Raw genomic sequence first — 71171 nt, forward strand, 5'->3', positions numbered from 1 at the left:
ACCTCCCAGGGGTGAGGATGTGGGGTTCTCTATTACGGTGGTTTGGCCTGACAAAGAGCAGGGCCGAGTGCCCCTAGCTGCCTGGCCCCCACCCTGGGAGTACCCCCCCGCCTGGTCATCTTGCTGGCCTCAGGGTGGGCTGGGCGGCAGCAGGGGGTGCACAGGAAGCCTTGAAGGGAGGGACCACCAGTCCAACGAGTACCCCCTCGCTCAGCCCAGTTCTGGGGGTGCTGCACAGCCCGCTGCCTGGTTTCTTCTGGCCCCTTTACAGGCAGGGTGGCCGGTTCAGAGAGAGCTTCAAGCTCAAGTGGTCTTTTTCCTCCCACAGGGGCCTCAGAATTCAAGGGGCATCAGTGGGCAAGGGCTAAAAACAAGCAGCCTGGGCTCCCCCTGCAGAATGCTGGTCCTTTCCAGGGGCCCAGGAATTTTCATTTTCATAAACCCTCCAGGACAGGGGTCTCCAAATTCCAGGATCTAATGCCTGATCGTCTGAGGTGGAGCTGATGTAATAATAATAAGTGAAAGTGGAAGTCACTCAGTCGTGTCCGACTCTTTGCGACTCCACGGACTGTACAGTCCCTGGAATTCTCCAGGCCAGAATACTGGAGCGGGTAGCCTTTCCCTTCTCCAGGGGATCTTCCCAACCCAGGGATCAAACCCAGGTCTCCTGCATTGCAGGCGGATTCTTTACCAGCTGAGCCACCAGGGAAGCCCAGTATTGTGCACACAATAATAAAGTGCACAATAAATGTACTATTCTTGAATCATCCATAACCAACTCCCCGCCCTCTGCCCCAAGAGACAATTGTCTTCTACTCAACAGGGCCCTGGTGCCAAAAAGGTTGGGGACTGCTGCTTCAGGAGATTCTTATCCAGGGGACTCAGAGAGAAGCTTAAAAGTACCATCTTAGGGGCTCCCAGGCCAATGGTGCTGTGATCTCCCTTCTCAGGGGCCACAAGGGCAGCAGGAGGTGCCCCCTCCCCCGGTGCTGCCCTGGTTGCTCTCCTTGCACAGCTGTCTTTGGGATTTGCCCCATCCTTCCCCAAGTCAGGGTCTGTAAGCCCAGGTGGAGAGGAGAAGGCGGAGGAGCTCTGGGTTGGGACTGATGGCCCTGATTTCACAGCCCACCTCTACGCCTCCATTAGTTACTTGGTCTCCCTAAGCCTCAGTTTCCTTGCCTGCAAAATGGGGAGAATGAGACCCCCTTTAGAGGGCTGTGTCAGTCAAGGGCAATGTGAAGATGTGGAACCCAGGACTCTTGTCAAGCCTACTGCTCCCCATCCTAAAGCCAGGCCGGGCTGCTGAGATAATCCTGGAAGGATTCTGGATTGTCCGTACCAGGCTTGAGATCTGATCACACTGACCCCAGATGCCATGTTCTCAAGCCCAGGTGCCCCTAACTGGGGACTCAGCAATGAATAAAGCAGGACTGGGCTCTGACCTCTTGGGGCTCCCAGTCTGATGGGGGAGATGCATTTTGCCGTCAAACAGGCCATCTCAAAACAGTGCTGAGCTGGGATGGGGGAGGTTGGGAAGCTGTGGGAGCCCATGGTGGGGGGATCCTGGCCAAATTTTGTGGTGGTCAGGGAAGACTTCCTGGAGGAAGAGGCATTGTAGGTGAGACTTGAAGATGAGATGGGGTTGGTCCAGGCAAGAAAGTGTGGGAAGAAGGTCAAGTCTGAAGGCACAGGGGCATGAAGGCCTGGAGATGGGAGCTTGAGGAACTCTTGCTTGCCTGAGAAATAGCGTGTCAGGGGGTGGGGTGGGGGTGGTAGGCTGCGCTGCTGTGGACGAGGCAGGAGAGGATGGCTGGGGCCACAGAGCTGCATTTTGTGGCTCGGCATTTCTCTGAACCCTGCAACCCACCCAGGTAAGACTCAATAGCTTTTGATTGTGCCATTTTTTTCTTATTTTTTAATTTTTGTTTTCCCTTAAAGATGATTTTAACTTCCTGACACACCCTCCCCTTGGCCTCTCCAAGCCTAGAGTGAACACACAGACCTACTTCATCAACCACGGGAAGAAAACAGCTTGGTTATTACACAGTAACTACAGCAGAATTACCTGATTGTTTATATTTTTCTTGCTACGTAATTGTGTTTGGCCTTAGCATGTAAATTGGGCCATAATTACTGTATAATTTATAGTTTTTATATCTTATAACAAGTTAGTGTCTAAATCACACACCCCCATGTAAATACTTTAAAATTATTCAGTAATTACTTATTTACATTATAATTAAAAATAAGTAATTAGCATACATTTACAAAGGATTTACATACTTATTTCTGAGTATCAGTTCTTGGCGGTGCTAGTGGAATCTTTTGCTGATAGTAAATTGAAGGCCTGGAAAGGAGAAACTTCCCCAGGTTAGAAAAGGGGATGTGGCTTTGGGGTCCTCCAAGTTTTTAGAGCCCAGCTCAGGCGGGGCAAGGAGAGTGTGCAGGGTGGGGAAAATCTAAAAATGTTCTTCTGGTCAAATGAGGGCTTTTGGGGAAAGCCTTTATTCTTATCCCTGAGAATAAAAATAGGCTTCATCGGCAGCACAAGGAAGCCGAGGTAGACAGGCAGAGATACTTCCTGAAGATCCGTGAGATTGAGGCCAGAAATGGGGCTCAGACTTGGCAGACCTCCCCGCTCCCAGTCTGTCTTGACCCTGACTGTCTTTCAAAATAATGACTTCAGTGCAGTTGCCATTGGGTGTGAACTTGACATTGTCTCAGCTCTCACTGCAAGATGTTTTAATTCCCATTTTGTAGGTGGAAAATAAAGGCTCAACACAATGAATCACCCAGACCTCTAGGGCCACAGAGCCCAAAGTGGTGAGATCAGAAGGCTGGGAGTGATGGGGAGCCGGCCACCTCGACCCGTCTGTTCCCAGACCCAAGTGTTCTACCTGTTGGGGACATTGAACCAAATAATGGCTGTTGGTTCAGGTGTACCCAGCGTCCAGCCTCACAGGTGGCTTATCTGAGATGACATCTCCACCAGGCACGCCTACCTGTCCCTAGGGACACCAGGCTCTATCCCATTCTTCAGAACACCTTGTGGGCTGTCCTTTTGTTCAACTTCTGGTAGGCTCGCAGCCTCTGGAAGGTGCGATGTTTGGCTGATCCCAGGGTCAAGGGCATCTTCTTTGCCATGAAGCGGGTCTCTTGGTCCAAGGCTGTGTTATTGAGAATCCCACGAAAACAGATCAAGATGCTCTATGAGGCTTACAAGAGTGGTGCTGGAATACAGAGGTCGCACCTGGGGAATACAGAGGTCGCACCTGGGGAATACAGAGGTCGCACCTGGGGTGTGGGTCAGCCCAGTCCTGGGGGATTTGTTGCCCTTGTCAGGATGGTCTGATACAGTCAACTGGCCACATCAAAGGACAACGCAATAAGAGTTGTTTTGTGTTCATTTCTGCTGCTGGCAGTTCTGATGTTTGGCATTCAGCTAGGTCATCCTTGGGAGGGGGAGCCCATGCCTTGGGTCCATGCAGAGTCCCCATCCTGCCATTATGGCAATTCCATTCATGGGTTCATTGCACAGGTTCAGGGGGTGGGAGGCTAGAGACTAGCTGACATCTGCCGGCCAGGTCATCCTGTCCATGTCATTGTCCAGTATCTGTCCTCAGTGGATGTCCTCTGGTGGCCTTCTCATGGGTGCAGAGATCCTTACACTTGGTGCCTGATCCCATGGGTCCATCCACATACCTCTTCCCCAGACCTGTGAATTAAATAGAAATTTGGTGGTGACGATGGCCCCTGTATCTTTTAAGATTTTGAAATGGCACTCACTTGTTGAGGTACTCAGTTGTGTCTGATTCTTTGTGACCCCATGGACTGCAGCACGCCAGGCTTCCCTGTCCTTCATTATCTTCCAGCACTCACTAATCTTTGTCTTTTCCCCCACGATCAAATGATTTTTGGTTTTCTCTTGGCTAGGGAGTGGGTGTGCCACTTCCAGAGCCTTCTACTTCTTCTTTCCTCCATCATTAGCTCTTACTCTGAAGATCAAGGGACAAACATTCTGCCAACTGCTAAACAGGTCCACCAAATATGTCCACTCCAATGATATATTTGAGAACTGATAAAGTGCTCCTTGAGTGGCCTGTGAACCCAAGGGTCCCACTATGGAATGACTTCAGCCAGGGTTCTATTTGTGACCTTCCCCTTCCCCCATGTGTCCCCACTTTTATAGGGAGATTGTGCTGGCTCACTGGGGTCTCAAGTACAAGTGTCACCTTGGGTCCTATATCCTCCAGCCCCGAGGTTCTCTTTCTCCAGTTACTTGACCAAGTGGCTGTAGGTCCCTTTGGGGAAAGGGCCCAGGAATCAGAATGGTGAACCCTTGCTGTGGTGTTACAGGATCCTTCTCCTGGGCAAAGGATTGTGATTTCCCATTCTTGTTCTTTTTTGATTATTTAGAGTAAGGAACACCCCTGTTGGCTGCCCATCCATTTCACTCTAGGAACACCAGGTTCTATTTCATCCCTGGGAACACTCTTGTTGTCTGTCCATCTATCCCAACCATAGGGACATGGGGACCTGCTTGTTCCCTTTCTCCTGAGAGCTTGCCCTCAATAAACCATGTGACCCTGAGTCCCTAACTCAGTCTTGGCTTCAGTAGAACATAATCTAAGGTAGCATGGATGTAGTGGAGAAGCTTGGAGGTGGAGTGGTTAGAGAGGTGCTAGGAGGCAGAACTTCAGGATAGGATTCTTGAGATGCAGGCTGCCATTGCCCCTTGCTGCCACTATGGTAATTATGTCCATACTCAGGTAGTGACCTTGGGCAAGTCACTTCATCTTTCAGAGTTCCCTCATGGTAAAATGGAGAATGAAAAAAAATCATACTTGCCTTATAGAATTGTTGGGGGGATCAGGTGAATTATTGTCTTTAAAATGCTTAGAAAGGTGCCTGATACATTTTAAATGCTCAATGCATATTAAACTTTCCTAGTATTCTTGCCTGGAGAGTCCCATGGACAGAGGAGCCTGGCAGGATACAGTCCATAGGGTCACAAAGAGTTGGACAAGACTGAAACAATTTAGCATGCACATGCATTTCGGGTCTATCTCAAGACCCCTATCCTTGCCCCACCAACAGGCAGGAGACCAAGACTGTATGGATGAGATGGGACCAAGATCCCAGCCTCTGCTCCCCAAGAGTCTCAACTGGGGAGACATTTCAGAATGAGACCAGAGAGCTGGGCAAGGCAACCAAGCCCTTGAAATGCAATGACTCTCAGGAAAGGGAGGACCTAGCCTCTGACTCTGTATCAACACAAAGGACTCACCATGGCCTTGGGGGAGAGCTAGTTGGGCATAGCTTGTAGCTGTGTTGGAAGTGTGTCTGCTCCCAGCCAGCATGGCATGGTGTTAAGCTTTGGGGGATGGTGGATGAGCCTGGGCATGAGAAGGAAAAAGACCTCTTACTGGGTGCCTGCTTGGCTGAGTCAAGAGACCTGAAGCAGCAGCAAGAGCCACTGAAGCGTCAAGGCAAGCAGAGTTACCAGGCTATGCAGTTCCAGTCTTCAACAGCGCCACTGTGTTGCCTAGAGAAGCAGCTGGCATTGACGCTGAGATTGGTTTTCTTTTCTCTAGATCGAACTATTCCAAAGGGGTCTTGACCACAGCCTTGTCTAACTCAATGAAATTATGAGCCATGCCATGTAGGGCCTTCCAAGATGGACGGGTCATGGTGGAGAGTTCTGACAAAATGTGGTCCACTGGAGAAGGGAATGGCAAACCACTTCAGTATTCTTGCCTTGAGAACCCCATGAAGAGTATGAAAAGGAACAAAGCTAGTGGAAAAGACGATGCTGTGAAAGTGCTTAACTGAATACGCCAGCAAATTTGGAAAACTCAGCAATGGTCACAGGACTGGAAATGGTCAGTTTTCATTCCAATCCCAAAGAAAGGCGATGCCAAAGAATGCTCAAACTACCACACAATTGCACTCATCTCACATGCTAGCAAAGTAATGCTCAAAATTCTCCCAGCCTGGCTTCAACAGAACATGAACTGTGAACTTCCAGATGTTCAAGCTGGTTTTAGAAAAGGCAGAGGAACCAGAGATCAAATTGCTAACATCCGCTGGATCATCGCAAAAGCAAGAGAGTTCCAGAAAAACATCTACTTCTGCTTTATTGACTATGCCAAAGCCTTTGACTGTGTGGATCACAACAGACTGTGAAAAGTTCTTCAAGAGATGGGAATACCAGACCACCTGACCTTCCTCTTGAGAAATCTGTATGTAGGTCAGGAAGCAACAGTTAGAACTGGACATGGAATGATAGACTGGTTCCAAATCGGGAAAGGAGTACATCAAGGCCGTATATTGTCACCCTGTTTATTTAACTTATATGCAGAGTACATCATGAGAAACACTGGGCTGGATGAAGCACAAGCTGGAATCAAGATTGCCAGGAGAAATATCAATAATCTCAGATATGCAGATGACACCACCCTTATGGCAGAAAGTGAAGAAGAACATCTCTTGATGAAAGTGAAAGAGGAGAGTGAAAAAGTTGGCTTAAAGCTCAACATTCTGAAAACTAAGATCATGGCATCTGGTCCCATCACTTCTTGGCAAATAGATGGGGAAACAGTGGAAACAGTGACAGACATTATATTTTTGGGCTCCGAAATCACTGCAGATGGTGACTGCAGTCATGAAATTAAAAGATGCTTACTCCTTGGAAGAACAGTTTTGACCAACCTAGACAGCATATTAAAAAGCAGAGATATTACTTTGCCAACAAACGTCTGTCTAGTTAAGGCTATAGTTTTTCTGGTAATCATGTATGGATGTGAGAGTTGGACTATAAAGAAAGCTGAGGGCCAAAGAATTGATGCTTTTGAACTATGGACTTGGAGAAGACTCTTGAGAGTCCCTTGGACTGCAAGGGGATCAAATCAGTCCATCCTAAAGGAAATCAGTCCTGAATATTCATTGGAAGGACTGATGCTGAAGCTGAAACTCCAATACTTTGGCCACCTGATGCAAAGAACTGACTGATTTGAAAAGACCCTGATGCTGGGAAAAATTGAAGGTGGGAGGAGAAGGGGACAACAGAGGATGAGATGGTTGGATGGCATCACTGACTCAATGGACATGAGTTTGAGTAAACTCTGGGAGTTGGTGATGGACAGGAAGGCCTGGCATGCTGCAGTCCATGGGGTTGCAAAGAGTTGAACATGACTGAGCGACTGAACTGAACTGAAAGGGGTCTTAGATCTCTGTGTGTATGTGCAGCAGAAAATCCTTCAACTGAAAGAGGCTAAATGTTTTATTAATAGGTCACGTGGAAATTCAAAGTATTAATGGGAAGGAGAAAAGAAATTTGATCTTATTTACCACATGAATTAACAAAAATGTATCATACTGACTATGTCTGTGTGAGATGGGGTATATGGCAGGTATGTATGATTGTGCGTATGTATTCTGAATAGGGATGTGTTTTGAATCTGGAGTGAATTGCACAATGAGAAAACCAAATGGGACTTTGAAGATTATCTAATTGAACTTCTGGTGGTGTTTGTGGACTGAGCTTCAGAAAAGATGAGAAACTCATCTGAGGTCACATATCAAGTCATTAATAGAGCTGTATTGAAATCTAGGGGCATCTGAACTCTTGGTTTGGGGCATTTTCTTTCATCACTTAAAAAAAAAACTTTTTAGAAGAATTCTAAACGTGTTACAGAGAGTTCCTGCACACCCTCCCATCAGCTTGCTTTACGTGACCACATTTTTTGTTGTTGTTTAGTTACTGAGTTGTGTCTGACTTTTTTGAACAACTTAGACTATAGTTGGACTATATCATTCCGGGCTCCTCTGTCTGTGGGATTTCCCAGGCAAGAATACTGGAGTGGGTCACCATTTCCTTCTCCAGAGCATCTTCCCAACCATGGTATTGAACCCACTTCTCCTGCTTTGGCAGGTGGATTCTTTACCACTGAGCCACCAGAGACCACAGTGCACTTATTAAAACTAAGAAACCAACACTGGAACAGTATTAGTAACTAAACTAGAGACTTTATTTGATATTTGATATTTATTTGATTTATAGATTTCTCTAGCTTTTCCATGGGTATCCTTTTTCTGTTCTAGGAGCCAATCCAAGATGCCACATTGCACTTAGTCGTTATCTCTTTAATTCCTCCAACTCTGTGACAGTCTTTCCTTATCTTTCATGATCTTGACATTTTTGAACACAGTTCACCACTTATTTTTATGTCAACTACTCTAGTCATGTAAACAAATGTGAATATGCCATCATTTCCATGAATAAATTCAGATTTATAGTTACAAGCACATCTCCACATACCTATCTATGTTCTTCAAGTATATTTGTGTGTGGGATGTATGTAAATATTTGGACATGAGAATGTTCACTCAGTGTATTTATTATAATTTTTTATATTTTTGGGAAAAAAACTTGCCCCAGAATCCTGCCTCATTGGCAGCCTGAAGAAAGTTTTTATTCTAAAGGGGAAAGCAGGGGTTTTTGGCGTGATCTGGGGTTAGTGCCATATCAGAGTGGGTGACGTCTGGGCCTTTGCTTAAGCTGGGGGCACAGGGTCCCCCAGATTGGCAGTCAAGGCCCCCGTGCTGGAGGTTGGACAGAGGAGGGAGCCTGTGCCATGACCACTGGTCAAGTTTTTCACACTCTCACTCAGAGTTCTGGGGTCCGCATGACCCCTCCGCCCAGCAAGTGAGAGGTCAGCCCGTGGGGGTCGCCAGAGTATGTATGTATGTGGGCCTTGTCACGCATATCCGCAAGCATAGATGAGCATGTGGGCCTTCATACATGTCCACGTGTGTGAATAACCGACTCTAACCGTCACCGGTTGGGTGACTTTGAGCAAATTACTTAGTCAGTTTGTGTCTCCATGCCCTCATTTCACAAATGCAGACTGGCAGGGTATCTGGGCTCCTGACACGCAGTGAGCCCCTGCATTACCCAGCCTGCTTTGCAGCTGAGTGGGGCCCACGTGACTAGTTCTGGCCAATGAACAGAGCAGCACCTGTCACTTCAGGTCTGAGGCAGTTAAGACCTCGTGTGTTTGTCACCACTTTCCTTTCCTGCCCTGGTGACCTTAGAGGCCACACGTCCACGTGGCACAGCCACAAGACAGAGGAAGGCCAGTGACCTGCACTGGGCTTCATGCGAGTGAGAAAAATACGCTTACTGTGATAAGCCCTGAGATAGGGGGTTGCTTCGTTACTGCAGTATAGTCGTTCAGTCCGGACAAATCGAAGTCATACTCACCTCAGTAAGTGGAGATGCTCACGAGGACTCTGTGAGTTAACATGTCCATGTGCTGGTAACGGAGCTGGCCAACTAGGGCTTTGTGAAGTTTCCACAAGCTGGAGTGGGTCGTATCTAGCAGGTGTCCACACATGCTCAGAAGATAATCATTGTTCCTACCATTCCTTGTGCGTGCATACGTGATGTCTCTTAAGTAAAGTCCGACTCTTTGCGACCCTGTGGACTATAGCCCCCCAGGCTCCTCTGTCCATGGGATTCTCTAGGCAAGAACACTGGAGTGGGTTGCTATGCCCTTCCCCAGGGGATCTTCCCGACCCAGGGATCGAACCTGCATCTCTTCTGTCTACCTGCCCTGGCAGGCAGGCTCTTTACCATTAGCGCCACTTGGGAAACCTCTTACCATTCCTTAAAGAGACAGAATTTCTGGTGAGTTCAATTTCCAGCCCCCACTTGGAAAGGGCTTTTCCTCCCATGTAAAGGATGACTTTGCTTGTTTGCTACTTCAGCAAACGATATTTATTGTACCAGCTATGTGATCCTCTGGTGGAGGGCTGCTGGCAGAAGTGGCAGATGGAGCCTGACAGGGGCCACAGGGAGAGGGGCCTGCAGGATCAGGCTGTTAACAGCCTCCCTCCACCCCCAATCCTGACCACGAGGAGCTCCAGGGTGAAGAAGGGCTCTGTCTCCCAGGGTGTGGCACTTGCAGGCTGGGGCTGGAGCCACAGGAACACCCTGTGTTGGGGACACCCAGGCCTGTTCTCAGATGACACAGACATTGCTGTCAATGTCAACACATGTGCAGAGACCCTTCCATGGACCAAGACCCAAGCTGACCACTTTATGAGCTTTAACTTAGATTCCACACATCTCAGCAGGCAGGGTCTGTTACTCTCCATCTTCAGGACCAGGAAACCCAGGCTCCAAGATAGGGAGGGGCTTGGCCGGGGTTGCAGAGGCAGAGCTGGCTGTAGAGTGCCCACTGTCATCCACCACGCCCTGTCCTGCTGCTGCCCAGATGGTCAGGAGCATACTCGCTATGGACACTCCCTCCCTGCCAAGTCTGCTGGACGTGCCCTTTGAGAGGGTGATGAGGACAGTGGCAGACAAGGCCAAGATGAAGATGCAAACTTCAGAAAATCATGACAGTACAGGGGCATTTTTTATAAGAAATAAAACTAAAAGCTTCTATAGATTCCCACATGTGAAGGCGTAGAGAAAAATCTGGAAGGCTGCACACCAGACTGGTAAGTTGCAGAGACGTACAGGGGAGAAAGTGGAGGTGGTCTAGGGAGATTTCATCTGTGATGCTTAAATTTTTGTTTTGAGTGAGACTGTGTTCGTATATGACCCACATAGCTAAGAATTCATTACAGATTTTAAAGGGTAAAAGCACGCAGACCACACTCAGGCCACACGCGTGGCCTGCCTTTGATCACGCATCCTCACCCTCTGCTCCGTCACACGTTCTGTGTCAACACTTCTGCTTTCTTGCCTTGGGCTTTTGTATATGTTGGCCCCTCTGGAGCATTCTCCCTCCCGGCCCCCATTTCACCTAATAGGTCTTCAGCCTGGCATCAGCAGCTGTGGGGTCCTACAGCTTTGACAGGGGTGCCTCCTCTAGCTTCATTTCCCCGACTGCAGATTTTTATCAGCCTGTATAATCGTCTCGCCTTCTTGTCCGTCTGTATCGCAGTGGATTGTAAAACCCGTGAGGCTGGGAGTTGGGCTGGCCGCATTTCCTGCTCGATCTCCAGCACCTGACACTTGGCAGGAACTCAACAAATGTTTATCTGAATAAATGAATAAGTGAAAGAACAAACAGGTCAGAGGTGATCTAAATGGCATGGCTGTGGGGGGAATGATCACCTCCTTCTTTCTAGCCATCATATCTCTATTGATATAGTCTGAGACGGCACTGGCTTATTGGTGCCTGTACCTTGCTTGGGTCTCGGTAGGCTGGTTTCCGTTGAATTAAAACCCACAACTTCCCCATCACACACTCCTTGTGGGACCCAAGCACCCATCTTTCCTCCTTGTTCAAATTTGTTGTTATGCTCAGACCATTGTTGACTTTCTCCCCTTGCTTCTCATCCCTAGAAAACCTCATTTGTTTGTTTCCATGGGCTCTTCAAGGGTCTTCCCTGATGGCGCTAGTGGTAAAGAACCCACCTACCAATGCAGGTTGAAGATGAAAACTTCAGAAAATCGACAGTGGGTCGGAAAGATCCCCTGGAGAAGGGCTTGGCAACCCACTCCAGTAACCTTGCCTGGAGAATCCCAAGGACAGAGGAGCCTGGTGGGCTACAGTGTCTAGCATCGCAAAGAGTTGGACACGACTGAAGCAATTTAGCAAGCGTGAGTGCATGGGCTCTTCAATGAAGCACTGGCAGCAGTATGGACCGTGTGTGAATTGGGGGTGCAGATTGAATAATGGGGCTTCCCAGATGGTGCTTTAGTGGTAAAGAATCTGCCTGCCAATGCAAGAGACACAAGAGATGTGGGTTCGATCCCTGGGTCAGGAAGATCCCCTGGAAAAGGGCATAGAAACCCACTCAAGTATTCTTGCCTGGAAAATCCCATAGACAGGGAAGCCTGGCGGTCTTTAGTCCATGGGGTTGCAAAGAGTCGGACAAGACAGCACACACACACACACATGCGTTGAATGATGAGAAAAGAGTGAATAGAGCTCATTAGATGGGATGTCGGTGTGCATTAATGGCTGTGAGTGACCATGGCCACTGAGAAGAGGGCCTGTCTGGTTCCATGTCCAGCTGCTGTGGTCCCAGAGGAAGGACATGGCCAGAGACTGGGAGTGATGCACCGTCCATTTATGTCTTATGCAGCCTCATCTCTGATGGGTGTTGCAAACTCAGGGATGTCACAGATCCACGCCAGCCCCTCCTCCACCTGGCCTGGACCCTGCCTCCCCTACCTGCCACCCAGCCTTCCCTAGAGCCAGGGAGCTGGGAGCAGGAAATCACACACCAAGGGCCCTATCTGATGCCCATAAGTTTGCTCAAGCTTATGTAAATCACACAAAAACTGACAAGTTTTCCTATTAAAAGATAATTGTAATCAGGGTGCCGGACGTGCAACGTGGGGATGATTGGAGATAGACGGACAGCACGGAAAGATGGATTGTTTTAATTTGCACCAATTAAATTGAAGTTCATGGGATCATCTTCTTCAATCTTCATGAATACTTTATTTTCTGGCTGCTACGGAGCTATTAAAAAGAATGATTGAGGCACGCGGCAGGCCGGGTATATTTTATGAAATATCACCTTTAAAGAATTTGAGTACGCCATTTTCATAATGAGTTTTCTAGTACCTAATCCTCTTCTCTATTACTACATTTAAGAAGTGGATTGATCTGGGAAGTGCCGAGGGTGCAGGTAATGATACATTTTGCCAGGCGCAGGCGGTGATAATGGATCACGTTTTTGGCGAGCAGGATAATGGATGCGTGTCGGGAGGAGGTATATGCAGGACTTTGGTGGTGGTGGCCCAGCTTGGGTGGGGACCCTGTGCTGAGTCAAGCTTTCATCCTTGATGGGTGACTGTCCGCACAACGAAGGCCTGGAGCCCAGAAGAGGAGTGGAACAAAGAGGTTCCTTGTTGGGGCTGAGCTGGGATGGGAAGGGCTCGGGGCTCCAGGTCTTCGGGCAGAGGCTGGAGTTGCCTGCGTCACCCTGAGCCCATTTCTGATGCTTTGATGTTCAGCTGAAGGCTTGGCTTGGAGGAGGAGTGGAGGATGGGGAAATCTCTGAGCCCATGAGGCAATTCATTCCCGGGGTTCAGAGAGCAGGACAGACTGTGCAATGGCCCCAGCCATAGGCCTGACCACTGCAACCCCATTCGTGACCTTGACCTTTTTCTAGATCTGTCTCCATGCACAGTGGTCTTTGAGTCTAGAGGGGACAGGCATATAGGGAAGTGGGTGGTAGGCTCACCCTCAAAGGCAAGTGTGAATCAAGGGGTTCCTGCCAGGATGGAGTCTGGAGTCCTTTCATATGTGGTCATGATGACGGTGGGGCTGGGACTTAGATGTGACATAACAAGTCAGGTCAGAGGAGCTAAACCCACAGTTCTGGGTCTTGTGCCCTTGTCTCTGGTGATCTCTGAGGGTGTTGGCCTGACCCTGATAGGCCTGGTCCTTGGGAATCACAGCCCCCCGGTGGCTTCCTGAGGCCCCTGACCTTGGCCCTGGGAAGGGTGGGCACCAGGCACTGGGCAGGGATGGCCAGGGGATCAAGCAGAGTGAGGCGCCCCGCCCCACCCCAGACTGGGTCTCTCCTCTGCCACTTGGCTAGGCTTTCCTCCCCAAGCTTCAGAGCAGCAGCCGTCATAATTAACCCTGCTAATTAATCAGGGCAGGACGGATTAATTGAGATCACAGGAGACCAGGAGAGCAGGTGCAGCTTCAGGGCTGACGAGATAACGAGCTCTCTGGATGCCCAGGGGGCCTGGCTCCACCCGGAGGAGCCCTGAGCTCGCACAGTGGTGAACTAGGCAGGTGGAGGCCCTGGGGGACCCAGCCCTCCTGGGAGCCTGGGTCCTGCATAGGCAGGCTTCGACAGGCTGAGATGGGAAAGCTGGCAGGCAGACAGTCTCCATCACCCCCTCTGCTGGGGCCCAGGCTGGTGGAAATGCAAGTTCCACCCACAGCCCATGAGCCAGGAGGCCCTGGGCTGCGGGGGGAGCTGGAACAGAGCAGAGCCCAGGTCTGGCACCAAGTCTTCTGCTGCTCCAGAGGCCCCTGGAAAGAGGCCCAAATTGGAGCTGAGACCCAACTCCGTGCCAAGAGTGGCACCACCTAAACCATGGGAGGACGAGCTTGGTGGGTTTCCAACAGCCAAGTGATTTGCTCATTTATGTTTTGCTGAAATCTCTCTAGCAGCTTTCATGTGGAGGAGAATCTGGGAGGTGCCCAATGGAGGCAGAGACCCCATTGAGGAGGCTGGGGCCATGGTCCAGGCAGGAGAGAATGGTGACTGGGACAAGGTGGCGGCAGAGGAGGCAGAGGGCTCTTGGGGGCTGGAGGCTGCGGAACTTGCTGATGGATCGTGTATGGTGGAGTGAGGGACCAGGGTCAAGGGCTATTATTCCATCTCCAGGAAGCTCTGGTTGGGATGGGGAACATGGAGCATGTTTGGAGGACAGGAAGTTTCTGCCATGTTCTGGGTTACTAGTACCTCACCTACCTTTCAGACTCAGTTGCTATTGCGTTGTTCCAACTCCCCTTAAACTGCTTTGGGTGGTACCCCATCTTCCTGCCCCCCAGCTTGTCAGGCTCCTGGGACACTCGAGCCCACTCATGCACCAGTCCCCACAGGTTGCTCCTTCCTCCAGACAATGGCTCATCTTCCAAGACCACCTTATGCTGCCCCTTCCCCAAGGAGCCTTCTCTGTTCCTGGGTGCGTGGGCCTCCGCGCTCTGAGATCCACCATATCTTTGTAACTTTCCTGGTGCTGTTCCCTCTGCCAAATGCCCTTCCTTCCTTGAACCCAGACGAGCTCCTATTTAGCCTTAAAAGTCCAGAGCAATCCCCATCTCTCCCTCTTGATTTGTCTTGCTTCTGGTTGCTTCTTTCTTGGAGCCCTGCTGCACTTTGTATGACTTTTGGCAACCATGGCTCTGCCTCCTTCAGTCTACTTCTGGGAGTTGCAATTGCCAACACTAGGCTGCAACCTCACTCAGGCATTGTGAACCACTTATTCCTTCCAAGCAGGGTTTCTCAACCTCAGCACCATTGACATTGGGAGCAGAGCATTCTTTGTTGGATGTTAGCAGCATCCCTGGCCTCTATCCACTCGATGCCACCAGCTTCCCCTGTTGTGATACCAAAAAGGCCTTGAGACATTGCCAGAAGTCCCCTGGGGGAGAGGAGCAAAACCATCCTCTGTCGAAAACTATTGCTTTCAAGAGAGATGAGAAACATTAGAAAACCAATTGAGCAGTGAGGATTCCAAATTCTGACCACGGACTGACAGGCCTAATGCTATTTTGGGTGTGAGTTTTGAGACTATTAACATCTAGCGCTTCCCCAGTACAGAGGTTCTCAACTTTTGTACAAATATGTTCCTAAAAGTACACACACCATGAGACATACAAGAACGTCCATAGTCAGTCCCCACACTGGACTAAATGCTTGTTTGTACTAGAATGAATGAAAAACTATGGTTATTCACTCAGGGGACACTGGGCAGCATGGTCTGCTGTACAGGCAGCATTAGGAATGAATCTCACAGGTGAGAGAAGCAGCCAGACCCCAGCGATGCGGACTGTGAAAGCCCATTTATGGAAAGATCTATGGCGCCGGAAGGCAGGATGGTGGCTCCCCTTGGTGTTCCCTCGCCCTTGAGGGGTGGTAATATGCTTCTCAATCGATATCCATCTGAGTGCTGGTTTGCAGACTGTGTTGACTCTGCTCAAACTCTTTGGGCTGAACACTGAAGATTTGTGCATTTTTCCCATATGTATGTGATGCTGAAATAGAAAGTATACTGAAAAAAATAAGAACACTACCTTAAAAACAGACAAATACACAACAAAACAATTACTTGGTCTCTACCATATGACCCAGTAATTCCACTCCTGGGTATATATCCAAAAACAACAAAAACACTGATTTGAAAAGATCCATGGACCCCAATGTTCATAGCAGCACTATTTACGATACCCAAGACAGGAAAGCCACACAAATGTCTATCAGCAGAAGAATGGATAAAAAGATACACACACACACACACACAATGGAATATTCAAAAGTGATAGTGTTAGTTGCTCATTTGTGTTCGACTCTTTGCAACCCCATGGATTGTAGCCCGCTAGGCTCCTCTGTTGGAGAAGGCAATGTCACCCCACTCCAGTACTCTTGCCTGGAAAATCCCATGGACGGAGGAGCCTGGAAGGCTGCAGTCCATGGGGTCGCTGAGGGTCACACACAACTGAGCGACTTCACTTTCACTTTTCACTTTCATGCATTGGAGAAGGAAATGGCAACCCACTCCAGTGGTGTTGCCTGGAGAATCCCAGGGATGGGGGAGCCTGGTGGGCTGCCGTCTCTGGGGTTGCACAGAGTTGGACACGACTGAAGCAACTTATTAGCAGCAGCAGCAGGCTCCTCTGTCCACAGAATTCTCCAGGCAAGAATACTGGAGTGGGTAGCCATTCCTTTCTCCAGGGGGTCTTCCTGACCCAAGGATCAAACCTGAGTCTCTTGCATGGCGGGCAGATTCTGTACCGTCTGAGCCACCGGGGAAATCCATACAATGGAACAACCACAAAAAGGATGACATTTTGCCTTTTGCAGCAACATGGACAGACTTGGAAGGTATTATGTTCAGTGAAATCAGCCAGACAGAGAAGGACAAATATCATATGATATCACTTATATGTGGAATCTAAAAAATACAGCGAACTGGAGAATATAACTAAAAAGAAGCAGACTTACAGGTATAATGAACAAACCAGTGGTTGCAAGTGAGGAGAGGGAAGGAGGAAGGGGCAGATAGGGGTAGGAGAGGAGGAAGGACAAGCTACTAGGTATAAAATAAGCTTCAAGGATATACTGTGCAACACAGGGAATTAGCCAATATTGTATAATGGCTATAAATGGAATATAACCTCTAAAATTGTGAATCACTATATCGTACAACTGTAACTTCCTATAATATTTTACAGCACCTATACTTCAAAAATATTCTCACGCATGAATGTTGAACTTTATAAAGAAGATAGTTCAGCTTGCTGCAGACTAATGAATATCATGAAATGCTAAACCGTGCTTCCCTTCTACACGCAGACTCTGATGTTGCATTTCTAGAATTTTGTTCTTACCCATTTCTCGTTTCTTCGCCTTCATGATTGATGCCCAATGTCTGGCTCTATGCTGGGGTGGCTGATGGACCACTTTGACAGCCTGGAATCTTCATCTGTGTCTCAGATGCATATGTTCCTTCCCCCTAGGTTGGCACACTCATTAAAAATATTAAGACTTGAGCTAAATAAAAAATTATAAGGGCAAAATGCAAAAAAAAAAAAAAAAAAGCAGCTTATGAGTTTGCAAGGGTTTGAACCTGTATTTTGCATTTTTCCCAATAAAATTCAAGGAGGACTCCGAGGGACACCATCAGAACAAGCTATGCCCTGTGGCCTGAGGGTGGCAAGTGTCCCCAGTCAGGTGATATGAAAAGTTGGAAAGATTAGTTGAGTAAAATGCAGTTTTAAAAAAATGGTATGCGAGGGGATGTTTTGAAAATACAAATTAGAAAAATGGAACAGTCTGCATCATCCAAACCATGGGTCTTATTTCCTGGGGTTGGATCATCTATCAGCCCCAGATATGTTTTGACATCTCCCGTCTTGTAAACAAACTGTCCCCAGGGCCCTGTTCTCCTGCCAACACCCGTGTCCCTGCTCCCTTGAAGCAAAATGCCCGGGAGAGTGGTCTTCACCCTTTGCTGCCTCCAGCCGTGGTTCATTCTCCAATCTCTGCACACAGGCCGTCAGCCCTCCCCTGAAATCAGGCGGCATGTGACCAGCGACCAGCAAATATGGGCATTTGCATTTGATGCGCCTGGCTACTCCTTCCTCCTTGAAGCCTTCTCTTCACTTGGTTCCTGGGAAGACTTGCTGCTAATTTTTCTTCATCGCGTTGGCTGTTCTTTTCCAGGATTCTCTACTGGCTCCTTCTCTGGTGTCAGTGAGACCCAGAGCCACGCCCCTGACGCCCTTGTCTTCTCTGGCTCCTGGGGGATCAGGCCCGGGCTCAGGGTGAAGACCCCTGCCTAAGACACACCTCTGCTTGGACCTCGTGGCTGGGCGCTGCCTCCACCCTCACCTCTCCACTGTCCAGTGTCCACTCGGGCAACCAGGGAGCTTTCTAAACTTTCACCAGGTCGCTTCTCAGCTCAGACCTTCCAATCCCAACAAATGCAAATCCTTGCTGCTTCCTGCTAGTTGACTGCGGGCCAGGGGCTTGGTGTGCAGCGTCTCTGGGCATCCTTACAATAATGCTGGGGGGCAGATATCTACCGGATACCCGTCTTTCAGCTAAAGAAACAGCTCAGAGAGGCTAAGGAACTTGCCTTAGGTCACACAGCTAGGGAAAGATGGTCTACCTCAAAGGCTCACGGAGGTGGGGGGCTGACTCTGGCACTCACCAGCAACTTCCCTCCATCCGCCTGGAGGAAAATTGCCTGTCCTGGTCCAACTGTGTCCTGGTATAGAGCCTGGCACCTATTAGGACTTTAATAAGTGAATGGAGAGTGATCTGCAAACCCAGACTCGGGGACACTACATCTTGGGGTGTGTGCTTATTCATGTGTGTGAGCTCCTATGAGTCTCCTTTTCCTCTGCATTCCCTGCCCCAAGGCTGCACTGGTGGCCTAAGGGTCACTCCAGGCCTGGCTTTCCATCCTATACACGCAGTGACAACCCAGATCCCCCATTCTCCTCCAGCGTTCCTTTTAATTGCTCAAAAATTGACGATAGGTGCAAGGAAAATAATGAGGCCTAATTATGTTAATTAAATGGCTAATTCATTAATTAATGCACTCACATCCTTGGCTTGGAGATCCCCTCACTGAGGCAGTGAGGTTGGTTCTGTTCCAGCAGGGATGGGAAGCCCTGCCCGGGGCAGGGAGTCTGTAGCCCTCTCTGGTGGGGGCCACAGGTGCCCGGCTGCCATGAGCCCCCTCCAGCCACCCATACTTGGACACCCCCTGTTCTCCCCTCCTGTCTGCAGTGTATGGGGTGGTGGGAAGCAGGGAATGAGCAGATCTGGGTAGGTGGGGTCTGTGTCCCCCAGGAGCTGCCTGGTAACTTCCTGGGTGGCTTCCCAGCCTGGAGGAGGCAGTGGGGATGGGCAGGGGCTCCAGAGAGAGAGTGAGAGTGGGTAGATTTGTCCAGTGGGGTCAGGCACTGTGAGGCCACGCACAGATGGACACGTTGCCCAGGATGGTCCAAGAGACCCTTCTGTCCCTGGAGGGACCGCCTGGGGCCTGGACCATCTGGATGAGAGCAGGGAGCGGAGGCCAGTGGCTGGGTGCAGCTTGGCCACTGGTTTGCTGTGACCACAGAGGGGCTGACTGTCCTTCACAGGGTAGACCAAGTCCTCACAGTGCCCTGTGGGGCCCCTGGCCCCTCAACTCTCACCTCCCCTCACCTGGTCTCTGCCTCTGGTCCCATCCCCAGGTCAGGACCCCTGAAGTGCTCTCCCAGCACTTCGTCCTGTGTCACTGGAGTCCTCGGTACAGGTTGTAATGATAGGATCCATCCCCATTCCTCTCTCTGAGGTCACAGTCTGTACCACATTATCATTAAAATCATCTGTTCTCCTGTTTTTCTGTCATCAGACAGGGCTGCACCTCCGGGTCCCCCATCCAGGTTTGTGACATAGGGATACATTTCACAGTCACAAGCTCCGATGAAAAAAATTTCACTTGAAGCCATGTGGAGAAGAGGTTAAGGGTGAGGTCTTGACATTGAACCCAGGCTTTACCCTTCACAGCTATGTGACCTCAACAAGTACCTTAACCTCTCTGGTTTATGACCCAGGCATTCCCTTGGGAAACGGGGAGTAGGGGGGTGGGGACGGAGAGTGCTCCTTTCTCATGGGGAGCTCCTGGGCTTTAAATGAGATACTGTGTATAGAGCTCATAGACTGGGCCTGGCAGAGCTTGTGCTGAATAAATGTCAGCAACTTTGATTGCTTTATTTTCGCTAATACTTTCGTTTTGAACTGCAAGACCCCATATTCCCAATGCTAAACATGAAATCCAGGCAGAGTTGGCCAAACTGGGGATTTCTCACTTGGGTTGAACAATTCGTCATGGTAATGCTTTTGTTTGTTCCCTGCCCTTGTCTTCTGAGAGTTGGCGCTAAGCTCCAGAGCTTTCACAAAGCCCTTGCCTGCCTGGCTCCCTGCTGGCTTCTCCTTGAGTCTCTATCTCCCCTGATTCCCCAAACAGTGTGAGAGGAGGAGCCTGAGGCAAAGGGAAAAAGTCCTGTGCCCAGTGTACATTTATCAACATTGCTGTTTAGTCTGACTCTTTTGTGACCCCCAAGGACTGTAGCCCACCAGACTCCTCTGTCCATGGAATTTTCCAGGCAAGAACACTGGATTGAGTTGATCCCCTTCTCCATGGCATCTTCCCGAACCAGGAACTGAACCCAAGTCTCCTGCATTGCAGGCAGAGTCCTTACCATTGAGCTACCAGGGGAGCCCACAGGACCCCCTCCCCGACCCATATTCTAAACCAAGTGGAAAAGATTCATAAAAACTCCACAAAGACCATAACTGTTTGTAAACCCCATAAAGCCCAGTCTGTTTGCACACCATTACCAACCCTCATACACCTGCCCTGCAGGGCCCCAGGTTGATTGGAATCAAGCAACCCTTCCCAGTGCCCAATAATGCAAGTTCTTAAACATAACAGCCAGTCTATTTCACAGTTGATATTTTGTTCATTGTGGTTTTCCTGTAGTCATTTTGATTTTTAAAAATACTATTTCTGGGACTTCCCTGGTGTTGCAGTGGCTAAGATGTCACACTTCCACTGCAGGAGGGTGAGGGTTTGATGCCACATGGCTCAGCCAAGAAATGAAAAAAAAAAAAAAAAAGCACCAAAACTGTCTCTGTTGATCACTGAGTTTTTGGTGCCACTTAAATTTTGCATCCGAGGCAAGTGCCTCTCTTGCCTCACCCTACCCCAGGCCAGCACTGACTCCAAGCTCCTCCTCAGGCCCCCACTCTGCCTTGATGCTGTTGTGACCTCCTTTGGCCCCCTATTCTCATAAGAGGCTGCTGGAAATGGGCATCCTGGGTGGGACCTGGGAGGAGCAGGGCTTCTCTGCTTTGGGACCCCCAAACCCATCTTGCGGGGGTCATCAGTCACCCTCTTTTCTTTTCTTTGCTTGGGCATCTTCTCAGAGGAAACTGAGCTGGGGAAGCAGAGGGTGAAAGTGACCAGCCTCTCTGGTCTGTCCCTGGAGATGGGCGTGGGGAGTTGGGATGGGTGCTGCAGGGTGAGGAGGAAAGGTTTCTCCTTCTCTCACACATCTTTCCCATCTACCCTGCTGATTCCCTGTATCAGAGTTTGATACCAAAGCCGGGACTGTGGCATCTTGGTTCTTCAGTTTCTTTAAGTCCTGTAGGGCCCTCCCGGCTGGGTGCCCTAATGATGGGGAGGGGAGGGCAGCCGCAGGAAGCAGGGAGTATGGAGGTGAGCTCCCCCCTCTATGACGTCATGCCCCTCTAGGTGCCCAGTGCACCTGGCTGGATGCTTCTGAAACTGGCCTAGAGGCTTGGAGACGGAATGGCAACTGGAGTGAAAACTCCCCAAGGGGTCAGTTGACCACCAGACAGTGCCCCCAAGCTGCCATCTCCAGGCTGGGAGAGGGAGGCTCCAGCCGAGGGGCACCAAGAGCTTCACTTGTGCCAGGTAGAATTCAGCCCTGCTTCCCAGGGAGTGGGAATTGATTGCTTTATTGCCAAGACTTAATCTGAAGGAAGTGAAACTAAAGCCTCATAAGAAATATGGTTATTACAGAACGCTTAAGCCCCTGCCTGGGGAGCCTGCGCCCTGCTCGTCTCGCCCCTGTCTAGGGTAGCAGGAGCCACAATTGCACCCTCTAATTGGAATAGGTTTCTAAAGTGCAATAAAAGCAGCTGCCTGGATGGGGGCACTTGTCACTTGGAGCATGTCTGGGCAGATGTGATGAATGTGGGGATTCTGTGAGCTCCCATCTCCTGACCTCTGGCCCTTACAATAGATGGTAATAATGACAATGATAACAATATTAATATGAGCAGCTGAGTATTTAATGAGCATTTACTATGCACCAGGCATTGTTTCACTGAATCCTTACATTGACCCTTTGTGGAAATGTATCATTCAGTAATTACCACAAAGTTGCTGCGTAACAAATGAGCCCAGAATGCAGTTGCTTGAAAACAATGATCATTTATTCTCACAAGTCAGAGGGTTACTTAGGAGTTCTCTGGTCTTGTCTGGGCTGGGCTGGGGCGATTAGCTCTGCTCCACATGCTCCATCTTTCAGGTCCCAGCCTGGGCTTATTCTTCTTGTGGATGGCAGTGTTGCAGAGAGCAACTGGAAATGCCTGAAGCCTCTTGAAGTCTTGGCCCCCAGAGTGGCTTCCGTTCCTCCTTCCTCCTTCTGTTGCCAAAGCCAGTCACAGTGCCAAGCTCAAAGTCACAGGTGAACACTGTCTTGCCTCTTAGTGGGAGACACTGCAGACTTGGAACCAACAGTGCAATCTGCCACAGGTACCATCCTTATTACCCCCACTTTATAGAGGAGGAAAATGAGGGCCAGAGAGGAAAAATGGCTTCCCCAGGGTCACACAGCGCTGGGAGCTGGGATTCAGAGCTCAGCAGGTGCCTGAGACCCCAGCGACCCCTTTCTCATTATGCAGTTCAGTGTCCGAGCTCTGCTCACCCTGAACAGGGGCGGTTCATCAGGACCCAGATGGCTGTGACTCCAGACACATGGTGGGGCCCACCTGCTGAGGGTTCCTGGTGGTCCCCCATTCACTCCAGTTCCTACCAGACCAAGAGTGGACTCTGGGAAAGGCGCAGATCACTGCTCGGAGTCAGATGTTCCCCCGCCCTTGTCTAATACTTGCTCTGTTCTGTGAGGGGACACCTGGATTCCCTGGCTGGTGAGGGTGCAGTCAGGATTTGAAACAAGCTCCTGATTCAGAGCTTCCCGGTGCTGTGACCCCGAACTGACCACAGGGGCTCCCTCTTAGCTCAGCCCTCCACTGGTGGCTGCGCCCAGGGCTCTCACCAACCTTCCCCCCACCTCCCCTCCCTGCTCCGAGCACGTGGGAGCTGATGGATACAGAAGCAAGAGCTGCCTGAGTTTCCTCCTTCTCAGCCTCTCCTGGAGGCCTTGGCGGCTGTAGGATGTCTGTTTTGCCCTCAGCTCCCCGACCCCTCCCCTGGAGCTTCCTGGGACCCTGGGACCCTGGGCCAGCAGAACCTGTGCCCAGAAACCCGTGGCTGTATGGTCCTCAGGGACCCATGAACTCTCACCACCTGACTCTTTTTAAGCTTTTATTATTTCTCTATTACCCAAGTAATACATGTTCATTGCAGGAAAATTAGAAAATACAGAAAAGCATAAAGAAAAAAAAATCAAGTGTAACCAGTTTAGAAGCATCTCTACTCATTAGGGGTATAAACATGAAATGGTTTTATTTTTCCAATAACGGCCACCGCTCGGCTCCCTCTAAACCGCCTCCCTCTGCCTGCTGGGTGGCAGGTCCATAAATGACATCTCAGTCCAACTCCGTTACTTTCCACCCTTGGGTATTCAGCCTGGCTCATGCTGGTACCCAAGACGAGCTCCTGTGTTGTTTCAAACTCTAAGCCCATTTAGTGTTCAAGGCTTGTCCTCTCCCCCACCACTGGGTTTGGCCGTGGGATCTTCTCAACTGTAACCCCTTCACCCTACCACCCGCCCTGGCAGTGCCCGGCTCAGGGTTGGCCTGGGGAGACGGGGTTCACATAGCCTTGTGTAGGGTTCTGCCCACTGATGTAACTTGCCCGTGGGTGGATGGGCACTCTTAAGATTCTTCCTGGGGAGGGAGGGGGTCCTCCTGTTGTCACTCCCAGGGCTTGCTGGTCACCCCCACCCCCACCGCCCACCACCCTGCGATTCCGCTGCATCTTGAGGCCAGCCCCAGCTGTGGCCTCCAGCTGAGCCCTTCTGATGTGTGACTCCTTGCAGCTGGTAGCCCTCGAACTTGTCTTCCCTGGTGACATTCGGTTACGGGGTTGTGGGCACCTGCTGAGCCAGGTTCAGAGCCTGGGGCCCTGGGCCCTCGGGTGGTGGTCCTAGAGACCACTTGGGCAAGCCCCACCCTCTCAGTCAGTGAGCCCTTTGCCTGGGCTCCGTGGGCACAAGGACAGGCCAGTGCCGTGGCTGAGCTCTGGGCTGGAAAAGCGTTTACCCTCCTCGCAGGCACCTGAGCTGGAGGAAAGATTCCCTTAGACTTGGGAGGAAAAAGCCAAGCTCCTCAAGTGCAAGAAGTTGGGGGAGGGAAGGGACTGGCCACTCCTCTCTCCTGTCTGCTCTCGTCTCCGTCCGGGGAGGGGCTAGGAGGCACAGCAAAGAGGGCTCCATCTGTGGGGTGGCCACCCAGCATGAGTGGCGTGCCTCCTCTTCTCCAGGACCTTCTAGCGGTCTCTGGGGTGAACCATTGTCAGTTAGCTTTATCCCATGTTCCCCCTGCCCTCCACTCCCACCCTAGGCTGATTGGATCCGAGATGTGCCCTTGGCCCCAAGAGATAGAGACCGGATCCGTGTACCTTCCAGTCCAGATAGGCTCATGGCTTCACACCCAACTCAGGAGCTCTGGGTCTTTAGGGTGGCCTCCCAGATTTGCACAAGGACTCTCCAGCTGCAGGCAGAAGGACCTGGGGACAGAAGACCAGGCCTGGTGTGTACCTACTATGAGTCACACACTGGGTTGAGGATGACACATGGGATTTCCCTACCCTTTGAAGGAGGTGCCATTAGCATCCCCATTTTACAGATGAGACAACTGAGGCTCTGGGGGCTGGAGTGACAAGCCCAAGGTCACAAGGCTGATGAGTGGTACTCTGAGGGTCATCAGTTGTTTCCTGGAGGTCACCTCATATCTCCCCACACTGTCATCTCCTTGTCTCCATACCCACTGCTAAACTGGTATGGGGACAAATTCTTGTGGAGTCAAAGAATAAATGAATGAATGAGAGTGAGGATTATGTTTCTATCAGTGGGTCGGTTTATTTTTGGGCTGTTTCTGGACTTTGGAAAAGTGATACACTGGCCACGAGTGTTCCCATTTGCCAGATGGGGAAACAAAGTCTGAGGCCCCTAGTGAGGATGGAGTCCACCCCCTCCCCACCCCCCGGGCACCTGAGCTGGAGGCACGTCCAGTGCAGCTCCTGCCTGTGCTTTGGGCAACAGCTTGTGAGCCAGGAAGCAGCAGGCTGGCCGGACGGCTCTCTTTTCCCTCCCTCTTCTCTCTGTCCCCATCCCGAAGGTAAAAAGTTCACGCGGGCGGCCATCCGTCGCAGGCTGTCAGGCGGCCGTGCAATCTCTCTGTGGTTTTATTACTTAAAATCGGCACGGTGTCCGGGCTGGGGAATTTTCCAAGGTGTTTGAGGCTGCCACGGGCCCCATTTATATTGTGCCTGAGTTTCCTTCCCAGTCTCCTTGAGACAAGTGACCAGCAGGTCCCGCTGTGAAGGCCGTATCAGTCATTTGCCAACCGGAGCCGGGCCGTGAATTATCAGGGGATGGTGTGGTGGGGAGCGCGGGCCGGGGGCGCGGGGTGACCGTAAACATGTCCCGGGAACGTGTCTCCCATCACTCACGTGCAGATAGCAGATGGAGGCACAACGCGGCCCCAATCTCTAAATCTCAGCCTGACCTGGGAGAGAGATGGAGGTGACTTTCAAGGGAGTCCATCTGCAGGCCAACTTGGACTAGAAGTTAACGGCAGGTCGGGTTTCCCTGAGGGTGGGACCTTCTGGTTAGTTCATGTACACATTGATTTATGTTTTCACTCCATGAAACTTTATTATTGAGCATCAGTGACGAGGGTGTGCATTTTGGGTTTCTTGAAAGATACAAAATGAGGGTCTTGGTTTTATGGGGATGAAGAGGTCCCAGAGTCAGCCTCCTGTGATCCCCGCTCTATGGTCCTTTGTCTCCTTGCCCTAGCTTGAGTTCCATGCCAGCTCACCCTGTTGTTCTGTCTGGGACCAAGAAGCTTGCTGTGGGTAATGGAAGAGGAGACTGTGCCCAGGAAAGGGGCCGCTGTCCTGTCTGGTGGGGAGTTATCTTCCCTGGGACAACTGCTCCATGCCAGGCTCTGCAACAGGCACTTACTCACCCAGTCTCATCAAACCCTGCAACCCTGTGACATGGGGACCATATCACCGCATTTTATAGGTGAAGTTAAGGAAACTTCCAAGGTCATCTGGTGACTTGAAGCTAGAACTTGGGCTTCAACCCAAGTCAGTAAGCCCCTAAAGCCCCTGGGAGGAGGATTTTGGCTGCTGCCTGCAGTCTGGGAGGGGTGTCTGAGGACCCTGAGAGGGGGCCACTTGTATCCCATCCACCAGCCACTGACATCTGGGTGTGGGGTCTCACCTGACCCTCCAGTCCACCCTTCCATCCAGTCCCCGATAAAGGGGATACTTGGGCAGAGGACAGAGATGGGAGACAGGAACAGGTCCTCCGAACTTAGGAGAAGGGCAGGGAGAGGAGAAGTAAGGTGTCGAGGGCAGGGAGGAGACAGGGAAGGCAGGTGTTCAGACAGACTCGGAGATGGTGGACACTTTGTCTTCAAACTTTTGTGTCTTTTCTTCTCTCATCTGTCCTCATGCTTGCGTGCTAAGTCGCTTTAGCCATGTCTGAGTCTTTGTGATGCTGTGGACTGCAGCCCACCAGGCTCCTCTGCCCATGGGGTTCTCCAGGCAAGAATACTGGAGTGAGTTGCCATGCCCTCCTCCAGGGCATCTTCCCGACCCAGGGATTGAACCCCTGCCTCGTTTCCTGCATTGGCAGGCAGGTTCTTTACCACTAGTGCCACCTGGGTAGCCCATCTGTCTCCATGATCTTGGGCAAATGACATCACCCACTGAGCCTCAGTCTCCTCACCTGTGAAGTGGGGATTATAGAACTGGTTGCTTTGAGGACTTAAGAGCAGGCTGACCAACTTGTCCTGGTTCTCCCAAGATTTTGCTGAAGTCAGCACCCAAAGTCCCCCATCCTGCAAACTCCACTGTGCATGAGTGCTCAGTCACTCAGTCGTGTCTGACTCTTCTGTGACCCCGTGGACGGTAGCCCATGATTACCAGGACTACAGGGATTTTCCAGGCAAGAATATGGGAGTGGGTTGCCATTTCCTACTCCAGGGGATCTTCCCGACCCAGGGATTGAACCTGCGTCTCCTGCATCTCCTTGGCAGGCAAATTGGAAGGACTGATGTTGAAGCTGAAACGCCAATACTTTGGCCACCTGATGTGAAGAACTGACTCATTGGAAAAGACCCTGATGCTGGGAAAGATTGAAGGCAGGAGGAGAAGGGGACGACAGAGGATGAGATGCTTGGATGGCATCACTGACTCAATGGACATGAGTTTGAGTAAACTCTGAGAGTCAGTGATGGACAGGGAGGCCTGGCGTGCTGCAGTTCATGGGGTCACAAAGAGGCGGACATGACTGAGTGACTGAACTGAACTGAGCCACCTGAGAAGCCCCACAAAACCCCCAGTGCCTGACAAATCGGGAGAGCGGTCACTCTGGGAGAAAGAATGACCTGAGCCTTCAAGTGCCCAGCACACAGCAGCCTCTGTGAACACGCACCCCTGCCTGAATCTGTGTCTCTCATGGGCCTTCTTGGATCCTCTGGTCTCCATTCCTGTGTTTCCACCGTGTTTGCTCCAAGTGTCACTCCCTGGCTCTCTGACGGTTCCCTGATGTCCTCGTCTCCATATCAACCTCTTCCTCATGTCGCTCGAACATTCTTCTCCCCCCGCCCACCCGTCTCTCTCTGCTTCATCCCAGCCCCGTCCCTGTCCTGTATACCCCACTTCTCCATTCTCTGCCCTCCTCCTGGTTCTCAGGGTCAGGCCCCCAATCTCTGTCCTGCGTGAGAGCATCCGCTCCTGACCGTGGGCTGAAGAGTCAGGTGGAGGCCCCAGGCTCCCTTCACAGTGAGTGACCCTGAGAGCCTGCCCAAGGCCCTGAGACTGCGCGGAGGGTCCTGAGAGCCAGTTCCGGGTCCGCAAGAGGGACGGGACCAGGAGGGTCCATTATCCAGCCCCACCCACCACCCTGGGCCTGGGCCGCTCACCTGGAGAGGGAAGAGGCCTGCACAGCCTGCCTGGCAGAAGCCCTCAGCCTGTCTGGGCTCAGACAAGGACTGACTCTTTCAAAGATAATTTATTGGCCGATACCTCATTGCACATGGTAATAGCTTGTGCTTAAATAATAATAAGCTTGATTGCCGTGCAGTCGTTAAACTTTTTTCCCATTCAGTTTAACTGACCATTTTGTGTGTGGTTTGGAAGAAGGGGGGAGAGAGAGCCCGGTCATTATCCCCGGCCTGAAATGGGAGTTAATTTCTAATGAAGGTATAATTTTATTCCGATGATTTTACATTTAATTAACTAAAGCTACAAGTAATTTGAAATTATATGGTGATGGGGCCTCACTTTGGGGATCACAGGGGGCAGAGAAGGGGAGCTGAGGGTGGGGGGAACAGAGGGGCAGGGGTGGCCAGGGAGCAGGGCTGGGTGGGGAAGAGGGACAGAGGGAAGGGGACCCTGGGTCAAGCAGAGGTGGTTGGGGCCAGTTACTTCTCAACCCTTCTTGGCAGGAAGCTCTGTGGTTTCCACTTTACAGGTGAGGAAAGGAAGGCTCGGAGAAACGAAGGAATAGATGACTGTACTTTGATCTTTCTCCCCATTCCCTCCTTGTTCTGGAAACATCAGCTCCGTCTTTACAGCTCCTCCTCCCCCAACTCTATCCAATGGCACTGCCGTGTTGTTCCATAGTCTTGACGCCGAGCAGCACTGGGTTGGGCCAGTGACACCGTTTCCAGGGATTTTTAAACTGGGGCGTGAGAGAGTCAGGCGCCTTTGATGGCTGAAGGATAAAAGTTGCTTTTCTTTCCTATCTAATTTAACTTCCATTCAGGTTGGGGCACACATCTGAAGAGGATAGCTGAATGCAATTTCACGTACGCTTTGCACCCATGTTACCATCGCCCAAGAACAAGCTCCCTGGAAGGCTCCCTCAACTCTTCTTTCCAGTCAATGCCTCCCCCGAAACTAAGACCATTGGCTAGTTTTGCTCTTTCTGGGCTTTGTGCAAAAATCTAATAGCACCTGTTTGATATCTGGCTTCTTTTGTTCCACATTATGTTTAGAAAATCATCCAGGTTGGCGTTATGTTGCCGTAGTTTCGCAGTTTGTCCCTTTACCTCGCTGTGTAGGATCCGTTGTGTGGACTCGCTACCATTTGCTAATTCATTCTCTTGTTGATAGACATTCATGTTGTCTCCGGGTTGGTGCAACCATGGTCATTCTCATCCTTGTTTTCTGGAGGGATGAATACTCACTCTCTTGAGTGCACGCCAGGAGATTCCTTGGTTCTGTACACTTGTCTTTCTCAAGCTTTAGAAAATGCGGCCGCACTATCTCCCAAAGCGGTCCTGCTGCTCTCTGCTCCTCTTACCAACCTCGGAGAGTTCAAGTGTCTCCACATTCTGACACTTTCTGTTGCCAGTTCCTTTATATTTAGCCATCTGGGCAGGGGCATCGTGTACCACTTTGAATTCTCCTGATGACTAATGATGCCGATGACATTAACAGCTCTTCTAGGCTTTCTTGCCCCTTGGATGGCCTCTTCTGTGAAGTGCCTGTTCGAGGCTTTTGGCCATTAAAAAAAAATAGGGTGTCTGCTTTTTTCTTATTTCTTTCTCGGTGTTCTTTATATATTCTGCTTTTTTACTCTCTTAAAGGTGCTTTGATTGCCAGGAGCTCTTTAATTTTAATGGAGTCAAAAGGTAAAGCTCTAAATGTAGAACTAAAAGGCTACTGTTGGTCATGTTTTTCACTCTGGACAAAAGCCAGACTCCAGCAAATGAAGGAAGTGAAATCCCTGTTCTGAGAGAGACAAAAAGAATCCTGCCACCTTCCTCATTTCCAGTCCAGCAGCCCCCAGGCCTGGCTCCATCCCTCCCCTCCTGTGGCCTGAACATTCTACCCATCCTTCCATGCTACGATGTCCTTGATTCCAGCATCCTTCCGATAAAATCCCCCTTTAGCTTAAGCTCATTCACATTGAATTTTCTTCTCATGCAACCTGATGATCCCCATTTCACAGAGGTGAAAACTGAGGCTCAGGGAGATGTCATGATTTGTTCCAGGTGCCAGGGCGCTTAGTCTGGGGTTGAATTAAAGCCCCAGCTCACTATGAGGGTGACTCAGGAGACCATGGTGAAGGGTTTGGGGATACAGCAGAGAGAGGTCAGGGTATGGGATGAGAAGGTGGAGTGACTGAGCCCTAGGGACTGAGGGGTGGGTCAGAGGGAAGAAGGTCCGAGTCAGGGATGTGCGCTGGGCTGGAGGCAGCAGGTGAGGTGGAAATGGGGACTCACAGTGAGATACAGGCTGGGAGAAGCCTGGGTAGGGGGTTCAAACTCATAGAACAGACAGTAGGATGGTGGTTGCCAGGGGCTGGGTACAGTGGGAGGGGATGGCCACAGGGCACTCTCTGTTCCATGAGTTTGACTATGTTAGTTTCCACATGTAAGTGAGTTCACAGGGTATTTGTCTTTCTGTGTCTGACTGAGGGTTTTAAGCAGGGAGTTAAGGGGTTCAGCAGGCACAAGGAAGGGGTTCAGGGATGGCACAGTTTCCCCAAAGACAGGGTCCCCTCTGTCTGGTTCACTCCGTACTCCAAGTGCCTGGAACACAGCTGGCCCAGACACAGCTGTTTAGTGACAGTCTGCTGAATGAATGAATGACCGATGGGTGTGAAAGGAGTGTGGACAAGCAGTTAGCATCAGGTGGTCATGGATTCTCCCACCAAAGCAGGGGTGTGAATCCCAGACACACTCAGGAGGGCATTTCCATGGAGGGTGATGAGAACACCTGGGGCAGCAGGCTTGTGAGGTGGGCAGATGTCAAAGAGCACCCGAGGCCTGGGCCAGGGATGCTTAGACTGCCTTGTCTAGTGCGGAGGTCCAGTGGTTTGGGGGCCAGTGGAAGCCACTGAGCCATGGCTCATACAGAGTCAAATCCCTTTTGAAGTCAAACCTGTGGTTGAGCCAGGATTGAGGTGCCTAGGACTGCTCCCAGGATGTGTTTCTGTGTGGCTTGTCACTCAGCATGTTTTCAAGCAAAGTCCTAGCGTTCCACTTTGTCCAGAGCAGGCTCCCTAACCAGACACAGGTCAGACGTCTGAGTGTCTGAGCTCGACTGTGTCAGGGCTTGACTGCTGACTAGGAAGGAGTCAGCAATTTGCTTTTATTTCATTTTCCAGCTCCAAATGATTGTGATTGGGCATAATATTAAGAAGAGCTCCAAGGCCACATGTAGGCTCATTGGGAAAGAATGTGGTGATCCATTAGTGATGCCTGCCACAGTCATGGGTGCAGACCATGGTAGAACGAACTGTGCATTTATTTCCTTGATAAGGTAAGTTCAGACACTGGGTGCTGAGCTGAGGTCAGGAGTCAGGGAGAAAGTCAGAAACCAGCAAGTGGCTGAGATCAGAAATTAGCTAAAGACTGAAGTCAGTAACCAGATTATGGAATAATGTCAGGAACCAGAGAACTGCCAAAGTCAGAAGCAGACAGTGATGGACATTAAGAGCCATCAGTGGGATGGTGTCCTGGAGTCCCGTTGAGCCTCTAGGAGCAGGATGCTCTGATACTTGGCATGTCAGCCACGACACATGTGGGAAATTGTTGTCATGCATTCCACTGACCTGACATCCCTCAGCCTGAAAACTTGCCAGCTCTTTCACCTGGTGGTGCCCTATTTTTTGTTTCATAAGAGCTTTTTGGATATAGAGGAAAAGAATAGAATGTGGAAGAGTAGAGATCTCTTCAAGAAAATTTGCTATTTAAGGAACATTTCATGCAAGCATAGATACAATAGAGGATAGAATCGGTAAGGACCTAACAGAAGCAGCAGAGATTAAGAAGAGGTGGCAAGAATACACAGAACAGTACAAAAAAGATCTTAATGACCCAGATAACCATGATGGCGGGGTCACTCACCTAGAGCCAGATATCCTGGAGTGTGAAGTCAAGAGGGTCTTAGGATGACTACAAACAAACCTAGTGTAAGTGATGGAATTCCAGCTGTGCTATATCAGATACTAAATGACGATGTTGTTAGAGTACTGCACTCAATATGTCAGCAAATTTGGAAAACTCGGCAGTGGCCACAGGACTGGAAAACGTCAGTTTTCATTCCAATCCCAAGAAGCACAATGCCAAAGAATGTTCAAACTACCATACAATCGTGCCCATTTCACATGCTAGTAAGATTATGCTTAAAATCCTTCAAGCTAGGCTTCAGCAGTATGTGAACAGAGAACTTGCAGATGTACAAACTGGATTTAGAAAAGGCAGAGGAACCAGAGATCAAATTGCCAACACCTATTAGATCATAGAGAAAGCAAGGGGATTCCAGAAAATAATCTTCTACTGCTTCATTGACTACACTAAAGCCTTTGACTATGTGGATCACAACAAACTGTGGAAAATTCATAAAGAGATGGGAATACCAGATCACCTTACCTGTCTCCTGAGAAACCTGTATGTGACTCAAGAAGAAACAGAACCAGACATGGAACAATGGACTAGTTCAAAATTTGGAAAGGAGTACGTCAAGGCTGTATATTGTCACCTTGCTATTTAACTTCTGTGCAGAGTACATCATGTGAAATGCCAGGCTGGATGAATCACAAGCCAGAATCAAGACTGCTGGGAGAAATATCAATAACCTCAGATATGCAGGTACCATTCTAAAGGTAGAAAGTGAAGAGGAACTAAGCACCTCTTGATGAAGATGAAAGATGAGAGTGAAAAAAACTGGCTTAAAACTCAACATTCAGAAAACTAAGATCATGACATCCAGTCCCATCACTTCATGGCAAATAGATGGGGGAAAATGGAAACAGTGACAGACTATTTTCTTGGGCTCCAAAATCACTGCTGATAGTGAGTGCACCCATGACATTGCTTGCTCTTTGGGAAAAAAACTATGACAAATCTAGACAGCATATTAAAAAGCAGAGTCATCACTTCGCCAACAAAGGTCTGCATAGTCAAAGCTATGGTTTTTCCAGTAATCATGTATGGATGTGAGAGTTGGATCATAAAGAAGGCTGAGCACTTTTGAATTGTAGTGCTGGAGAAGACTTGAGAGTCCCTTGGACAGTAAGGAGATCATACCATCAATCCTAAAGGAAATCAACCCTGAATATTCATTGGAAGGATTGACGCTGAAGCTGAAGCTCTAATAGTTTTGCAACCCTGATGAAAAGAGCCGACTTATTGGAAAAGACCCTGATGCTGGGAAAGACTGAAGCAAAAGGAGAAGAGGGCAACAGAAGATGAGATGGTTAGACAGCATCACCGAATCAATGGACATGAATTTCAGCAAACTCTGGGAGCTACTGAAGGACAGAGGAGCCTGGTGTGCTGCAGTTCATGGAGTCACATGACTTAGCCACTGAACAACAGCAACCAAACAATCCCTCCACTTGAAGTATAAAAGTCAGTGGTTTTGAGTGTATTCAAAGGCTTGTACAACCATTACCATGATCAGTTTTAAAAGATTTTCATCACCTCAAAAACAAACTCTGTGCCTATTAGCCCTCCCCATCCCTCTCAGCCGCTGACAACCGTGAACTTACTTTCCATCTCCGTGGATTGCCCACTGTGGACACTTCATGTAAACGGAGTCATCTAACACGTGGCCATGGGAAACTGCGTTCTTTCACTCTATTTAATGTTTTCAAGGTTCACCCGTGTTGTCACATGTATCAGAACTTCATTCCTCTTTACTGTTGAGTAATACTCCATCATTGGATATATCGTCTTTTGTTTATTCATTCATCAGTTTGATGGACATTTGGATCTTTCCACTTTCTGGTTATCATGAATAACACTGCTATGAACACTCATATACAAATTTTTGTGTGGACATATGTTTTCATTTCTACTGGGTATCTACTTAGGAGTATAATTGCTGAGTTACATGGTCATCCCGTGTTTAACCTTTTGAAGAACTGCCATTCTGTTTCCCAAAGTGGCTGCACCATTTTGCATCCCCATCAGCAGAGTATGAGGGCTCCAGTTTTTCCAAATCTTTGCCAACACTTGTTATCTGTCTTTTTGATGGTACTCTATGTGGGAGTGACCTTGCATTTTATTGTGGCATTGATTTGCATTTCCCTAATGGCTAGTATGGAGAACGCAATGGCACCCCACTCCAGTACTCTTGCCTGGAAAATCCCATGGGCGGAGGAGCCTGGTGGGCTGCTGTCTATGGGGTTGCACAGAGTCGGACACGACTGAAGCGACTTAGCAGCAGCAGCAGCAGCAGCAATGGCTAGTAAGGCTGAGCATTTTTTTTCACAGGCTTATTGGCCATTTGTATACTGGCTACTCAGATATTTTTTTGGTCCAATTTAAAGGTGGGTTGTCTTTGTGTGGTTGAGTTGTAAGAGTTCTTTATATACTCTGGATTGTTGTTGCTGTTCACTTACTCAGTTGTGTCTGACTCTTTGCGACCCCATGGACTGGAGCACACCAGGCTTCCCTGTCCTTCACTATCCCCTGGAGTTCACTCAAACTCATGTCCATTGGGTTGGTGGTATCATCCAACTTCTTTCGCCCCCTTCTCCTACTGCCCTCTATCTTTCTGGATACTAGACCCTTATCCGATATATGGCTTGCAAATGTTTTTCCCATTTTGTGGTTGCCCTTCCCTTTCTTTTCAGACATATATTTATTTGGCTGTGTTGGGTCTTAGTGGCGGTGCAGGGATCTTCGATCTTGGTTGCCACGTGAGGGATCTTTAGTTGCAGCAGGTGGGATCTACTACCCTGACCAGGGATTGAACCTGGGCCCCCTGCATCGGGAGCATGGAGTTTTAGCCACTGGACCACCAGGGAACTCCTGATTTTCCCTTTCTTCACAGTGTATTTTGAAGTCCAAATTTATTTATTTACTTATTTATTTGATTTTTAGTTCTAGCTTCCTTGTCACTACAGCCACCACCAGGGCTGTGTAACCAGCACCGTAATTCCAGGAAGCAAGCAGACTCTTTTCCCACAGTATGTTCCAGGTACTGTATCGCTCTGACTAATGGAGAGAAAAGCTATAGACATTAACCACACTGCTCCAGGAAGTTGCTAGTGACATTCTGTTGACCATGGTACCTAGAACAGAAACTCCTCAGAAATCACCTCTCAAAAGCTATCATCAAAATATGATGTCCTCCTTATTTATTTTTCATTTGGTTACTGTGCTTTCGACGTTGTATCTAACAAACCATTGCCTGATCCAAGATTTGCATGAATGCTTTTCTTCTAAGCATTCTAAGGGGGCTTCCCTGGTGGTTCAGATGGTAAAGAATCTACCTTCAATGTGGGAGGCCTGGGTGCGATCCCTGGGTTGGGAAGATCCCCTGGAAGAGGGCATGGCAACCCACTCCAGTATTTGGGCCTGGAGAATCCCCCTGGACAGAGGGGCCTGGTGGGCTATAGTCCACGGGGTTGTAAAGAGCTGGACACAACTGAGAGACTTTCACTTTTTATTTTAGGAGTTTTAATTTTAACTTTTACGGTGTTTGATCTATTTTGAATTAATTTTTGCATATGATGTGAGATAAGGGTCTACCTTCATTCTTTTACATGTGGATCTCCATTTTCTCAGCACCATTTATTTTTGAAAAGAATATTCTTCTTCCATTGAATTGTGTTGGTACTATTGTCAAATGCCAGTTAACCTTAAATATGAGAGTTTGTTTCAACTCAGTTCAGTTGCTCAGTCATATCCAACTCTTTTCGACCCCACAGACTGCAGCACGCCAGCCTTCCCTGTCCATCACCAACTCCAGGAGCTTGCTCAAACTCACATCCATAAAGTCAGTGATGCCATCCAACCATCTCATCCTCTGTCGTCCCCTTCTCCTCCTGCTTCAGTCTTTCCCAGCATCAGGGTCTTTTCCAATGAGTCAGTTCTTTGCATCAGGTGGCCAAAGTATTGGAGCCTCAGCTTCAGCATCAGTCCTTCCAGTGAATATTCAGGACTGATCTCCTTTAGGATTGAGGGTTTGTTTCTGGATTCTCAGTTCTATTCCACCAATTGTGTGTCAGAACTCACACTAGTACCATACAGTGTTGATTCCTATTACTTTGTAGTAAGTGTTGAGATCAGATAGTGTGAGTCCTTCAACTTTGCTCTCTTTCAAATTTGTTTTGACTCTTCTTGTTCCCTTGCATTTCCATACAAATTTCAGGATCAACTTGTCCATTATGCAAGAATGAAGCTGGGAGTTTGTTAAAGATTGCATTTAACATGCACATCATTTGGGAGATATTGCCATTTTTGAAATATTGCCTTCCCATCCATGAATATAGGCTATCTCTTCTTTTATCTAGATCTTATCTACTTTCTTTAAACATTTTATAGTTTTCAGAGTATTGCATTTCCTTTGTTAAATTTACTCCTTAGTATTTAACTCTTTTTGATTCTGTTGTAAATGGGATTTTCTTAACTTCATTTTTTATTTGTTCATTGCTAATATATAGAAATACAGTTGATATTTGTATATTGATCTTATATCTTGCAACCTTGCTTAACTTTTTATTAACCCTAATAGTTTTTTTTGTGTGTGGATTTCTTGACATTTTTATATATGCAAGAATTTTCTCATTCTCATCTACATATGAGACAGTTTTCTTTCTTTCCAACATGGACGCTTTTTATTCCTTTTTCTTGCCTGACTGCTCTGGCTAGAACTTCCAGTACAGTGCTAAATAAAGTAGGGGGAAAGACATTCTTATCTTGTTCCTGGTGTTAGGGCAGTGAGGGTTGCTGGGTGAGGGAGCAGGTCTAAGGGAAAGGGAATTAGGACCTGAAGGATGGCTGAAGGTCATGTGGCAGGTGGCAAGAGGTCAGGATTTGGGAGCTGGCAGTTCCTGGGCGATAACTGCACCCTGAGAGAGGATCCACTGCCCAGGACCGTGTGTGCCCTGGGAGGACCCTGGGGAAGGACTGCCTGGTTGGGGGGCTCCTCTCTTCAAGCCAGAGCCTGTCTCCTCCTCCAGAGGGCAGCCCCATGAGACCATCAGTGGGCGGTGGTCAGGGCATGAGATAGATCTTTCTGCCAGGTTTGGGGAGGAGACTAACTACCAGCCAGAAGTGGTAGCTGGATAGGGGTGGGGGACAGTGCTCAGAGCTGGACATTCATGCATTCATTCATTCAACAGACATTGATTAAGCACCTACTATGTGCTACCTTGATCTAGGTTCTAAACAGAAAGGGTGACAGACAGTGAACAACAGAGACAAGGAATGAGTATATTACACAGTTCCTTAGGGACTTCTTAGGAATGGCAGAGATGCCCTATTCCTAAAGATGGAACCAGCCCCTCCCTGGCGGTCCCTCGCCTGTTCCCCCTTTCCTGCCACTTTTCCCCATCACCCCTCTTCCTCCTTTCTGTTTGGGAAATCACCCCACTGCCATCTGCGGTGGCCATCTGCTGGGTCCTCACTGAAAGGGCACAAGGATGGCTGCTGGGGTGGGCTGGGGCTCATTCTAGCCCTGGGGAGGCACAGTGCTGGGCGTGGGCAATCTCTGTTGCCATGATGCGGGGTGCCGCTTCCTTTGTGCCCCACTTATCTGCCAGACACAGCCTGAGGGACTGCCATGGGCTCACAAAGGCCCTGCCCTGAACTGAAGGACTCCCCAGGGCATGGGGATGAGGGTGAATAGCAGCATCTGGATAACTCACCTGGGAGGGGCAGGCTGCTCCCCCCTGTGAGCAGCACCCCCACACAAGGATTGCACACGCATGCGTGCTGCTTCCAGCAGCCCTCTGAATCTGCATGTGAGTGAATTCCTGAATGGATGTGTATATTCCTTTGCAAGTGCATGTGTGCCCGGGTTCACTGTGTGTGCATGGATTGTGTGTACACGGATTGTGTGTACACGGCAGTTCACAGGTGTGCAGGCCTCTGAATTGTGTGTGTGTGCCTGCATGTGCGTGTATGTGTCTGTCCATGACTACAAGAGGATGTGTGTTTTGACCTGTGCCTCCCCATGACCACCTGTTTGTGGTCTTGTATGTCACTGTTCGACTGTGTACACGAAAGTCAGCACACACGTGGCAGAGGTACAGGGGCAAAGTCTGAACTTTCAGGATGTTCTGGGTCAGGTTTTCCCTGGTAACGGGTGTGCCTGAGGTTGCAGATTAGGAAGTAAAATGTGGGGCACACCTGGACCACAAGGACTCTGCGTGTGAACACGTGTGGCCAGAGGACAGGTGTGCGTGCCACACCACCGTAATTGAGTTCTTGAAACACTGTGGTTCCTGTCCTTCACCCCCGTGCTCCAGTATGGCAAACAGTCAACTACTGCTGCCCAGTAAGTTTTCCACACTGAAGAAATGCGGGGGGTCACCTCTCTCCTCCCACCCTCTACCCCTGGGGTACCTGCATACTAAGTTATCTCGCTCGTGTCTGACTCTGTGTGACCTTATGGGCTGTCGTCCGCCAGACTCCTCTGTCCATGGGATTCTCCAGGCAAGAATACTGGAGTGGGTTGCCATGCCCTCCTCCAGGGATCTTCCTGACCCAGGGATCGAACCTACATCTCTTACGTCTTCTGCATCGGCAGGCAGGTTCTTTACCACTAGGCCCACCTGGGAAGCCCCACCTCAGGGGTACCCTGGTTTTTAAGAACTTAAGGTCCCAGGCAGTGGCCTCCTCTTCTTCCTCACCTCCCCCAAGCCCAGGCTGGGGAGAGGTGAAGTGGGGGATGAGTATACTGAGTGGTGGGCAAGTAGGTGGTGTAGGAGATATCTGGCAGGGCAGTGGCAACTGTGGGGCTTAAGAAAAGGCCCAGGGTGCCACTCATGGAGCAGGGTCTGAGGGGTGAGCGGGGCTGGGGACCCCCTTTTGGGGAGGAGTTCTGGGTGGGAGGGGCTGGCAAGGAGGGAGGCAGTTAGTGCAGGGAAGGGGCGATCAGGGAGGCCTGGAGAGCAGGAGCCACAAGGCCCTGTGCACCGCGAGACTTGGGTTCGTGCAACTTTCTTGCACCTGTTCTTCACAACTGACTCCAATTTACAGATGAGGCAAGTCAGGCTCGTGGAGCTTCATCCCGCTGGTCAGCCCAGACCAGAACGGCCAGGCCACAGACCCAGGGCTGGACCACGGCCCCAGCCGAAGGGACAGGACATTTCCCGTACTCAGAGGTGAGGTCCTGGACTAAGAGGTTGGGGTGAGGGATGGGGTGGCCCCTTCAGAGCCCCAGGGGGTAGCTCTGAAACAGAGCATCAGAGACATGTGAAGGGAGAGAATTTGACCTGCTTGGGTGGCGATAGCCACTGGGGACACCCATACAGGGGCCAGTGAGAGGGGCCTGAGTGGACAGGCTTCCGAGCCCACCCGAGACACCCTCTGGGGACGCCCAGACAGACTTGAGTGTCTCTGGGGGTTGGTGAAATACTGCAACATGCAGGTGAGGTGGGGAACCAGCAAGAATCGTGTACTGTGGCTACTGTGCCCTCATTTATGCACACAAGCAGGCGTGCTGGGGCATTTGGGGGTTCCTCACTCAGGCTGGAGGAAAAGGGGGCGCCACAGTCAGAACAAGCCCCTTGGGAACTTGACTCTGGGTTCAAATTCCAGCTCTGCCTCCCCCACCTTGGCCAAGTATGCCTCACCAACCACTCTCAGCCTCAGTTTCCACATCTGTAAAATGGGGCTAATAATACCATCTCCCCTATAGCAGCAGTCCCCAAGATTTTTGACCCCAGGGACCAGTTTTGTGGCAGAGTTTTTCCACAGGTGGGGGTGTAGAAGGGTGATTTCAAGATGCTTCAAGCACATTACAGTTATTGTGCACTTCATTTCTATTATTATTTCATCAGTTCCTTCTCAGATCATCAGGCATTAGATCCTGGAGGTTGGGGACCCCTGCCCGATAGGACTGTTTTGAGGCCTTAATGAGATAATCGGTTCAAAGTGCTCATTAGAACAGAGCCTGCCAGGGAGGACAGACAAGCCTGAAGCCTCTGTCGAGTGGACTGTACTCCCTCTGCACCAACCTCCAGGCCAGAGGTGTCACCCTGTAATTATCTTTCGGGGCACAGACCCCCATGGTATTTCTGGTGAGTTTATGAGTCTGGGAGATTAGCTGCTCTGAGAAGAATCTCGTCCTCCCTGGCCTGGGGAGGGACAGGGTGCCAGGGTGAGCTGTGTGTGGAAGTGGCCGTGAGTGATGCTTTATGGGGCCTGTAAAAGCTGCTGACCCCGCTCCTGGACTTAATGAGATGAACAGGGCCGTGGCAGCCTCCAATAACCTGCAACTCCAGCTGAGCCCAGCTGACCCGACATGGGGCAGGGACAGGCCTCAGCTCTGCCCTGAGACCCGGCAGGTTAGGGTGAGGGTACGGAAGAGGGGGACAAAGAGGCCCACGCCCCACATTCTGGGGTGCAGGAGCACTGGACACAGACCCCAAGCCCTCCCTGCCCAGCTGGGGCGTCATGGGTGCAGAATCAGACAGACCCAGGGCCCGTGGGGTCTTGGACAAGCCAGTTCTTGTCCTGGGCCTGTTTCCTCTTCCGTGATGCAGCGATTAGAATCCACATCTGTGGATTGTCCTGAGATTTGAGGAGAAGAATGAGTGAGCCTGGTGCCCAGAGCCAGGGCCCCAGTAAAGTGTTGATAGCTTAGGTCCTCAGGGTACTCCCCGCTTGGTCCCTCAGCCGAGGTTCGTTTGCGTTTGGGCCTCTGCTCCCCAAAATGAACTGGGGTGCAGTGCGCCTGAGCTGGGGGGTGAGCAGAGGCTGTGCTGCTTGTCTTCAAGAATGGAGAGGAATGTGAGGGGTGGAGGAGGGCAGACGGTGGCAGGGCCTACGCTCAGACTACGCACCCCGCCGCCTGGGTGGAGTGCCAGCGTCTCTGGGGACCTTCTGCCAGGCTGGCTGGTCAGGACAGGACATGGTCCTTCCACTCAGCCATGCTCATCTCTCTGTCCATCTGTCCAGGGACCTCTGTCAGCAAATGTCCCTTGGCACTTCCTCAGGGACAGCCCCTTACAATCTGTGTTTTTTCCAATCTTTACGACACTCTGTGCAGACAAGGAACCTGAGGCCAGAGGGGCCAAGCCCCTTGACTGAGTAAGGGGCGGATGTAGAAGTCCACCCCATCCAGTGCCCTGTGTCCTTGGCGCCCCCTGCAGGTTTGGGCTGGAATAGAAGGGAAGTGGGGGTTGGGGGACTTCCCAAGCATTAGGTATCTGCCCCTGCCTGGCTCAGCCCTTACAACTCAACCTCAGCTTCCCTGCCCAGCACTCCAGGTCTCCATGGGGGCCAGATTCGACTCTGAATCTGACTCGGTTTTTGAGCACTCTCTGTTCCTCTCTTCTGCCCCTCCCCTTTTCCCCCCAGCTTTTGTTTTCTAAACAGCAGGGCCAGTGAGGGTCTCCATGGGGGGTGAAAGCAGTGAACACACCAAGGGGCCATCCCCCCAGACTCCTCCCTCCTCTCTCCCACCTTGTCAATTGCTCCTTCGCCCACTAACTTCAAGTCTTTTTTTTTTTTTCCTTAAATCAAAGTCTGAGCAGTCCTCAGACCAATGCATTGCCTTAAGAACGTGGAAGAGATCCCACTTTGAGGGGGCTGGCCTGAGAATCCCATTGACAGAGGAGTCTGCCAGGCTACAGTCCATAGGATTGCAAAGAATCAGACACTACTGAAGCGCTCCCTTTGGGTGGGACGGGGCTGGCCCTCCTCTCTCTTGCTCCCTCAGCTCTGCTTCTGATGTGACAGACAGTCCCTACTTTCCCACAGGGTGTGTGGGAGGACCTAGTGAGACCCAGAAAAGCCCCTAGAAAAGGGCCTGGCACATAGTAGGCCCTTGGCTCAGGGGAATTCCCTTGCTCTGACCCCAGCCCAGGCTCACCCCCAAGATGGCCTCCAGCTTTGCATGAGGGGTGGGCTCCCTGATTCCACTGCAGCTTCTTTTCCAGGCACCGTCCAGCAGCCAGATCTGCCCTCTGGTGGGGTCTACTGAGGACCTGGGTGGTCCCAGACCTCCTCCCAAGAGTGTCCCTTTGCTTATGGGGATGTAGCCCCAGGGGATGTCTGTATGTGCTCACCTTTGGGGAGGCAGTGTGGGGACAGCCTGTCTCAGGGCCCTCCCACGTGGCTTGCACCTACCCTGCCCTCTCCCGGGCAGGCTTCCAGACCCCAGTCAGTCACCCCCCACCACCTGATGGGACCCGGACTATCTAGGACTCATCTAGTAAGACTGATCGCGTCCTATGAAGCAACAGAGTGCAGTGGTTGGAGCCTAGCTTCTGGTGCTGGGTTGGCTGGGGTTCAAATCCCAGCTCCTGTTTCCAAGCTGTGTGATCTTGGGTAAATTGCTTAACCTGTCTGTACCTCACACACCTAAAATTTGCCCCCCACTGATGAGGTAATTGCCCCACTGTCCCCACCCAACAGAGGAGGAAAAGGTGGTCTCACTGCCTGATTCCAGAGGCCTCTGCTTACTCAACCCAGCCTCCTAACCAGAGGCCACAGGAGGAGTCTGTTACTGGTGGGAGGTACACCAGGTGGGGCCATGGCAGGGTGGGGGTCTGGTCTGGCTGTCCCTCAGAGGCCTGGTGAGCCCTGGCCTCACCAGAGACCCAATTGGACGAGAACTCCAATTAAAGGTAATTCCCCTTTTTCCTACCTTGAAATTCCTATTGATTTCCTCCCTAAATAGAAATTCCCATTGATTCCTTGTCTGTTCAGATTAGTGTCCTTGGCTGTGGCCTTCAGTGCATAATATCTCCCCGCTTCCACCCAGGCCCCAATAACTCTCCCCAAGGTGACCCTGCCACCCCACCCTGTGCTGGGCCCCATGGCTTCCCAGCTGGGCTAGGGGACAGCGGGTGGAGAGGGGTCCTGAACAGGGCTCTGGCTTCCCTCTGATAGCCATCATCCTACTTCTGCCCTTAATGGAGATGAGGAGGGGAGCACAGATGGAGATGTCACTAGACTTGGACATGGAACCACCTTGTCGGACCTGCCTCTGCCCATGAACTGTTGGTCTGTTGCCCCACGGAGACGCACAGAGGCATCAGTGCCAGGCATGAGCTGCCCGCATGGTCCAGGGGGCAGCCCCGCCCTCCCCCAGGCTCCTCTGCTCAGACTGGCGCACAATCACTGACTGTTACATTTTCAGTTTTGGGAGCTTGTTGATGTCACACTGGTAGCTTGAAATCAACCATGGTGGGAGAATTTATACCATGTAAATTGGCAAATGCAACCACTCAGAGGGCCTCCTGGGTGGCGCCAGTGGTAAAGAACCTGTCTGCCAATGCAGGAGACATGAGAGACCCGAGTTCGATCCCTGGGTCAGAAAGATGCCCTGGAGAAGGAAACGGCAACCCACTCCAGTATTCTTGCCTGGAGAATCCCATCAACAGGCTGTCCCAGAGCCTGGTGGGCTACAGACCATGGGGTCGCAAAGAGTTGGACACAACTGAAGTGACTTAGCACCACTCAGGGTCTCTCTCCTTTCATCCCAATTGTGAAAGAGAGCCTGTTCTTAAGCTTTACCAGCACACCACTGCCCCAGACTCTGTCGCCCGCCTCTCATTCCTACCCAGGAACACTGGGTGCCTCTAGCTTTCTGAACTTTGGGAAGATCCCTTGGAGGAGGGCATGGCAACACACTCCAGTATTCTTGCCTAGAGAATCCCATGGACAGAGGAGCCTGGCGGGCTGCAGTCCACGGGGACTGAAGTGACTTCGCACCAGCTTTCTGAGCACAGGGATTTCCTTCCCAGCTCCCTGCCTTGGCCGTGCTGTTCCCTCTGTCTGGAATGACCTCCCCATCCTTTCCTCCATGGGGAGATCCTTGATGACCCTGCTCGATTTCCTTTCTCTTCGTGTCCCTCTGCAAGGCCTGGGCTGGGTATACGGCGTTCAACAATAGGAAGACAGGCAGGCCCCTGTCCTCAGGCAGCTTGCAGTTGGGGGCCCAGGCTCAGAGCCAGCTGGGTCACCAGGAGCTGGGTGGGCTTGGGCAGTCACCGTGCTCCTGCAGCCCTCGGTGCCCTCTTTGTGCAGTGGGTCAGAACAATCCAAATCGTGGTCACCCCTGCCCCTGGGAGCAGGACCGAGCCTGGTGTGGGCTGGTGTCAGCTGGCTGAATGCTCTTACCCACGAGGAGATACTGATGCCTTCCTCATTTTTCCAGGAGGAAGATGAGACATAGAGAGGCGAAGGAACTGCCCTGACTCAGGTCACACTGCTGGTAAGTTGAGGGGCTGGGATTTGAGCCTGTGTGCATACCCATCCCACCCCTGAGGGCCGTCGGCAGGGATGAAGCCCACCCTGTGTCCAGGAGGACACCTGGTTCTCCTCTGGAGCGCTGGCCAGTCTGGGTTAGAATGGTCGAGGTCTGGCATGCCTCTCCCACCAGTCTGGGGCTTCCTTCAGGTGGGGGTCTGCATCTGATTCTCGTCTGTCCTAGTGTCCAGCCTGGGGCCAGACACTGAGGAGGCAGGAGGAAGAATCTGAGAAGTGGTCTCAGATAAGGGTGAGCAGGTGACTGGGGGAGAAGGAGGGTGCTCCATCACTCAGTCGTGTCCGACTCTTTGTGACCCCATGGACTGTAGCCCACCAGGCTCCTGTGGTAGGCTACAGAGGAAATTTCCAGGCAAGAATACTGGAGTGGGTTGCTATTTCCTACTCCAGGAGATCTTCCTGACCTAGGGATTGAACTCGTGTCTCCTAGGTCTCCTGCATTGGCAGGCAGACTCTTTACCACTGTGCCACCTGGGAAGCCTGAGGAGGGAGGAGGAGGCATAACTCGGCTGGCCCCCCAACTCCCAGCCCCCACTTAACCCTGTGGGGGGACCCTGCCTCATGCAGTAACTGCTGCCTGCCTCCGTTCCCCTACCACTAGAACTGGAACCTGGAGCCGCCCCCAGCTTGTACTGGTTGGAGGTAAAAGGAAAGAAAGGATGGTGATGACAAAGGATGTTTCCTGCGTACCTAAGGCGTGTTTGACTTTTGATGTTTGGTGTTTCCACATCAGCCTTCTCATGTGAGGACTGCCGAACCCAGGAAGTCCACCTGGACCTTCAGACCAGGAAACTGGCATGTCCAAAGTCACGTGAAAGTAATTTCTGGAGTGTGTGCTTTGAGTCAGACCTGCCTGCCACTGGCCTCTGCACCACCAGGGTCCTGTAATAGCAAAGACAAAAGTCCTGGGGTCCCTCAGATCTGGGTTCAAAACCCAGTGCTGCTTCCTGCATATGCACCATGTGATGGGGACAGGTGACATCAATTCTCAGAGCCTCAGTGTCCTCAGATCCCCTTCCCCTGGGCTGGGGCCAGAATCCAGGGAGATCTGGTTTGTAAGCCTGTTAGTGCTGAACATTGCCCAGCATAAGGGCTCTGTATGGGATGGCTGTTCTTCCCTCTTTTCTCAATGCCGTCCAGACCCTACCTGGTCCCCCTAACCTCTGAGCTGTGCTCAAAAATGAAGCTGACCTCCTAAGGAGCCTGGACCTTCAAGTCTCACCCCCGCACCTGGTCCAACCTCACACTTTGACCCTCTCGGCTTTGGGCTGACCTCTGTCCAGACCAACCGTGACTTGAGATGGTTCTAAACCAGACTCTATGGGAATAGTCCCCTGGTCCCTCCCATTGTTCTACTGATGGCTCCGGATTCCAGGGCCTCCATCCCTGTAGGACTTTGAGCCTCGGTCCTCTCTCTGTTAAATGGGAACAATTGTACCTACCAGGCTCACATTCAGGGCCTAGGGAAGGTGGTGGTGTTGGTGATGGGGGCAGGGTGCTCAGCAGAGTGGTCGCCACAGCCACTGGGACCTCAGGATCAGGTCCTAGGGGCAAGGTGTCTTGATGACTGTTTTAAGAGCTGAGGTTTATGGAGTGTTGAGGATTTTCCATGCGTGGTCTCCCCATATCCTCCAGCAACCCCATGAGGCTGCTCCTATTAATATCACCAGACACAGCTGCTAAGAGGCAGGGGTGGGGTTTGGTTACTCGCCCCAGGGACCCCGCTCCCACCACAATACAAATCACAAAGCTTCCCCTGTCTTCCTGTAAAGCCGATTCTCCGTCTGATGTGCAGACATTTTTGTGATGGGTATAACCTGACTATTTCCCGATTAATCACTCACCATAGCTAATTCACTCTTCCCATTGATCCCAACTCCTCTGGAAGGGTGCCCCCCTCCGTCTCTAAGGGCCACCCCGATGCTGATGGGCACCTCTGAGAGTGCCAGGTGGGGATCTGGTTGAACTTGCTGAGGTTCAGTTGGTTGCAAGAGGGCAGCTTGTGTGGGTGGCAAAGGCCATGGTCTGTGCAGGCCTGGTGTGGGTGGCATCCTCGTTTTACCTGGCAAACAGTGACCCATCTGGCAGCATCACTGGAACCCCCCACCCCAAATAGTCACCCATTCTTTCCACAGATAGTGATGGAGCACCTGCAGAGTGCCAGGCCTCGTGCAGTGCATTCCCCTATGAAAAGGCCGCCTGGCTACAGCTGTGTGCCTGTGTCTGCATACGGAATTTGTTTATATTCATTCACTGACTCATTTGTGGAGCATAGACTACGTGTAGATAGATCTGTACCCTCACAGAGCATCTCTCCTGGTTGGGGAAACACATGATAGACAAACACCTCAGTAGGGTCGACTCCGAAAGTCTCCAGGGCCGTGAGCGACTGGGGTGTCAGGGCTGGCTCTCTTGAGAGTTGTTTTTGGAACTGCGAAGATTTCAGGGGAGAGCATTCCTGGAGGAGGGAACAGCTAGTGCAAAGGCCCTGAGGTGGAAATGAACTTGGCTGAGACCAAGGACTGAAAGGCCGATGTCTGGATGGTGAGGGCCCCATTAGTGGGAAGACAGTGGAAGCTCAAGTGCAGCCGCTAAGATTCTGCCTTCCGGAGTTGGACCTTAAGGGCTGATGGGCTCAGGGGGGCTGGCGTCCCCTGAGGCCAGGTCAGACTTACCTTCCCTCTGTGCCCACCAGAGCTTCCCTGGCCTCCACTTGCTCCACCTCCTCTCTCTTCTCCCCTGTGGCCAGTCCGAGGCCAAAGTTCTCAGCCTGGGTCAGGACCACCTCCTCCCAGCACATCCCACTATCCCCATGATCCGCTGACAATGTGGCTTGGGGAGCAAAAAAGAAAAAAAAATCTTGTGTTTACAGAACAGCAGCAAGGTATGTGCCTGCGAACAAAGCAGCTTGTTACACTTAGGCCCCAATAAAAAATTTTCTAAGTGCCTAATTAACAGTTTAGGTAGATATAAAAACATAATGAGAAAAACAATCTGTTTGCGAAAAAAAAAAAAAAAGAAGAAAAAAAAAAAGGAAAAATTGGCAGGGCCCGGCTGGCTGCTAATGGTGGCGCGTGTCCGTCTGTGCAAGCTCAAGTGGCCGGGAGGGCCGGCCCAGTTGGTCTGCTCGCACGCCGCTATTGCACCTCTGTACGTCTGAGCAATTTTAAACTTGGCAGGAAGGGAGCCGCGCGGAAATTTGCGTAAGCCTTGATAAATATTTTATGCAAATTAAAATTGAATTCTTTGCTTAGTTTAAGCAATTTCCCTGTAAGGAGTGTGTCGAGGAGAGAGATTACAACATTTGCCGGTTTGTTTATAATTTAATTTTTTTTTTTATGTTGCGGCTGGCAGTGGGGGAGATGGTAACACCTGTGAGTGTTTATAACGTCCCATCTCCTTCACAGCTGCTCCTATTCAAAACACCTCGCCGGCGTAATAATTTCATAAAATTTCATGATTTACCATCTGCTCGCGCCGGTTTGGGCTTCGGCAATAAGCTCGTGCATGGCGCCCGGCCCAGAAAGGTACAATAACTGTATATTTTAACTTAATGGTTTTTTGGGGGGCATGCAAATTTCAGCGAGCAGATTGCACTGAGGCCCGGGCTTGGAGCAGCCTCTCTGGGCCCCGGAGGTCCCTTTCCTCGGAACCCCCCTCCCCCGAGCACCCCCCCAGCTGGGTGAAGGTTGCCCGTGTCAAAATCGAGATATCAAACACCAAGTGTAAAAAGACAAGGTAGGAGGTACAAGAGGATTATTTTCCTTTTAGCATTTGATGTCTGTGCATTTGGGTAATTAAAATGATTACTACAACAATTAAAGCAAGTAATTAGAAACTAATTACACCAGCATTTTTTGTGATTACAGGAGCAGATGAAAATAGTGTTCAAAATTAAATTCATTGCATATTCATGGGAATGAAATTAAATACTGCTGGGTGGATGAGATAATCGGAAGAGAGGAGAGAGGAATGGCATTCTGGGGATTCGGAGAACAGACTGTTGCTAATGCTCCAAACAGACATTTGGTTAAATCAGTGATAATCTTTTAATGGCTTTAAAAGGAGCTAATATTTGGAAAGCAGTCAAAATTGCTGAGAGTTTGTGTTTTTCACTCTCTCTGTGATAATACATACCAGCTGTAGCACAATAGAAAACATTTAATCATTATCCACTCAAATGGAGGCACAGGAACCAGCATCTCTCCGCCTCTCCTGGTGTCTCATGCACGACAATAAATTAAATTAAAGAATCTTAGCGAGCTCTTTCTTTCCCCTCCCTCTCTCTCCCTCTTTCTCCCCTCTCTCCCCCACTATCGACTACCTTCGAGCCACTGCCTTGCCACGACCATTTAATGAGATTCCTTAGATTAAATAGATTTTCTGTTTAACTCCACACTGGTGAGATAGCATGTCAGGGACTGAATGGCTATTAACATTTAAATATTTCACAGAACAAAAAAAAAAAATCGGAATATGAATTTTTCATTGTTGCGACGCTCAGTGGAGTCGCTCTCTCTCCCTCCCGCCCTCTCTCTGGTCCTCTCTCTCTCTCTTTCTCTGCTAGACCTAATGAAACTAAAGTAATTAGAAAGATACAAGAGGAGCACTTTCACTAGAGTGCAATTAAATTGAGCGCGGAGCCGTTATTTATATAGGCTGGTCACTGCGTAGCCGCTGCTATTTTCTCAGCCTGCTTGAGTCATAGATTATTACAAGAGATTAATAATGTAAATTTCACTGACTCTGCTGCTCTCCGAGCCTTGGCCTTCAGAAATTGATGGGCGCGCCATCCATCACCTCCTCCCGTGTCCAGGCCTGTCCTCCGCAGGGCCCGCCAGCCCCCCGTGCCCCGCCTTGCTCCCTGGTGCCTTGTCTCTATCCCTCGATGGCTCTGGCTCTTTTTGTCCCACTTTCTCTGTGTGTTTCTTCTTGTGTTTATTTCCGAGCTCCCCCCACCCGGCGCTCTCTGTATCTGTTAGATTTCTGCCTGACTCTCCTCTGGGGGGTGGGAGCCTCCACGGCCATCTCCCATAGCCCCCGAGTCAAGCTGTCTTGGAAGGGATCCGTCCGCCTACTTGAAGCCCATCTGCTAGTCAGGGGCAACAGTTGCCCCCTGCACCCCCACCTCTTCACCCAGCACACGCCACAGCCAGCCATTTCTCCCTCTGGTCTACTCCTCCACCGTACATTCATCTAGCCGACTGTCCACTCATCCATCCCTTGACATTCCCCCGCCCATCTCTGTTCCTTGTGGCCCTTCCAGCCTCCACGTGCAGGAGGAAGAACCGAGCGTGCAATCTTGACCCTGAGGCCCTGGAGCTGGGTGACCTTGGCTGGCTGTGTGGCTGAGCCTTCACAGCCTCACCCACCAAATGGGGGGAATGATGCCGATGGAGCAGAACTGTTGGCCACAATGCAACTGGATCCTGTGTGCAGATGGCGGGGCGCACAGTAGGGATGTAAGGTGAACCCCACCCTCTTTGGCTTCTTTTGTCTGTATGCACTGCCTCTTCCTTCTCCCACTGTTGCCAGCTTCAAAGTGTCCTCTTATCTCACTGCTTTGAGGGTCCCTAGAGGCCAGGGGTTAGGGGTGAGCTTGGGATGAAAGAGGTCCTGAGTGCACGCTCCCTGTCTGTCCCACCCCAATTTCCTTTTCACCCCAACACCCCCTGCTCCTCTGCAGGGCCGCTTGGGGTCTAGATGAAGTGTGTGGGTGGAGGGGGGGGGGATATGGGTGCATGCGGGCGCTGACTCCCGCCTGCTCAGCGGAGGGGGTGACCTCACCTGCTTGCCTGGGGAATTGCATAAAAATGTGCCCAAGCAAGGGATTCTGTGAAGCCAAGAGGGCTCGCTTTCAAAACAATTAGTGCTAACATCTGCCCAAGCACCCATGCTGGTTTTGTATAATTAAAACAAGGCTCCAGAATCCCACTGGACACTCTCTAAAAACTACTCATTTTCAGCATTATTTACAACGCGGGGGTGTTGGGAGGGAGATGCCTGACACCCTCACGGCAGCCCCCAAGGAGAGGCCTGGGTCTCTTCCACAGTTGCTGTCTTCTTGGTGGGGTGTGGGGGGTGGGCTCCAGACCCCAGACCCCCAGAGAGAGGCTGCAGGACTGGGGAGACCGGGGTGAGACCACCGACCCTCTGCCTTCTCTTCCCTGGGCCTTGCTGGCCATAGGGCTGAGATGGGGAGGGAAGGAGGGAGTGGGCAGGAGTGGGGTGTTCTGTGCTCCTGTTTTCTTAAGATTCCTTGAATCCCAGTAGCTGGAATGATTTATCAAAGCGCAGCTGGGAACTGCTGCAGAGGTGACAGTTCTCAAAGAAAAAAAAAATGCAAAACTTAAACAATAATTAATAGCAAGTCACTGCATTAAGCCTTTTCAATGTAGAGAAAGCTTGAAATTGGGCAGGGGGCAGGATTAGCTGGACCAAGGCAGCAGAGGTCAGCGTCTAGGCTTCCCCTATGTGCACACCCAGGCAAACAAGCACCTTCATTTACTGTCAGATGCACGTGTCTCAAACACACGAGAGCATACAGATGCACAAAGGCAGTCCTGGGTGGCACACACCCAAAGACACACGTGTGCCATGCCATGCTTGTATATACACACAAGCATCTGCAAACATGCACACACATCTGTGAACTTGAGCGTGCACTCCACGTGCCCAGGCATGGGCAGGCACACCTCCGAGGCCCACAGATAAATGCACTCCTATTTATCCATGCACAGGCGTGCACACACAGGCAGGCCCAGGTGGGGACTGTGGGCTGTGCTGGCCGAGGGTGCATCCTTACTCCACTCTTTGCATTCTCGCAAGTTCCAGCACTCTAGGAGCTGAGGTCTCTGTGGGAGCCTTCATATTGTGGGCCCTGAGGCTTGGCTGCATTGGGCTGTTCTCAGCCAGGAGGGGAGGTGGAGCGTCCTGAGCCTGAGGCTGGAGCTCAGTAATGCTCTGAGTTCTCGGGCCCCTGACTCCTCTACTTCACAGCTAAGAAGTCAGGTGTATCCCGCACAGCTCGCCCATGGTCATCGCCCCGGCTCTGAACTTCAGTGACCCTCCTGTGCCCCTTTCCCCACGGCCTGCCCTCCCCAACATGGGCTGCCAGCAGAGAAAATGGATATCTGCGGACCAATTAAATGAGGAAAAGAAGAGCTGACCACTCCCCATGGTTCTTTGGGATGGAAACCAAAGCTTCCGGTGGGCACCTTTCCATGGTGGGGCCATTTGGGCCCCAGGTTTCAAGCGGCAGCTATGCTTCCTCCAGGTGGGATGTTTGGGGGTGAGGAGCCATCCACTGAGGCAGGTGATGGCCATTTGCTCTGAGAAATGGGTGCTTTTCGAGTGTGTGTGCTGCCCAGGCAGGCAGCCACTGGAGGGGAGCCAGGAGAACGGGAAGCTGGAGAGTGTACAAGAATGGGAGTTACTTGGAGTGATAAGGAGTCTGGGTGATGAGAGTCCTCAACAAGTGTGACAAACGTGGCTCTTCCTGGCGTTTGCAAAGTGCTTTCTCATTGGCTCTCCTGGGGTCGGTCGGCTCCCACCTCCACCTTAGCAAAGAGGGAGCCAAGTGGGGAGGGAAAATGCAGGCCTGGGGAGGCAGAGACACATACTTTGGAATCCCAGTCCTGTGTGACCTTGCACGATCCCTTGTCCTTTACTTCCCTAGTATTCTTCTCTGTAAAGTGGCAGCAATGGAGGCACCAAGCTCGAAGGACTGTTCTGAGGATTCAATCAGATGGTGCAGCGAAAGGACCCAGCACAGTACCGGGCACAGAGAAACTCTGGGACTTGTTGGCTTCTGTGACAATAATAAGAATTATTGCTCTCTACTAGAGTACTTGACATTCACAACAACCCCATTTCACAAAGGAGGATTCTGAGGCTGAGGGGGTGCCATCTTTTGGGTGTTTGTTAAGCTCACTCCCTTTTGAGATCGGTCTCCTCAGTCCCTGAACTTCCCTAGTGGCTCAGTGGGAAAGAATCCACCTGCCAATGCAGGAGATGCGGGGTTCAATCCTTGGATTGGGAAGATCCTCTGAAGTAGGAAACTCCAGTATTCTTGCCTGGAGAATCCCATGGACAGAGGAGCTTGGTGGGCTACAGTCCACGGGGTCACACAGACTCTTACATGACTGAGTGACTGAGCATGCACACGTGCTTCTGGGTCCCAGGGGTGGCCTGGGCAGTGATGGAGCCAGAGGACTCCTGAGTGTTGGCATCTGGAGCCAACCAGAGTCTCTTTGCAGGAACTGGAAGTTTGCATTTGAGTCACAGAATATGGCCGGCTTCTGTTGGGTGTCTGAGGGTAGGTAGGGTTAAGGCCAGGTGGCACGCAGAGAGAGGAGAATGAAGCAGAAAGCCCAAGTGAAGGCAGGGAGCAGGCTTGTTCTCTGAACCAGTGCCCGTCTGTTGAGGCCCTGCTGCCTCGTGGGGTCCGGCTGCCTGTCCCACCACTTTCGGGGTCCTGGCAATACCAGTCCCCTTTTCCCCATCCTCAGGGTGTAAGGGCCGTGTTCTTGTAACCAAGGGATACCTGAGCACAGCCATGGTGGTTCACACCTGCAGGCACAGCGCTGGGGGCCAGCAGTGACAAGACAGACCTGGTCCCGCCTTCTGAGCAGGGCGGCAGGATTTGAACACGTGTCCAATCCTTGAGTCATGGTTGTGTGTGTAGTGAGAGCGCTGTGTGTAGTGAGACTGAACGAGCCTGGCCTGGTTGTGTGGGAGCTGGTCAGGGAAAGGCTCTCACGAGTCTCCTGGGGTGAGCTCTGGGCATGGACACAGCATTTGACCGGCTGCCAGTCAGTCAGCCAGGAAATGGCCCAGATGAAGTGGGGGACCCAGGATACCAGCTTCCTCCACCCCCTGAGGCTGCCAACACCCTGGGGCCGGAGAACAGAGCACTGCAGCATGAGGAAGCCTTGGTCCTTGGAAGGCTTGGTGAGGCCAAGGCTTAGACCAGGGGATGTCCTGTGCTCAATCTGAGTGCTTTACTGCTGATTCAGCGCCTGATTTAAACTAGGCGAGTACGAGCGTCACTGCCCACATGGCCTTGGTTTCGCTGGCCGAGTCCGTGGAGGATGAGGCTGTGTCAGTGGCGCAATCTGGTTGGAACACATGGCACAGGTTACCTCCCCAAGCCCGTGGGATGACGTAGGCTGGGGGTGTTGGAGTAGAAGGGGTGACACCATCTCTGGCTTCAAATCTGAGAGAATTATTACCATTACTACTCATAAGAGCTACCCTGTTTTGGGAACTTGCTACATAGCAGGCAGTGTGCTAAGAGCTCTGTGTACATCAGGGGTTCCCAGCCTCCGGATCTAATGCCTGATGATCTGAGGTGCAGCTAATGTAGTAATAATAGAAATGAAGAGCACAGTAAGTCTAACACGCTTGAATCATCCTGAAACCATCCCTCAGCCAGGTCCATGGAAAAATTGTCTTCCTTGAAACTGGTCCCTGGTGCCAAAAGGGTTGGGGACCACGGCATATATGACCTCAGTGATGCCACCCAGCTACTCAATAAGATAGAAACTGGTAATATCCCCATTTTACAGATGAATAAACAGAGGCCCAAGTTTGTTGTGATAGTTTGGGTGCTTATTCAGCAGATCTTTGATTCCACTCCCAGCATGGGTGAGGTGTATTTCCCTGACCTGTTGATGTTGAACTTGGCCATGTAACTCATTGTGGCCGGTGCAATGTTATGGATGTGACATGAGCAGTGGTTTGAAGGTGCTGATTGGTTCCACTTGGCTCGTACTCTCCTGTCATTTCCATGGGAACATGCTCTGTGTAGACGCTGGTTTTAGAATGCAAAGAGACCCAGAGAGCAGGCTTGAATCTGACTCTCAGCCTGAAGCAGAGGCTCTTAGCCAAGCCCTGCTTTGACTGCCTAAATCACGGCCAACCTGCAGACCCATGAGTGTGGCAATACACATGTATGACTGTAAGTTACTGCGTTTTGAAGTACTTTGTTATGCAGCATTTCTGTGGCCATAGCTGACCAATCCAGTTGCATGATCAGTAGTGACTGAGCTGAGATTTAAACTGAAGTGGTTCTGACCAGAAAATGTAAATTGAACCCTTATGCTCTGCAGTCTATCAAATCAGAAAACGTAGGTGAAGTTTTTGGCAGGGTGCAAGGCCCTTCATCAATAGTTATATGTAACAACATTAATATTTGTATTCTCATTATTGCCATCTGTAAAGAGCCAAGGAAACCCAAAGCATCATGGGCTGCTGGTAGGGCCGTTGTCCGCAGTACTGGAGGAAGGGCCCTAGGGGCACTATGGCTCCTATCTGGATTTTGGAGCACAGCCAGAGTTACGCGCTGGTGGCTGAGATGTCTGAGCGGTCTCCACCCGATTCAGTGTCCCCATGGGGATGAGGAGCAGGAGAGAAGCATGGGCTCAGGAGTCAGATCTTGGTTGCTGGCTTGCTGGCTGTACACTTGGGGCAGTTCCCTCTTTCTGAGCCTCAGTTTTCTCATCTGTTAAATAGGAGTGAAGGTCAAAGTTTCCTTGTAGGACTGTCATGAGGATCAAATGCGATTGTTACTGAGGAGGCTTAGCAACCAACCAACCAAAAACATACATACATACATACCTATGTACACAGACTAGGGAGCCAAGAGGACTTGTCCTTGGAGCCCATGTGCAGTGCTCCAGGGGTCACCCGGGCACTTTGGGAGAACTGGGGGCTGTGAGTGGTACAGGCTGGGGCTGGAGAGAATGGCCCTTCTGTGGCTGTTGTGGTGACTCCACCATGACCCTTGGGATGGTTTCCTTCAGGTCTGGGAGAGTTAGCCAATGCCCCTGAATCTGGCCCTGGCAGGCAGAGACCTCCCCAGTACACACGCACCCCAATCCTGGTGCAGCCAACACAGCCTGGCCTGCCTGGCCTTCAGGGGTCACTTGAAGTGCCCGGTCCAGCCTGGCACCCAGGGTCCCCTGCTCACCCCAAACTCCTATGCCAGCACCTCAGACCTTTGCAGGGGATTAGCTGTGCCCCTGATTGGCATGCTTTTTCATATTTGAATAATAAAAAGAGCATCGTGGCCCCTGGCCTCCCTTCAATGTGCCGAGCGCCCTCCCTCAGCTCTTCTCCCAGCTCCCAGGTCTTAGTTTTAAGTGACTTCCTGTGGAAGTTGTCCCAGATCCCCGTAGACTAGCATACACCTCACAGTTCCCTGCCTTTCCTGCTATTCTCTTCCCTCCACATGCCTCTCTCTCTTCCCACCGCTGCCAATACTGCCTGTTCTTACTATAGTGGGAATGACTTACTCTTGTCTACAGCAGAGGCAAAGACAAGCGGGGGAGAAGAATGTTTCTCAGGCACCTGCTGCTGCCAGGCGTTGCGCACACATGACCTCATTTTGTCCACACCAAAGGTTGGCTGTGAGAGGGATTATCCCCACTGAGTGGATGAGGAAACTGAGGCTTAGAGAGAGGAACCCAGGGCAGCCTGACACTGACATCTGGCCCCCCGACCCCTCTCACTCCTGGGTCCCCAGCACCCTGTGCCCTGAGGCCCGGCTCACCCCCTCTCTTAATTGTAATTCAACTACTTGTGATATTTTGGTACCAATTAATATTGATTTTACAATTGGTTTACGGAGATGTTGTTTTATTACTAATATATTTAATGTGCAAATCAATAAGAACACTTGCTTGGCCCTCTCCCTGGAAGGTAATAAAATCAAATATCTCAGGGGTAAAATGCTATCCGAGCCGTGAATGGCAAAGCAGATGCTTAATGTAATAGTTAAAGACGAGGCCGGGGGCTTGGCAAAGCCCATCTGCCCCCAGCCGGCTCTCAAGGCTGCCAGCGAGGGGCCCCCTGGGCTCTAGACCTGCTGGGGAGGCTGTGCTGTGGTTGTCTTGGGCTGTGATGCAGAGGCGGGGACTGAGGGGGACCGGCAGGGGCCCACTGTTTTGGGGGAGCTGCTGTGCGTAGGCCTGCTCTCACTGCCTGTCCTTGTCTTCCCCTCCCTCCCCTCTCTCCTCCCTCTTTCCTTCCCCCCCAACCCCCGCTTCCTTTCTGTTTATTCACTCTTTCATTCACTTAGTTGTTCATCTGATCATTTGTTTGCTCTCATATTTTCCCCTCCATCCCTCCCTCCATCCAATGTTTCATTCATTTGTTCAGTGACTCTTTGGACTTCTGTTCGTTCCTTCATATATTTGTCTGTCATTTGATTGTTCATTCATTCATCCACTCTTGTATTTAGTCTTCAATTTGTTGGTTTGTTCCTTCACTGATTTGTTCAGTCACCCAGCAGCTATGAACGGAGCACTCACTCTGTGAGTGGCTGTTGCCGTGGTTGGGGTGGGCCTTTGGACCAGGTGCGTGGCCCCTGCCCACCTCCTGGAGTCACGGTCAGATAAGGGAGCTGGCTGCCTTTGTTCTGCTCCACCCCCCTTCCCTGTCTCCCGTGTCCAGTGGCAAAGGCTGGAGCAGAGGGACACTGAGGTGCCTTTGTCCCTTGGGGCCTTCCTATACTCAGCGTTTCCAGAGCACCCACCATGCCCATGTGGGAACTGTCCTCACCTCCTAACTAGGGAAAGAGGCCCAGAGACGTGAAGGCATGTACTCAAGCTCATACAGGTGTAGACATTAGAGCTGGGATCTGAATCTGGGTCTGTGTGACTCTGAAGTCTGTGCTTTCCCTGTCACTGAGGCAGGGTGGTTGGGGCACAGACCCTGGGGCCAGACCTGGGTTCTAATCTTGCTCCTGCCCCCACCAGCCTTGGTACCCTCCTCCGTGAGAGTGGGTCTAATCATGGCAGTGAGCTCTGACTTGTGAAGGGTGTGGAGCGGCGACCTACCAGGGTCGAATCTTCTGGATGTGGCTGTTGGCAATGAACAAGTCCTTTCTGAGACTCTGCTTGTTAGGAGGCTGTGGCATGCCTTCGGGTCAGGAGGAGTCTATGTACAGCCTTCTGGGACAGAACATGTCACAACTCCCCCTCTTCTGGGGTCCTCTAAAGCCCAGATCTACTTGGGTACAGGGATGGAGGTGGGCATGGGGGCAGGGAGCTGGAGCCCGGCTCCCCTGCTGTGATTTATAGGGGAGCTGGTAATGAAGCTGGCTGGCAGTAAATAATCAGACATGAAATCTTACCATTTAATTAACCAAATAAATGACCAAGGGCCCTCGGAAGAAGGGAGTCCTGGCCACTGTGGAGTCAGATGCTGCTGTGGGCTTGGCGTGGAACCATTCACTTGCTCTTCATTCATTCATTCATTCATTTGCATCATTCATTCCCATGGGCACAGCCTTTGCTGTTCCAATGGAATGTTATCATACCCATCTTGCAGACGGGAAGCTGAGGCCCAGAGAGAGGAATGGATTTGCTGAGAGTTCCAAGGGAGTCAGTAAGTGACCTGGGATTTGATCTTGTGGCTGCTGAACCCAGGGGTGCAGCCCACAGTCCTCCTCCTTGTCTAGATCTGTCCTTCTGTCTAGATCCTTCTGTTGCCCTCTTTGCCCAGAAAGGCCTCCTGGGCTGCTGTTGCCCTAGGTGCCACCGAGTGACCCCAGATCTTGGGAAGCTGGGGCAGAGCTTGGTCCCAAGCCTTCCTTGCCTCTCTTCGACCTGCATGGGTGGAGAATTTTTTCAATTAAAGACAACACCAACCCATACCTCCAAGTGTAATTTCTATATAAATTTGCTCCCTTGGTGGGAAAAAAAAGAGTCATAGGGCGATGGGAGGACTGGCTCCAGGAGCAAACAGAAAAGTCTCAGTGAGTGAGTGTGTGTGTGTGTGTATTTGCATGTGTGTGTGTGTATGTGCGTGTGTGTGAAGGAACTCTGCGAAGGGCCAGCTTTTGTTTTTCTTTCTTTGTTTCTTAGGGGTCAGCCCCTGACTTTCAGTCACTCCTCCCCAGCCTTCTGTATAATGGGTACATGCAGCTAATTAAATAGAGGGCGGAGAAGAAAGTGGGAACAGAGAGGAGAAGAAGCCAGGATACATGCCCTAGTGTCCTGATTTTGTTGTTCTGGCTTTTTTCTTTCTCTGTTTCTTTTTTGTTGTTTTTATCATTTCTTTGGGTATTTTTTTTTCAGTGCCTTGTTCTTAACTTGAAAGGTAGCTAACATTTTGGAGCCCTTTGCATGTACCAGAGAAGAGTTGCATGTAATGATCTCATTTGGTCTTCACAACAGCCCTGTAGAGTGAGTAGTCTTAGTATCTCCATTTTCCAGCTTAGGCTTGTAAGGCCCAGAGAGGGGCAGTGACATCCCCAAGGACACACAGCTCATTAAGTGGCCCACCTGGGACTGAAGTCATGTTTGTCTGAGCCCAAACCCATGTTCTTTGTCCGCTTTATTTGCTGTTTTCCTGTTTGTGAACTGGCAGGGTCAGAGCAGCCTTTGACCCTGGGAAATGGACAATTCCTGCAGGTTCAAGAAGAAGGGATAGTGTGAGTGGGAAAGAAGATGGGTCAGATGGAGAAGGTGGGGGCCGCCCACTGTAGTCTGGCTTTGGCTGCACCAAAGCTTTGGTTGGGGGTGTGTTCTGTGTGAGACAATCTGGCTTTGTGCCATGACTCTACTGCCCACTTTCTTTGTGGCCCTGGACAAGTCCCCTCCCTTGGGTGAGGGATCACAGTGGGGCCCACCTTCCAAGGTTGGGGAGGGGATTACATGAGATCATTCAGGTCTGTGCTCAGCAGAACATGCCAGATGCACAATAAGTGCCAAGTAAACGAGAGCCAATATTGTTTCTCTAGTGTCAAGACTGTGAAGAAGCTGAGCGCCGAATGTTTCTCTAGTATCAAGACTGTGAAGAAGCTGAGTGCCGAAGAACGGATGCTTCTGAACTGTGGTGTCGGAGAAGACTCCTGAGAGTCCCCTGGACTGCAAGGAGATCCAACCAGTCCATTCTGAAGGAGATCAGTCCTGAATGTTCATTGGAAGGACTGATGCTGAAGCCGAAACTCCAATATTTTGGCCACCTGATGCGAAGAGCCGACTCATTTGAAAAGACCCTGATGTTTGGAAAGATTGAAGGCAGAACGAGAAGGGGATGACAGAAGATGAGATGGTTGGATGGCATCACCAACTCAATGGACATGAGTCTGAGTAATCTCCGGGAGTTGCTGATGGACAGGGAGGACTGGTGTGCTGCGGTCCATGGAGTCGCAAAGAGTCGGACACAACTGAGTGACTGAACTGAACTGAACTGAGTATCAATATTCTACAGAAAGTAAAAGTGAAAGTCGCTCAGTCATGTCCGACTCTTTGTGACCTCATGGACTATACAGTCCTTGGAATTCTCCAGGCCAGATTACTGGAGTGGGTAGCCTTTCCCTTCTCCAGGGGATCTTCCCAAGCCAGGGATCACACCCAGGTCTCCCACATTAATACAAAGTCTTTTTTTTTTTTTTTTGCAGGATTATTGTATGAATTTGGGCTTGTATGAATTGTATTGTATTGTATGAATCAGAGATAATATATTCAAAATGCCTAGACAATCACCTGGTATGCGCTGGGTGCTTCACAAACATAGAGCTTATTTCTTTCTTGTAAAACATATATTTATTTAGGTGCATATACACACTGAACAAAGTCTGGGAGGAGAATTACCAAAATGCCAACAGCGATTTCCCTCTACCCCCAGGATTTCAGCTCGTATTTTTCTTTTGTGTGATTTTTCTGTGTTTTCTGCATCTTTAGCCACAAGGAGATGTCGTTTTTGCACCTGGAAAACCAGAACCAACAGAAGCTGCCACAGCCAGGCCAGCGGGGCCCTCCCCCACCCAGTGCCCCGGCAGAGGGTGCTCATATTCCAGGAGAAGGGGACCGAGAGCTGCCCTGTCCTCCATGACTGAAAGCCCTGGACCCCTGGGCCCCTGGGTCTCAGCACTTTCAGTTCAGTTCACTGGTATTTCCAGCTCAGGCCCCTCGCCTCAGGCATCCACTGAGGGATGTCCAGGGTGGGTCTATGACCAGGAGACACTCCTCACGCTTCCTTAAAGCTGAGGACACCTCCAGGGCAGCCACCATGGTTCCAGCCCCCGCCCCCCCAACCTCAGGCACACCCTGGTTTCTTCCTTCCCACCCCAGTACGACCCTGCCCCTCCTTGCCAATTGGCATATGGAATGTGGAGACAATAGAAGCTGAGTGTAACCACTGTTTACAGAAAAAAAAATGGTACAAGATTTATTTATTGGAAGGTGACTGAGGAATATGAATTCTACACTCCATTTAAAATGCTTTTTATTTCTCTCAGCCTTGGGGCTCAGAGTACATCTAATTTCACCCACAGCTATAATTCTCTACCAAACAGTTCCTGCTGCTCCTCTGGGGTCCCCAGGATCCAAGTTAGTTTATGTCTGCCACTGCTGAGGCGCAGGCAGGGGCAGCGACGGCTACGTGCCAGTGTGCACGGGGCCCTCCCGCCCGCGCCACCCCCCGGCCCTGAGGTGCAGGCCTCTGCGCCCAAGACGGGCTGGGCCCGACTGGGTCCACACGGTGCCCGTGGCACCAGGCCCCGAGCCTTGGGCTGGCCTGAACGCGAGCAGGCGAGCCGCCCATATCTCACGCTGGACGTGTTGATTGCTCCAACCTCAGAGCTAACAGACAATTAGTTTGTTAGTATATTTATCCCGTGAACATTGGAGCCTGTGATTACAAATCCAATAGTGGGATTGTGGCAGCATTTGGAGCTAAATCTGTGCTCTAGGCCTGATGGTGTCAGCCATGGGGGTGGGGACAGCGGCTGGGGAAGGGGAGACATCTAGGTGGCCTTGTCTGCCTGTCCCTGTGGCTGTTTTTTTTTTTTTTTTCCAGTTGCTTGTCTGTCTAGATGTGCTTCAGCCAGCTTGTCTGTCTGGCCCCTTGCTGGCCTTCCTGCCTGGCACTCTGCCCTTCCCTCTATACCAGCCCCGGGGCTGCAGAAGCACCTTGGAAGATGCCACAGCTCGAGTTGCTGATGTTCTACCTGGAGAGACAGGGACACCCATGCTGGTGATCAGTGGGATTGGTGGGGAGAGCACCGTGGGGTCTCAGGGAGGAAGGTGCTATCTCTGCTAGAAGGTCAAGGAGGCCCCTGTGGGCGCTGGCCAGTAGCGGTTCCCTCTTTCTCTCCCTTGTCTTTTTCAGCATCTTTCCTCAGGGCTCCCCTATCTTGAACACAAAACCCCAACCCCTCCCTAGGATACCCACCTCATCTCCCCACCATCATAGTGTTCTTCACTTGTGCAGATTTGGACCACTACCCTCAATCCCTTCTTTGGTGCCCAGTAGATCCAGTTGCCCCTGGAGATGCTGTAATGGACATTTGTCCTTCCCACCTCTTAGCCCCCTGGGTACCCCTGGACTCCCTTCCCTTTGTGACTTCTTGAGCTTTCCATGGCCCAGCAGCCCCTGGACTGGGCTCCATCCCCTCTGAATGAGTCTCCCCAACTCCCTTGGGTCCCTCTTGTTCAGCTGGCTTCTTAACTGAAGCTGACCCCTGGGGCCAGTTCTCTAGCCCCTGCCCTGCTGTCTCTCCTTACCTGTAGGAGCCCCTTCCTCCCATCAGAGCATCCACTGACCCAGCCTCATCCCCCCAGCCCCATAGAGATCCCCATATCTCTGCCTCAAGCCCCAGGCTCTCCCATAGATCTGGGTTTTCTAGGCTCTTCATCCCACTGTGGCCCTCAACTCTGGGTCCAGCCAGCCCCAACACCCCACTGACCATCAAGCTAGACCCTGGGGGTGGTTGGTCATCTTTTATGAGACCTTCTGCTTTGCCCCCAGCTAGGGAGTCACCCTGGAGAAGGCAATGGCACCCCACTCCAGTACTCTTGCCTGGAAAATCACATGGACGGAGGAGCCTGGTAGGCTGCAGTCCATGGGGTCGCTAAGAGTTGGACACGGCTGAGCGACTTCACTTTCACTTTTCACTTACGTGCATTGGAGAAGGAAATGGCAACCCACTCCAGTGTTCTTGCCTGGAGAATCCCAGGGACTGGGGAGCCTGGTGGGCTGCCATCTATGGGGTCGCACAGAGTTGGAAACGACTGAAGCGACTTAGCAGCAGCAGCAGGGAGTCACCCAGGCCTGTCAAGTTCTCTTCTAATGCTTCCACATCTGTTCTTTTCTCTTCCTGTCACTGTCCTTAGTCAGCCACAGACATTTCTCCCTGGCTTGTCTTCAGCAGCCTCTCCATTGGCCCCTCAGCCCAGGAGCATGCCCTGTAAGCCCTGGAATTTATCCAGATATCCTGAACCTCAGAGGGGAACACAGGCAGATCTGTAAAATGGGGATAATAACTCTCGCCTCTTAGGGAGGTTGGTAGGAGTTAATGAGAGCTCAGTGATTTTTAGCGGCCAACATGTATTAAGCTTTTGCTGTGTGTCTAGAGCCCTGCTGGGCTTCCGTGATGGCTCAGCAATAATAAACCTGCCATATTGGAGACACAGGAGGTGGGGGATTCAATCCCTGGGTCAGGAAGATCCCCCAGAGAAGGGAATGGCAACATACTCCAGTATTCTTGCCTGGGAAATCCCATGGACAGAGGAGCCTGGCAGGCTAGAGTCCATGGGGTTACAAAGAGCTGGATACAACTGAAGAGACTGAGCATGAGCACCCTGCCAGGAAATTTACCTGGTGGTCTTATTTCATTTTCACAAGAACTTTGTGAAATAGTTAATCTGTTCATCTGCCATTTTGCAGACGTGGAAACTAAGACTCAGAGTTAAAGCATGTGCCCAAGGTCAGAAGATCGTAACTTGTCGGGGGAGGATTTCAGTGTGGGTCTGCGTTATTCCCAGGCTGTGCTCTCAACGGCTGTCTGTGCTTCTCAGGGGTGCCCGTTCCAGCACCGGCCCCATACCTGGCCCTCAACAGTGGTCGACTACTTTTCTTTTAAGGTCTGGAGCTTTCTGAGGGCGCTGTAGGGCTCTTGCGGTTTGTGAAGAAGAATTTCAGGGCACTGACTAGGGCTTAGACTCTCTTCCACCAAAATCATTGTCTTTTTCTTTTTTTTAAAGACATAATTCTCACACTGTAAAATTCACCTTTTAAACATGGGCATTCAGTGGTTTTTAAAATTTATTATTTTTACTTAAAAATTTTTTATTATTTATTTGGCTGCATCAGGTCTTAGCTGTGGCACGTGGGAGTGTCAATCATCCTTGAGGCATGTGGGATCTTGTTTTAGTTGGGGCATGCACGAACTTTTAGTTGCAACATGCACGAGATGTGTAGGATCTAGTTCCCTTACCAGGGATTGAATCCAGGCCCGCTGCATTGGGAGAGTGGAGTCTTAGCCACTGGATCACCAGAGAAGTCCTAGTGGTTTTTAGTATATTTACAAGGTAAATAGAAGGGGCTTCCCCAATGGCTCAGTAGGTGAAGAATCTGCCTGCAATGCAGGAGGCACAGGAGACATGGGTTTGATCCCTGGGTTGGGAAGATCCCTGGAGGAAGAAATGGCTATATACTCCAGTATTCTTGCCTGGAGAATCCCATGGACAGAGGAGCCTGGCAGGCTATGTCCATAGGGTCACAAAGAGTCAGACACGACTGAACACATAGCATACACAGACAGAATTTCTGGGGTTTACAGTCTAAACCTATGTGTGAGTCCTCTGCCTGTAAATGTCTGACCCTGGGTGAACCAACTGCTTCTCTAATATCAAGAATTTTATCTACAAAATGGAAGTGATAATAGCACCTACCTCATTGGTTTTGTTGGAAAATCAACTGGGATAATGTATGTAGAGCACAGACCCTGGCACACAGTCTATGCCAGGGATTACGACTTCATTTTTGGACCATTTCTCAGTCCACTGTGGATCCTAGTCTGGGATAGTCCAGGGACAGGGAGCTTGAAGATGCCCTCAGGGCAAAGGAGTAGGTCTGCCTTTCCACTTCTCAACAGTCTGTTCTATAAAACAATTTCTTGAGATCTAGAACTTACCGATAAATCAATAATTCTGATCCCATGTAGTCCCAGTCTCCAGATAAATGTCCTCTTGCATCTCCTGGTTAGACTGTGAAAGGGTCAAGTGTGTGGTGTGGATGAGCCCCAGCCAGCACCCTGAACAGAGACTTGCTGCTGTCCGTGGTGCTGATAGCTTTCAGGCCTGCTGCTCACCTTGGAGATGTGGCTACTCAGGGACTAGAGGGAATGTCTGAAAGCTTTGTGTGTGTGTGAATGCATGGGAGTGTGTTTACGTGTGTGTGTGTGTGTGTGCATGTGTGCACGCAGGATTGTGCACACATGTGTGGGGTGGGAGGGACGTGGATCAGATAGCAATTGACCTCCATAAGGTCAAAGAATGTTCAAACTGCCTTACAATTTTGCTCATTTTACTTGCTAGAAAGGTAATGTTCAAAATCCTCAGGTTAGACTTCAGCAGTACATGAACCGAGAACTTCCAGATGTACAAGCTGGATTTAGAAAAGGCAGAGGAAGCAGATATCAAGCTGCCAACATCCATTGGACCACAGCGGGTGGGGGCGGGAAACAACAAGGGAATGCCAGAGAAACATCTATTTCTGATTCATTGACTATGCTAAAGCCTTTCACTATGTGGATTAAAACAAACTGGAAAATTCTTAAAGATATGGGAATACCAGATCACCTTACCTGAATCCTGAGAAACCTCTTTGCAGGACAAAAAGCAACAGTAAGAACCAGACATGGAACAATGGACTGATTCAAAATTGGGGAAGAGTATGTCAAGGTTGCATATTGTCACCTTGCTTATTTAACTTATATGGCAGAGTATATCATGTGAAATGTCAGGCTGGATGAATCGCAAGATGGAATCAAGATTGCCAGGAGAAATATCAACAACCTCAGATATGCAGATGATATCACTCTAATGGCAGAAAGTAAAGAGGAACTAAAGAGCCTCGTAATGAAGGTGAAAGAGGGGAGTCCAAAAGCTGGCTTAAAACTCAACATTCAAAAAACTAAGATCATGGCATCCAGTCCCATCACTTCATGACAAATAGATGGGGAGAAAAAGAAAACAGTGACAGATTTTATTTTCTTGGGCTCCCAAATCACTACAGGTGGTGACTATAGCCATGAAATTAAAAGACACATGCTCCTTGGAAGAAAAGCTATGACAGACCTACACAGCATATTAGAAAACAGACATCACTTTGCTGACAAAGGTCTGTGTAGTCAAAGCTATGATTTTTCTGGTAGTCATGCACATATGTGAGAGTTGGACCATAAAGAAGGCTGAGCACTGAAGAACTGATGCTTTCAAATTGTGGTGATGGAGAAGACTCTTGAGAGTCTCTTGGACAGCAAGGAGTGCAAACCAGTCAATCCTAAAGGAAATCAACCCTGAATATTCATTGGAAGGACTGATGCTGAAGCTCCAATACTTTAGCCACCAGATGTGAAGAGTCGACTCTGGAAATGAATTTGGGCAAATTCTGGGGGACAGTGAAGGACAGGGAAGCCTGATGTGCTGCAGTCCATGGGGTTGGAAAGAGTCAGACAGGACTGAGCAACTGAACAACAGCAAGGCAACTTAGGACTCCTCCTTCAATCCTGCAGGCAATGGAGACCCTGAGCCAGGATGAATAGAGGTTGGCTGGAGGAAGAGTAACTGCCCCAACCTTCTAGGAATTCCTCTCTATGCTAAGAGAACCTGAGAAAAGCCAATTCCCAGTCTTTTCAGTGGTTGGGACCATACAGTGCCTTATTATAGCAGGTTGTAGGGGACACTGCTCTAGTCTTCTCTAGTGTTAGTTGTTCAGTAGTGTCTGACTCTGCGACCTCAGGGACTATAGCCCACCAGGCTCCTCGATCCATGGAATTCTCCTGGCAAGAATACTGGAGTGGGTAGCCATTCCCTTCTCTAGGGGAGCTTCTTGACCCAGGGATCAAACCCAGGTCTCCTGCATTGCAGGCAGATTCTTTACCATCTGAGCCACCAGGGAAGCCCAGTCTTCCTCTGGTCGGGGACCAAATGAGAGATGGAGCCCCATCAGCTCTTAGCAGTGTCCTCTGGGCCTTGTCTTGGAGCAAGTGAGGGTCGGCAGGGTGTGACATCAGGGCTTTCTTCACCTGCCCACGAGATTTGTGATCTGTCTCCTGTCTCTGTGTCTAACTTCAGGGCTAAAGACTATAGCTTCTCTTCCTTCCCCTTCTGGAGAAACTTGGTTTGTGGGCTGGGCCCCCTGATTTAATTCAAGTCCCTGGTGATGTGGGAGCAGGTCCCCAGACTAGCCTGCCTTCCTGTGGCTAGGACCCCCTCACTGGGGGTTGCCAGCATTTCCCCAGGATCTGGGAATCGGGCTGGGTCACTCTGATCTGGTGTATGTCTGGGAAAGCACTCAATGCCCCAAACCAGCAACTCTGAGACCCTGCCATCCCACCTGAGATCACTTTAGACATACGCTGTAGTCACATTTGTTTCATTCTTAGCTATTCCTGTGCCCATCTGTCCCTGATTCCTGCTGGGAACTTCTTGATTGCTGGAAAGCTGAGGCTACACAAAATAAACTCTTCTCTTTCCCCATTGCCATGGTTCTCTCATCCTCATCTCACATTGGGATGCTTGCCTTTGGGGATGGGGTTCATTTCCCCCACACTTTCTCTAATAGTTAAAAAACAATTTTTAGAAAACCCCCCAAAAGACTTCATGATCCATTAGCAGGCTATAGGACAGACCCAATAGGATGCGTGTGTCTGTTTTGGTGACTGCGAGAGACGCTTGATATACGGTTATTTTTATGTATGTGAGATGTGACTCCATATGGGGCTAAATCTGTATGTTCTTTCTCTGTGGTTGTGTGTGTGCATGTGCACGACGTGTGTGCAAGAGAAAGAGAGCTGTCTCCTTGGGTGAGACAAGATCATGTCAAGAAATAAGTCTCAGTCTCTTTCTCTCCTTTTCCTCTCTCTCTGCTTTGTGAATACACATTTATGCGTATCATCTGTTTTCCTAAAAGCTCGGAGTGCAATGTGCTGGGTGTGGCTGTGTGTCCTCTCCCAACATAAGCTATATCCATGTACACGGGCCGTGGCAAGTGTGTGTGTACGTGGGGGCCGTGCCCATCATTTAGGTTCCTGTCTCTCTGCCTCTCCGTCTCATGCAGCGAGCATACGCCAGTGTCTGTGGGGATGTGATCCTGACATCCTGCCAGAAACCAGTTCCCTTCACCGAACCAAGTTGCCGACTTTTCCCCCGGAATGGCAAAGTTGTTTCTTTGAAACGCTTCCAGCACCTGGCTTAATAGACCTTCCTGTGAGCATATTCCCAGTTCCGCACTGCTCCCCAGTGACTGGGGACCTTTTGTCAAGCACATATGAAATTAAGTGAAATAAAAATCATATTAAAAATTATTACCATCTAACAGCCATTAGTCTGCACACTGCTGTCAGCCTGTGATGGATTCCTCACTTACTTCAATGAATGTTCTAACGACAGTGATAAAATCACTCAGAAAAAATAGAATAAACTGTTAACCCTCTCCCCATCGACACTTGTTTTTCTTTGAGAAAAATACAATAAGAGCTCTTAGTAGAAGAGATTGAGCCATATGTGACTCTTTATTTTCTTTAAAAATATTTCTTTATCTGGCTGCATCGAGCCTCTGTTGGGGCACGTGGATTCCGCCACTGTGGCCCATGGGCTCTCTATTTGTTATGAGCAGGTATAGTGCCCTCCCCACAGGTTGTGGGATCTTAGTTCCCTGACCAGGGATCCAACCTGAATCCCCTGCATTGCAAGGCATCTTCTTAACTGCTGGACCACCAGAGAAATCCCCACATGTGACTCTTCAGACAGAAAAGTGAGCTGGGTGTGGGACGCTAGCTTTGACCTCCTAATTTTGAGAGAGAATTTTGCTCTAGACTCTAGACATCAGCCCTACTTTCTGAGCTCTGAGTTGAGATTTGGATTCTGGTTGAATTGGTCTGAGTCAGGTCAGGTGGGGCTTAGTCCTTGTACTTTAAAGTAGGTTAATTTATTTAGAAAGATTTATTATACATCTGCATCTGATGGGAAGGCCCAGGTGGACCATTATGTGTATCTGGGCTGAGGCAGTGACCAAGGGGATGGGGAGACCAGGCAAATTAGAAAGATGCCTTAAAGGTAGAAAAGACAGGATTAGCTAGTGGGTTTTATATGAAGTAGAGAGAGTGAGGTATCATGATGTTAATTGTGGAAGTGACTAGAAGTTGTTGTTCAGTTGCCCAGCTGTGTCTGACTCTTTGCAACCCCATTGACTGCAGCACGCCAGGCTTCCCTGTCCATCACCAACTCCCAGAGCTTGCTTAAACTCATGTCCATTGAGTTGGTGATGCCATCCAATCATCTAATCCTCTGTCATCCCCTTCTCCTCCTGCCTTCAATCTTTCTCAGCATCAAGGTCTTTTCCTATGCGTCAGATCTTTGCATCAGGTGGCCAAAATATTGGAGTTTCAGCATCAGTCCTCCCAATGAACATTCAGGACTGATCTCCTTTAGGATTGACTGGTTTGATTTCCTAGCTGTCCAAGAGATTCACAAGAGTCTTCTCCAACACCACAGTTCAAAAGCATCAATTCTTTGGCACTCAGCCTTCTTTATGGTCCAACTCTCACATCCATACATGAGTACTGGAAAATCCATAGCTTTGACTATATGCACCTTTGTCAGCAAAGTGATGTTTCTGCTTTTTAATATGCTGTCTAGTGGGGAACTAGAGGTTAGAGGACATGATTCACTGAAGTACGGAACAGACAGTCCTTCTTTAGTGGGAGAGAAGAGCTCAGTAGTGAGTTCACTGTTTGGGGAGCCTCTGGGTTAACCAAAGTGGCTGCAGAGAAGCTGCTGGACTCCTGGATCTGTGGTCTCTGAGAGGGTTTGGGCTGGAGAGACAGATCCAGGTGTCTTTGGCCCTCAGGTCAGAGGAGAAGCCAGGGAGTGGATGAGACAATCCAGGGAGTGTGTGGAAAGAGGAGAGTCCCAAAGACAGTACCTTGAGGACAACTGTCCGTCGAGAAGGTCCCAGCAGGAGACAGAGGAGTGGCTGGGGAGGAGAGGAAGGTGTGATGTCATGGAGCTCCAGAGGGGAGAGGGTTTCACAAAAAGGGAAGTGGTGGGTAAAGTGAAATGATCCAGAAAACCAGTTAGGCGCTGATAAATGTTGATGGCAACATGGAGGTACTGGGGACAATTCTGAGGGAGGAGGGAGAAGGAAGTGAGATGGAGAGGTAGGTACCCTCGCAGGCAGAGCCCCTCTTCCCGAAGAGAAGGTCCCTGAGGAAACCATTCCCTCTGGCTCCGTTTACTGAAACGCAGAGGGGTGAGCCTGCAGACCTCCTAGAGTCTCTCCACCGGGATCAGAGATGCAGGCTGGCTTTGTTCTGGTCCGCTGGGCCCTGCCTTTGCCTGCGGGAATACAGTGTGGAGCCTTCCTGGTGTCTCTCGGTGACCCTCTGGGGTGGAGGCACATGAGGGAGGGGCTTCTACCTCAGACCTTGGGACCCTAATGGGTTCACAGGTTCTGCTGTTTCCTCCGGGGGGCTCACTGCTCCTTGGGTGAAGGTAGGGGGCCTTGAGGAAGGTGGCAGCGCCCAAGAGACGGTTCTGTGTGTCGGGGGAGGGTCTCTCTCCTGGTGGATGACCTGTCCCCGCCTCCCTCATTCATGAGGCTTGGCCCCTTCTCTGGGCTGAGAGATCTGAGTCCCTCCCCCTCCCCTGGAGCCTCCTTTGTGAGAGAGGCAGGCAGGGCACACCTGTTCACAGTGAACATGAGACACTCGGGGTGGTGGGAGGACAGGTGACCCAGCTGGGGTCACACCACCAGCCAGTGCAGGGCAGAGACCAGGGCTACTTGGAGAGGACAGATGGTCTTCCCCAGCTAGGCTGGAAGTGGTAGGCTGCTGGACATCCAACTCCCTCCCTTCAGCAGGGGACTGCTCCCCATGCCATTTTGGGGAAAGCGTGGACCTACATTCACTAGAAAAGTCAGCCAGGGAGGATGGGTGATGTGTCCGGGCTCTGCTTCTGCTGGAAACATGACAAGTAAGCACACACACGTGGCCACACCGATGGGACTCAGATTCTTTCATCCACTTTCCCCTTTTTGGCTTTCTAGGGCTGAGATGATGTCTCTCCTTTCAGACTCAAATAACCAAACCCACTCTATTTGGCTTAAGCTCAAAGGGGATTTATTTTCAAGGACAGGGAACACAGCCTAAGAACAGGGTCAGAGAACCCTGGGGGTCTCAGGCAGCCTCACCCTCCATCTCGCTCTGTGTCTGGAGCCAGATGGCCTGTTGGTTGAGCATCTCCGTGTACATCCATCTCATTCTTCTGTCTGAACTTGGCTCTCCCTGCTTCTCCAAGCCTGTGGACAAATGGGGCTGTGTCCTGAACTCTGCTTTCACGTCACCTGGGTGAGCCTTGTGTCCTGAGTACACATCCCACATTCCTGAGACTGAGAACCTGAGTGGCCCAGGCTGGATCAGGCGTTCACCTCTGGTCCAGTCAGCTATGGAAGGAGTAACATGTTAATAGTAATACTAATGGCAAAAAGGATAATGATGATGATGATGAGGTAAGCAGTGTAATTATCAGCCACGCTTACAGGTGAGACACAGAGAGTTGAAGAGGCACGCTCAAGGTCACACATCTAGAGTGTGGCTGAGTTGGACTTGGAACCCAGGAGTCTGATCCTGACATCTGTGAGCCTGGCTGCTGTACTGTACTGCCTCTTGAACATGGCAGCCAGGCCCATCCCTGGAAGGGCAACTTTTATTTTTATTCTTTACATAT

At 50.6% G+C, this 71171-nt stretch overlaps 2 long non-coding RNA genes across 4 annotated transcripts; one reads left to right on the forward strand and one right to left on the reverse strand.

Moving 5' to 3' along the window:
* Nucleotides 1-15404: 15404 nt before the first annotated feature.
* On the reverse strand, nucleotides 15405-19779 carry LOC133257541 (uncharacterized). Of its 3 annotated transcripts, none has more exons than XR_009739592.1 (3): nucleotides 19438-19779; nucleotides 17109-17271; nucleotides 15405-15755 (listed from the first exon to the last, which is right to left on the reverse strand). It is a non-coding gene; the product is annotated as an uncharacterized LOC133257541 (long non-coding RNA). The 3 variants fall into 3 exon arrangements; XR_009739590.1 differs by having other exon boundaries at nucleotides 15405-15772; XR_009739591.1 differs by having other exon boundaries at nucleotides 15405-15772; nucleotides 17109-17246; nucleotides 19438-19778.
* Nucleotides 19780-21578: 1799 nt separating this feature from the next.
* On the forward strand, nucleotides 21579-44881 carry LOC133257542 (uncharacterized). The gene is made up of 5 exons (XR_009739593.1): nucleotides 21579-21715; nucleotides 22335-22561; nucleotides 39184-39308; nucleotides 44315-44371; nucleotides 44591-44881. It is a non-coding gene; the product is annotated as an uncharacterized LOC133257542 (long non-coding RNA).
* Nucleotides 44882-71171: the final 26290 nt, after the last annotated feature.

This window comes from Bos javanicus, chromosome 11 (assembly GCF_032452875.1).
Source record: "Bos javanicus breed banteng chromosome 11, ARS-OSU_banteng_1.0, whole genome shotgun sequence".
Taxonomy (NCBI): Eukaryota; Metazoa; Chordata; class Mammalia; order Artiodactyla; family Bovidae; genus Bos; species Bos javanicus.